Source organism: Uranotaenia lowii, chromosome 1 (assembly GCF_029784155.1).
Source record: "Uranotaenia lowii strain MFRU-FL chromosome 1, ASM2978415v1, whole genome shotgun sequence".
Taxonomy (NCBI): Eukaryota; Metazoa; Arthropoda; class Insecta; order Diptera; family Culicidae; genus Uranotaenia; species Uranotaenia lowii.
This window is the reverse complement of record NC_073691.1, coordinates 205455339-205522861: the sequence shown is the minus strand read 5'-3', so window position 1 is coordinate 205522861 and position 67523 is coordinate 205455339. Positions and strand designations below refer to the sequence as shown.

At 32.3% G+C, this 67523-nt stretch overlaps 1 protein-coding gene across 1 annotated transcript; it reads left to right on the top strand.

The window, feature by feature from the left end:
• Window positions 1-27560: 27560 nt before the first annotated feature.
• LOC129739732 (nose resistant to fluoxetine protein 6-like) lies at window positions 27561-50309 on the top strand. The gene is made up of 5 exons (XM_055731238.1): window positions 27561-28448; window positions 28606-28751; window positions 41531-41786; window positions 41864-42537; window positions 49767-50309. Exons 1-5 carry the CDS (start codon window positions 28283-28285, stop codon window positions 50166-50168), a joined length of 1644 nt encoding a protein of 547 aa, XP_055587213.1. The 5' UTR covers window positions 27561-28282; the 3' UTR covers window positions 50169-50309.
• Window positions 50310-67523: the final 17214 nt, after the last annotated feature.

The following is a 67523-nucleotide window of genomic DNA, read 5'->3' as shown; positions in this document are numbered from 1 at the left end:
GACGCCACAAGCTTCTGACGGCATTCTCCCTACCACGCAACGTTCAAAGGCTGAAAGAACCGGCGAACTCTGTCATAAGACAGGATTTACTATTTTTGGAAGCGTTTCGCTTTATTCAGATGAACCGAGTTATTGATCTACACGTAACACTGGCCGTGGTAAAGATACCGAAGCTGAATCCTGAGGCGATCGAGGAGATATTCTACAATCCTTGGATAGTGCATTACGTGGCCGAGTTTCAGCACTACGTTCAGACGTTTTTCTCGATTTCCGGGATGCTGTTGATGATTAATTTTTTGGAACATGTGAGAAAGAATCCCCAGTTTGATGCGGGCTATCTGTGGCAGCGATTGAGAGCTCGTCTTTATCGGATCATTCCGGCTTACTGGTTCATGTTGCTGCTGGAGGCGTCCATCGTGAGGAGATTCTCAAAGGATCCTTTGGGGGAACAGTTTGTCGTGGATTCGTATCAAAAGTGTCGAAGGCTTTGGTGGACCAATTTGTTTTTCTTGAACAACTATGTCGGAACACATGAACCGGTGCGAGGTTAAATCGATTAACGAAAATTGTCTTAATTATTTTCAATTTTTTTTTCAGTGCATGATCCAAGCATGGTATCTGGCAGCTGATCTACAACTGTTTGTAATGGCCCTTCTGATTCTGGCTATCGTCTGGCGATGGCCATTTTTGCAGAAATACATTTTCACAGCAGCCATTCTTGGTGGAGTTTGTTTCACGACGGTTATCGCCTATGTGAGAAATTATCCTCCGGTGATGATAGACGATCTTAAGTTGGCCCAAGAGTACAATTTCGGTAATCCGTATTTCGAGCTGTACCAGCCTTTCCACCTAAACATAGCGATTTTTGTCGCCGGAATGCTGGCCGGAAGTATCTATCATCGATTCCGGGAATCACGGGCCACCGTCCTAAGATCCCCACTGATGATGGTTATCTTCTATTCAGCCCTAGTGATCTATTTCGCCGGTTGTTTCAGCGACTTCTGGATAGTTGAAAACCGCGCCACCATTCCGACCATCCTGCTCGCAATCTATGCCACGCTCTACAAACACTCCTGGGGACTGCTGAGTACGGTCATTCAGCTATGGACAGCGCTGGCCTCTCGCAAAGCCACCTTCAAAGCCTTCTTCAGCCATCCGTTTTTCACCGTTTGCGGAAAACTTTGCTACAGCTTCTATCTGGTTCACTTCACCATAATCCTGCAGACGGCCGGTTCTGAGGGACATCCCTGGTTTTTTACCGTTGGAAAAACTGTGAGTATTGCTGTGAGAATTTATCAGTAAAATAACTTAAATTTCAATTCATCTTTCAGATCGACATGATGTGGAATGTCAGCTTCCGGACGCTTATTTACGGCTTTCTGCTGTGTGTTTGCATTGAGTTGCCCTCCGGTGTGCTACTGAAAGAGTACTTCGAAAGTGATAAAACTGGCACTTAGCCAACCGTAGCATTGCGAACTTATTTCTGTGTACAAAGTTAAGGCTCAGGGTTACCGAATTACAAGTGTTCTATTTTTAAGAAAGGAAATAAATTACAACGGTTTTCCATTGACGTGGTTTTTTTACTTCAAGTTGAGCTATATAATGTAATCAGGTTAAATGATGAATCAGTGAGACCTTCTGTTAGCCTTACTTGAATCGCAAACTTAATAAGCAACGAGGAAGAATTGTTTATTAGTTGAACTTCTTTTTTTGCAACGTCAACATTTGCGTTCAATTGACAGTAATTTAAATTGAGCTTATACAATCCATTGAAATGCTGGGCCAAAAGAAATCAAGTTAATAAATTTACAAATCAATTCAACAAGAATCGCTTTTAACCACTTTTATTCCATAGGCTGTAGCTAAAATGCGTTTTTGTAAAGTTTACTCAAACAAGTTTTTCATTTGAAATGAATTTATTATAATTTTGGTAGAAGAGTAGCAGCGACCGTGACTGACGGGTGTGGTTATTTTTGCTGCTGATTTTTTCTCATGAAAAGTTATTTTGTTTTACTTGTGATTTGATATATTTGACAAAAAATCGTACTGAAGCTGGATAATTTGAGTTTGCATCGCGTTTATTCCAGTTTTTTTAGTGTAATGTCGTCTGAAATTCCAGTTCATAATTGAAAAAAGTGGACAATGTACATTGACTGTTAAAATTGCTAGGGCCGGTGTTGGAGCTGGAAGAAAATTTACAGTTACACTTTATACTTTCTTCGAATCATTCTACAAAGCAGAGCTAAGTATACCTTTATTGTATCCAAATTGAAATTTCTTGTTTAGTAGGGTAGTTTAGAGGATAAAGTGTGGTTTTTGTGTTTTGCGATCTGCCAATCATAGTACAAATTCCCGAAAAACAAAACTATGGTCAAGTTTCCAAGCTGTTCTTACTGAAAATGTATTTGACAGATTGTTCAAGAGTCTAAATAGAATTTGCGCAAAATATTTATTATTATAAATACCTTGTTCGAAAAAATAGTTTTTTTTTCGGGAATCATAAATAAACTCATAGTGGCAATTTTTTTAAAGTTATTTTTATTGTTAATGACAAAAGCGATGGAAGCGGTACCGAACCTGGGTTATGGGTAAAATTTAACTCAACTTTTGACAGAATTTACGGGTTCTCGGAGAGAAAGAATAACTTTTCGTTTCCATCGCCTATAGTTACTACGATAACTTTTTGAGATGAAAAGTGATTAAATTTAGCCATCGCTATATTATTAAACAAAAAAACAATCAAAAATGCATAATTTGAACGATGTGAACTTAAACATAAGTATTTCTATAAATTATGAAACTACACGAGATAACAAAAAGGCATCTGATCTAGCGTTTTGTAATATAATTTTTAAAGCCGTTGGATCAGGACATTTAGGAGCGTAGGAAGTGTAACTTATTGTTTATTGTTTATTGTATAAAAATCAACGAATCAAATTTAGATCCTAATGACGACTTTTCTATTTGCATTTGATTTGTTAAATTAGGATTTTTTAAGTCAAACAAATGAAAACCCGATTTATTACACTTGGCATTGAGTGGTAGCCATTCTTACAGCCTCAAAATTACGTATGAACGTGACTCAAAATAATGAAAAAATTATAAATTTTAAAATTATAAATCTAAAGATTCAAGAAAATCAAACGCAGTTGATCCAAAATTAATTGAAAAAATGTAGAAATTGTTAAAGTATAAATTCATATATGTCACATAAATAACAATTACATTGTGGTTTTTGAATAAGTGGACCTTGAAATATCCTGTATGATCTCGTTTCTATGAAATGTTTGAAACAAGTATAATCTCAATGAAATGATTTTGGAGTCACAACATATGATAACTTCAACATAAAAGAGAAACAAAAAAAAATGAAAATAATTTACATAAAAGATGCCCAACCATGTGTTTCGAATAGATCAAGGAGCAAACCTGAGTGAGAAACCTTATAATTTCAATAATAACGAAAATTGAAAAATTAACAATATTGAAAGAATTAGCTAAATTTGATATCAGAAAAAATAAGGGATTTGCAAAAAAAAAAAAAAAAAATGACAAAGCTGAAGGATAATTTTGTTCAAATTGAAAATTTTGAATAAATAAATAAAAATCACAATAATGACAAATTTGACAAAAATGAAAAAAAAAAAATTACAAAATTGAAAAAATTGAAAAAACGTTAAAAAATTAAATGAAATTGATAAAATTGAATAATATTGTCACTTTTTTTTACTTTATTTGAAAGGTTTTCAGCCACAGACTGGTGCGCTTCTAAATTGACACTTTTGTCACTTTAATCAACATTGATATTAATGTCAATATGAATTAATTATGTTGGTTTTTTTTAATTTTGTCGATTTCATGAATTTTGTGAATTTTTTCAATTCGGTTAACAAAATTCAAATTATAAATGCCTATAAATTCTATTCATTCTGATGATATTTCAAAATTTTGCCAAATTCTAACTTTTGAAGATTTTTCGGATTATGTTATTTTTTCCATTTTGTTATTTTTGTATTTTTGTATTTTGGTCATTTTATTAATTTTGGTCGTTTTATTAATTTTTGTCATTTTTGTCATTTTTGTCATTTTTGTCATTTATGTCATTTTTGTCATTTTTGTCATTTTTGTCATTTTTGTAATTTATGTCATTTTTGTCATTTTTGTCATTTTTGTCATTTTTGTCATTTTTGTCATTTTTGTCATTTTTGTCATTTTTGTCATTTTTGTCATTTTTGTCATTTTTGTCATTTTTGTCATTTTTGTCATTTTTGTCATTTTTGTCATTTTTGTCATTTTTGTCATTTTTGTCATTTTTGTCATTTTTGTCATTTTTGTCATTTTTGTCATTTTTGTCATTTTTGTCATTTTTGTCATTTTTGTCATTTTTGTCATTTTTGTCATTTTTGTCATTTTTGTCATTTTTGTCATTTTTGTCATTTTTGTCATTTTTGTCATTTTTGTCATTTTTGTCATTTTTGTCATTTTTGTCATTTTTGTCATTTTTGTCATTTTTGTCATTTTTGTCATTTTTGTCATTTTTGTCATTTTTGTCATTTTTGTCATTTTTGTCATTTTTGTCATTTTTGTCATTTTTGTCATTTTTGTCATTTTTGTCATTTTTGTCATTTTTGTCATTTTTGTCATTTTTGTCATTTTTGTCATTTTTGTCATTTTTGTCATTTTTGTCATTTTTGTCATTTTTGTCATTTTTGTCATTTTTGTCATTTTTGTCATTTTTGTCATTTTTGTCATTTTTGTCATTTTTGTCATTTTTGTCATTTTTGTCATTTTTGTCATTTTTGTCATTTTTGTCATTTTTGTCATTTTTGTCATTTTTGTCATTTTTGTCATTTTTGTCATTTTTGTCATTTTTGTCATTTTTGTCATTTTTGTCATTTTTGTCATTTTTGTCATTTTTGTCATTTTTGTCATTTTTGTCATTTTTGTCATTTTTGTCATTTTTGTCATTTTTGTCATTTTTGTCATTTTTGTCATTTTTGTCATTTTTGTCATTTTTGTCATTTTTGTCATTTTTGTCATTTTTGTCATTTTTGTCATTTTTGTCATTTTTGTCATTTTTGTCATTTTTGTCATTTTTGTCATTTTTGTCATTTTTGTCATTTTTGTCATTTTTGTCATTTTTGTCATTTTTGTCATTTTTGTCATTTTTGTCATTTTTGTCATTTTTGTCATTTTTGTCATTTTTGTCATTTTTGTCATTTTTGTCATTTTTGTCATTTTTGTCATTTTTGTCATTTTTGTCATTTTTGTCATTTTTGTCATTTTTGTCATTTTTGTCATTTTTGTCATTTTTGTCATTTTTGTCATTTTTGTCATTTTTGTCATTTTTGTCATTTTTGTCATTTTTGTCATTTTTGTCATTTTTGTCATTTTTGTCATTTTTGTCATTTTTGTCATTTTTGTCATTTTTGTCATTTTTGTCATTTTTGTCATTTTTGTCATTTTTGTCATTTTTGTCATTTTTGTCATTTTTGTCATTTTTGTCATTTTTGTCATTTTTGTCATTTTTGTCATTTTTGTCATTTTTGTCATTTTTGTCATTTTTGTCATTTTTGTCATTTTTGTCATTTTTGTCATTTTTGTCATTTTTGTCATTTTTGTCATTTTTGTCATTTTTGTCATTTTTGTCATTTTTGTCATTTTTGTCATTTTTGTCATTTTTGTCATTTTTGTCATTTTTGTCATTTTTGTCATTTTTGTCATTTTTGTCATTTTTGTCATTTTTGTCATTTTTGTCATTTTTGTCATTTTTGTCATTTTTGTCATTTTTGTCATTTTTGTCATTTTTGTCATTTTTGTCATTTTTGTCATTTTTGTCATTTTTGTCATTTTTGTCATTTTTGTCATTTTTGTCATTTTTGTCATTTTTGTCATTTTTGTCATTTTTGTCATTTTTGTCATTTTTGTCATTTTTGTCATTTTTGTCATTTTTGTCATTTTTGTCATTTTTGTCATTTTTGTCATTTTTGTCATTTTTGTCATTTTTGTCATTTTTGTCATTTTTGTCATTTTTGTCATTTTTGTCATTTTTGTCATTTTTGTCATTTTTGTCATTTTTGTCATTTTTGTCATTTTTGTCATTTTTGTCATTTTTGTCATTTTTGTCATTTTTGTCATTTTTGTCATTTTTGTCATTTTTGTCATTTTTGTCATTTTTGTCATTTTTGTCATTTTTGTCATTTTTGTCATTTTTGTCATTTTTGTCATTTTTGTCATTTTTGTCATTTTTGTCATTTTTGTCATTTTTGTCATTTTTGTCATTTTTGTCATTTTTGTCATTTTTGTCATTTTTGTCATTTTTGTCATTTTTGTCATTTTTGTCATTTTTGTCATTTTTGTCATTTTTGTCATTTTTGTCATTTTTGTCATTTTTGTCATTTTTGTCATTTTTGTCATTTTTGTCATTTTTGTCATTTTTGTCATTTTTGTCATTTTTGTCATTTTTGTCATTTTTGTCATTTTTGTCATTTTTGTCATTTTTGTCATTTTTGTCATTTTTGTCATTTTTGTCATTTTTGTCATTTTTGTCATTTTTGTCATTTTTGTCATTTTTGTCATTTTTGTCATTTTTGTCATTTTTGTCATTTTTGTCATTTTTGTCATTTTTGTCATTTTTGTCATTTTTGTCATTTTTGTCATTTTTGTCATTTTTGTCATTTTTGTCATTTTTGTCATTTTTGTCATTTTTGTCATTTTTGTCATTTTTGTCATTTTTGTCATTTTTGTCATTTTTGTCATTTTTGTCATTTTTGTCATTTTTGTCATTTTTGTCATTTTTGTCATTTTTGTCATTTTTGTCATTTTTGTCATTTTTGTCATTTTTGTCATTTTTGTCATTTTTGTCATTTTTGTCATTTTTGTCATTTTTGTCATTTTTGTCATTTTTGTCATTTTTGTCATTTTTGTCATTTTTGTCATTTTTGTCATTTTTGTCATTTTTGTCATTTTTGTCATTTTTGTCATTTTTGTCATTTTTGTCATTTTTGTCATTTTTGTCATTTTTGTCATTTTTGTCATTTTTGTCATTTTTGTCATTTTTGTCATTTTTGTCATTTTTGTCATTTTTGTCATTTTTGTCATTTTTGTCATTTTTGTCATTTTTGTCATTTTTGTCATTTTTGTCATTTTTGTCATTTTTGTCATTTTTGTCATTTTTGTCATTTTTGTCATTTTTGTCATTTTTGTCATTTTTGTCATTTTTGTCATTTTTGTCATTTTTGTCATTTTTGTCATTTTTGTCATTTTTGTCATTTTTGTCATTTTTGTCATTTTTGTCATTTTTGTCATTTTTGTCATTTTTGTCATTTTTGTCATTTTTGTCATTTTTGTCATTTTTGTCATTTTTGTCATTTTTGTCATTTTTGTCATTTTTGTCATTTTTGTCATTTTTGTCATTTTTGTCATTTTTGTCATTTTTGTCATTTTTGTCATTTTTGTCATTTTTGTCATTTTTGTCATTTTTGTCATTTTTGTCATTTTTGTCATTTTTGTCATTTTTGTCATTTTTGTCATTTTTGTCATTTTTGTCATTTTTGTCATTTTTGTCATTTTTGTCATTTTTGTCATTTTTGTCATTTTTGTCATTTTTGTCATTTTTGTCATTTTTGTCATTTTTGTCATTTTTGTCATTTTTGTCATTTTTGTCATTTTTGTCATTTTTGTCATTTTTGTCATTTTTGTCATTTTTGTCATTTTTGTCATTTTTGTCATTTTTGTCATTTTTGTCATTTTTGTCATTTTTGTCATTTTTGTCATTTTTGTCATTTTTGTCATTTTTGTCATTTTTGTCATTTTTGTCATTTTTGTCATTTTTGTCATTTTTGTCATTTTTGTCATTTTTGTCATTTTTGTCATTTTTGTCATTTTTGTCATTTTTGTCATTTTTGTCATTTTTGTCATTTTTGTCATTTTTGTCATTTTTGTCATTTTTGTCATTTTTGTCATTTTTGTCATTTTTGTCATTTTTGTCATTTTTGTCATTTTTGTCATTTTTGTCATTTTTGTCATTTTTGTCATTTTTGTCATTTTTGTCATTTTTGTCATTTTTGTCATTTTTGTCATTTTTGTCATTTTTGTCATTTTTGTCATTTTTGTCATTTTTGTCATTTTTGTCATTTTTGTCATTTTTGTCATTTTTGTCATTTTTGTCATTTTTGTCATTTTTGTCATTTTTGTCATTTTTGTCATTTTTGTCATTTTTGTCATTTTTGTCATTTTTGTCATTTTTGTCATTTTTGTCATTTTTGTCATTTTTGTCATTTTTGTCATTTTTGTCATTTTTGTCATTTTTGTCATTTTTGTCATTTTTGTCATTTTTGTCATTTTTGTCATTTTTGTCATTTTTGTCATTTTTGTCATTTTTGTCATTTTTGTCATTTTTGTCATTTTTGTCATTTTTGTCATTTTTGTCATTTTTGTCATTTTTGTCATTTTTGTCATTTTTGTCATTTTTGTCATTTTTGTCATTTTTGTCATTTTTGTCATTTTTGTCATTTTTGTCATTTTTGTCATTTTTGTCATTTTTGTCATTTTTGTCATTTTTGTCATTTTTGTCATTTTTGTCATTTTTGTCATTTTTGTCATTTTTGTCATTTTTGTCATTTTTGTCATTTTTGTCATTTTTGTCATTTTTGTCATTTTTGTCATTTTTGTCATTTTTGTCATTTTTGTCATTTTTGTCATTTTTGTCATTTTTGTCATTTTTGTCATTTTTGTCATTTTTGTCATTTTTGTCATTTTTGTCATTTTTGTCATTTTTGTCATTTTTGTCATTTTTGTCATTTTTGTCATTTTTGTCATTTTTGTCATTTTTGTCATTTTTGTCATTTTTGTCATTTTTGTCATTTTTGTCATTTTTGTCATTTTTGTCATTTTTGTCATTTTTGTCATTTTTGTCATTTTTGTCATTTTTGTCATTTTTGTCATTTTTGTCATTTTTGTCATTTTTGTCATTTTTGTCATTTTTGTCATTTTTGTCATTTTTGTCATTTTTGTCATTTTTGTCATTTTTGTCATTTTTGTCATTTTTGTCATTTTTGTCATTTTTGTCATTTTTGTCATTTTTGTCATTTTTGTCATTTTTGTCATTTTTGTCATTTTTGTCATTTTTGTCATTTTTGTCATTTTTGTCATTTTTGTCATTTTTGTCATTTTTGTCATTTTTGTCATTTTTGTCATTTTTGTCATTTTTGTCATTTTTGTCATTTTTGTCATTTTTGTCATTTTTGTCATTTTTGTCATTTTTGTCATTTTTGTCATTTTTGTCATTTTTGTCATTTTTGTCATTTTTGTCATTTTTGTCATTTTTGTCATTTTTGTCATTTTTGTCATTTTTGTCATTTTTGTCATTTTTGTCATTTTTGTCATTTTTGTCATTTTTTGTCATTTTTGTCATTTTTGTCATTTTTGTCATTTTTGTCATTTTTGTCATTTTTGTCATTTTTGTCATTTTTGTCATTTTTGTCATTTTTGTCATTTTTGTCATTTTTGTCATTTTTGTCATTTTTGTCATTTTTGTCATTTTTGTCATTTTTGTCATTTTTGTCATTTTTGTCATTTTTGTCATTTTTGTCATTTTTGTCATTTTTGTCATTTTTGTCATTTTTGTCATTTTTGTCATTTTTGTCATTTTTGTCATTTTTGTCATTTTTGTCATTTTTGTCATTTTTGTCATTTTTGTCATTTTTGTCATTTTTGTCATTTTTGTCATTTTTGTCATTTTTGTCATTTTTGTCATTTTTGTCATTTTTGTCATTTTTGTCATTTTTGTCATTTTTGTCATTTTTGTCATTTTTGTCATTTTTGTCATTTTTGTCATTTTTGTCATTTTTGTCATTTTTGTCATTTTTGTCATTTTTGTCATTTTTGTCATTTTTGTCATTTTTGTCATTTTTGTCATTTTTGTCATTTTTTTTTTCATTTTTGTCATTTTTGTCTTTTTTGTCATTTTTGTCATTTTTGTCATTTTTGTCATTTTTGTCATTTTTGTCATTTTTGTCATTTTTGTCATTTTTGTCATTTTTGTCATTTTTGTCATTTTTGTCATTTTTGTCATTTTTGTCATTTTTGTCATTTTTGTCATTTTTGTCATTTTTGTCATTTTTGTCATTTTTGTCATTTTCGTCATTTTTGTCATTTTTGTCATTTTTGGAATTTAGAGCATCTTTTTAACCGTCAAAAACATTGACAGTTCATCTCCAATGAGAACATAACAGTTCCAGTTGAAAGCCGAGTAGACAGCAGGCTAACTTTCCAGACAAAACTAATACAGAAACATAAATTAAACGAACGAAAGGTAGGTAGATATACTCGAAAAATTGGAACCAAAACAAAACTGGCGAAAATCAACCGGCTCGATAAATCCGGTTTCAAACTAAAACGGTATAATCCTATAGCTGATGCTAACGCTCTTCCCCAAAAAAATAGAGAGAGCAAGAGACTTCAACGATCACAAGACAGGTTCATCGCTTGAGAGAGCGATGAAATCACTCTTCATCGACTAAACGATCCAAACGAACAAGGCCGTGCGAACGGGGGGGGTTTTAGGGGTTTAACCCCCCCCCATGGAGAATTTTTCCAAGTAAAATTTTCAGTACCAGAAACGAATTCACCTGGAAATCACTTGATCCCAAAATGTGTTTAATAATAAGTTTTAACATACATGCCAGGAAATTTGCTCGCCTCCGGCGGAACATTGTCTTAAATCACTCTAGGCCTAAGGCATTTCATTCTATGACTTTATATTTTGTTCACAAATTGAAACTAATTTTTAATTAAAAATTTCGATTTGCAATTCAGTTAGGCTTTTGTTTTGAAACTCAAATCTTAACACACAAAAACCCCAGCTCGTGTTTGAAATGGGTTTTTAACAAGAAGTTCAACTGTATAAGATCAAAGTTTAAAACCAACTATTTGAACTACGTTGTACTGAAGCGGAAATTGCGGGTTAAAGTCCCTGCCGGTGAACCGTTGAATCTTTTTAGAGAAATTGATGATATTTACGATTTATGTTCTTTCTTTTTTGAATATCTCATGTTTCTCTTATACTTCCCATCACCTTTGAAAATGTGTTCAAAATTCACTCATCGAATACTTATTTCACACAACACAGGTTGGTTTCCATGTTACAAGTGTTGAATACTCACAATAGTCAACAGATTTAGCAAAATATAAGCAAAAACTTAGTATCCTCTTTGATTATAAAACATAGTTATCTCATTCCAAATTTTATGCTGGTATGAAATATTCCTCAAGAAATCAATCTCAGCCTCATTCATATTTTGTATTTCTCATTCTTCTAAATGATAAACTCCATATTTGAAAGGGGTTTCAGAAATAACTCAAGGCGACAAAATTCACATTTTCCGATGTGCAAATAATATAAAAGCTGTTTTTAAATGATTTGGGTGCCCTGATTCCTAATTTTTAACTAGTTTTTTGTATAACAGCTTTTATTTTTGAATATTTTTTCGTTATGCTTATGCTTATGCTTGCTTATGATACATACACAGCCAGATCTTGTCAGCATCCCGGTGAGTAATAAAAGTACATTTACTACTCATCTTAACTAGGCCGGGCCTACTGTGCAGTATTGGACGCAGAGACAACTGGAACAAAGGGAGGAAGAAACGTGGACAACAGTACCATACGTTTCCATGGCTACTTATAACTAAGATTTTAACGTTGGAAGCACATATGCTAAATTTCCTGTGCTCCTTGATGATGGTCCGTATGCATTCGTCCTTCTGTGGATGGAAATGATGTTTTTCTGCACAGAAATCCGAAACTCCATGGTATATATAATATTTCCTTCCAAATTTGTTTAATTTTTTCCTTTGATTTTTTTTATTTTCAAAGTTTAAAGTTTTAACGTGAATAGTAATAGTTAAAATTAATAGTTTCGGATTTCGATGCACTATCATTTCTGGTCTTTGACCTTGGATATAGCGCCTTTGCTCGCTCTTGAAAAGAAACATTAGAAGTACAAAAATACATAATTAGTGTTCCCAAATCCCATCCCCAATAATATAAACAAATGGCGCATTATACAGTGTCGAATGCGGTTCAAACTATCAATATAATATTGGGAGAGTTCTGTAGATAACATTCAGTGGGTTAATTTTTTTTTTTTGAGCTATCAGGTGAAATATCTAACTTCATAATTATGAGTGCAAGGTAAAGATGTTGATGTTTATTGATCATTGTATGATCTTGATTAAATTTCTCTTTACATATTTTTGAATATTTTTTCGTTATTTGAAAAAACTTCAAAATATAAAAAAAAATTAAATAATGTTTCAAATCGATTTTCCAAAGATCGCAGGTAATTATGATTTCAACAAAAAAAAATTGAAGGCTTCTTTTGTTTACTTTACGTCGTATAAACCAAATTGAATGATATTTTTAAACAAAAATCAAATTCAGACTTTAACAGATTTTTTAAACGAAATATTATTTTTCAATTTCTACACTAGTGTAAAAAATGCTTTTAATGACATCTTTAATTTTTTTTAACTGCTGAAATTAGAAATTCTTTTAAATCATTCATCATCACCAACATCCTCATCACCTATATTCCAAAATTAATTATACCTTCTACATTTTTTTCACAAAATAAGATTTTTTTTCGTGTAGAGTTATTAGATCATTAATGATCAATTTTGTGTTTTGAGAACGTAATGTTGTATTATAAATTCAAATTTTTGATAAGAAAATTAAAGTTTCTACCTTTTGTTCTTTCCAGGACCTAGTATCTCAACGGCGATAAAATATTCAAAACTTAAAGCTTTATAGTATTACACCTGCGCTTGAAAATTTATAAACGTTACACTTAATTATTATACTTTAAATAACGTTTTTTGAAACAACTTTAAAGCTAAATTTTAATGCGCCCCGTTATTAAATTAGTGTTTGCTTTGTGCTTCAATATTCACGAAACATTTTCTAATCCCTTGTTTTTATTTTTATCAGTAATCCTTTTCCCAAGCTGTACTTTGTCAGTACAATCATTCAATGATGAATTGAAAGTGTTATTTTTCAAATATTTTAAGTTATTACTGTGAAATGAAAATGTTTAGTCTATTTACAATAACTTGAAGAAATCGGATATGAAAAATGAATTCATCTCAATTTTGATCACTTGCACTCAAAAAATAAAATTATTTTTCTTATTTGTATAAAATTAAATTTAATTTAAAAAATGTGTTTCGAATAAATTCTCTCAAGCTCAAAATGGAGTTTCTTTTCCTTATCAAGAATTTAAAATTTAAATCTTGTTTAAATATTTCTTCAAATTCAAAATACTACAGCGGAAGTTTTTGATCCATCCCTCAATTGAAAATGAAGAAAAGGAATGTAAATTAAGGCGATTAATAAACAACAATCCTAATCATTTTGCTGAACAATTTCTTATCATGATTAATTTCTTATGTGATCTTGAATTTATTTTAGAATTCGAATTAAGTTACTTTTCAAACCTGGATTAAAATTTATGTATTCTATTTCTGTAATTCTTATGTCCAAAGACTTGAATTTTGGTTTTATTCGAAATTTAAATTCAATTTCATTTTCTGGGGTTTCGGGAATATTGATGATAAATTTGTAAACTTGGCTGCTTAAAATTTTATTCCAAGCAAATGCGTAGTTCAACTGAATATGATCATAATTAAGAAAATATGGGATGAATTAACCCAAGAGGCTCCCAATCCCAAATAAAACAACAAAATAACAACAAAGTAAGAAAATGGTCTTAGAAATCAATTTCCGCGTTAACTGTGCATTTTTGGTATTGTTATTATTTCTAGCTCAATTGGAATTTCGAAAACCCCCCCCATGGACGAGTCCTTCGCACGGGCCTGCAAACGAACGATTGTGGGTGGGTGGGTTTGTTTTTAGTTCGTTTATGTTTCATTTGAGGTAGATAGAAAACGTGAGTTTGTCTATCTTCCTTTGACCAGCAAGAGATCGCTTGCAGTCATTTGACGTGCTCCATGGGGGATGGATGTTTCTGCTCAATTAAACCGGTGATCTACAGTTAGCTGATCAACTAACCGGTGCCCGAGGCCTATTATGAAAAGAGAGCCTTCCAATGAATGACGTTTTAGTGAGGGTTGAAGAGCGTTAGAAATATTTGCAAACATTGTTCGGTCAAGGTTATGGGATGTCAACTAGTAGATTAGTATTTGACAGATATGTTTTTTTGTACTTTCATCAGCAATTAAGTACTAAGGGTTGACAGTATAATGGTTCAAATCCATTCTTAAGTTGAAAAATCAGAATACTCTTTCAAAAGCTGAATTTTAATCTATGATCTTAATTATGAAACTGAGAATTTTTAGCTCATATTACTAAAGATCAACAAATTCCCAACATACCATTTTTATTTTGAATGTAAATTTCAAATCTAAATTTTTTATTCAGAAAAATGTAGAAAGAATTACTGACTCAGTATTCTTTATCTTAAGTTTTTTTTTTATTTTGGTGAACAGATCCCATAATTGAAGTGAAGGTCTCGATTATCGTTTATAAAAGCAGTTTTATTATTCAATGGAACCCATGTTTTCTCAATCAACTGCCATTAAAATGTAACACGCGTAAGTTTTTTCTCCCTTCACGGTTCAACTCCTATTGGCCATCGCCAATTTGTTTAAGGTCTGTCTGTTTGTCTGTCTGATTGCGCTTTGTTTTGATTCTAATTTTGATGCCCGACAAGTTTCCGAATTCAAATTTCAAATTTGACCCCCCCATGCGAAGTCAGAAAATCAGAGTATCAGCGAACCGAATCTTCGTAAAATGCACGTGTCAAATGTAAAAATGGCCGGTGCCAAATTAAATCATCAAAAGCACCACCGAGCTCGGTTGGGTTCTTAGTCGTGCGTGAATCAGGTGCGAAAAAATTTCGACACGCAAGCATCATCAAACGCTGTCGATAAATGGCTTTGAATTGAACTTGAAAAGTTTGTTTTGAGCTGAAGATTTTTTTCAACCGGTAAAAAAGACATCAGTTTATTTTTAAATTCCAAGACAAAATGAATAAATTTTTCTAAATTGAGAACCATTAATAAAAGGTTAGGTTCCATTGACACGTGGTTGAATCTGTTTTGAATTTTTAAGCATAAATAAGTGTAAGGTAATCATTTTTCTCGCCAGCTGTAGGAGCTCTATCAAAAATAATTTTTCTCACAATGGCTTCACTAACCGCCTCAAAAAAAGGAGCTATGCTCGACCGCACATGGAACTACATTGTTGGTTTCACGACTGGCTGCCTCCAAATTCACAGCTCGGCCTGTCGATAGACATCATTCCTAAATGGGACTCATCAATCCTAAGATTGAAGATTGTCAATTTGAATGCCCTGCTACTTGATGTATTTGTGAATCGATAGGTAAGTGATTAAATTGTTTGGGCCTGAGACAACTTCATGTCTTAAGATTCCATTTTTTTTTTTCATTCGACAAAGGTTGGATTTTTCAACCAATTTCTTGTCGAAATACTAAAGATGTGTTTCTAATAGTCGGGGTATTGTTAATATCTTCATCTCATTTATTTATTTTATTTAAATGGTGTTCTGTCTAACGACAGAACCTGATGAACATCCTCAACTCAAGTTGATCTGAATGACAACCTTCTCAGCACGGGTCCCAGTCATTTGTCAATCAATCTAGACCTTCCCGAGTCCCGAGCGCTTGACAACGACAAACGAAGTCAAGCACCCACACGTTCGCGTCGGCCAGTTTGAGACTGAATTCGCGCTCGATGCGACATCATCAAAAGGCGGACGGGCCCCCACTTTGTTGCGTTTGGAAATTTGCACTCTAGACACGGTCAATGACAGGATCGCCAAGAATTTGACCATTGAGCATCGGCACGTGTGGGTACCCGAGTAAATATTTTCAAGACAACGAATAAAATTTGTTAATTAGTTCCTAACAAAGTTTGTTAATGAATTTTTTTCCAACGAATTTTTGAAAAACTACTCACAGCCAATTTATAAAATCGACCTAAAAGCAGTTTAGAGGGTTGAATTGTCGGTTTTCTTTTTGATTTCCGTTTTAAAACCACTGGTTCCAATTCCAATCACCTGCGTCCTAAGAACACAGTATGGAAAGGCTAACAACGAATGACCCAGACAAGACACGCGCAGCCGAATTTCCCTCCAACAGGGAAGCTATGAGTAAGTTTGTGGAAGTTTTAGCACACTCGTGACGCAAACAAGAACCTTGACCGGTGCAGACGGAAAAAGGCTCCACGATCGTTGTTTGATAAAATGGTCGATCCCATTACTTGGATCGCCAATACTTGACCGGTACTACTTGGTCGTGAAGTTTGTGGCTAAAGCTTTTTGCTTTTTCCGTTGTCGTTAATCGCCACCCCGCCAGCTATTCTTCCCATCCAGTTGCTGGCTAGTTTCTATCTTCCAATGTTTGGACGCAGTCAAGAGTAAGAAGGAACTGAATAAGTGCCTTCCCCCAAACCACAATGACAAGAAAGAGCCGACCCGACACGATATGTGATTAACGACACGTGCCGTCGTGTCGGTAGTTTTCTGATTCAACAATGTTGATTGATTGAAAGTGTTTAGATTCTAAGACGCTGAAAAAAAGTTTGAAGTTTCGTTGAACAAATTCCTACATTGAAGTTGAAAAAATGGGATTTAATTTATCAATTGAGATCGCCAGATGTGGCACATCAAACATACGCGGATACACAACCCCTAGCTAGATCATCGATATTGACGCACTTTACATAAAGAAGGCTCGCGTCATGGCCAGTACCACCATTGGGCGTAGGAAACAGAACTCCTCCCAAATACGTAGGTAGTTCTCTGAATGAATTTTCTCAATAAGTACCCCGCCCCATTATGGTCAGGATCATCATTGTGGGATCTACGTCAGCGGACGATGATCGGGCGAAAAATTACTGTAATAAATGGGCCCTCAATCTTCAAGCGGAAATCAATTGATCATGTGGTAATCAAAGAGTTACCGTTTCAGCAATTAAATGCCTCTCAAAGAATTTTTCTTCAAACAAATATTTTCGACATGTTATTTTATTTTATCTTCGCATTCCTCCAAGTAAAGAAAATAAAACAAAACCAAAAACAGACTAATACAAAGAAAAGTAAAGGAACATTCAATATGAAGAAGGCAAAAAGGTAAAAATTGTCAAAATTGTCAAAACTGTCAAAATTGTCAAAATTGTCAAAATTGTCAAAATTGTCAAAATTGTCAAAATTGTCAAAATTGTCAAAATTGTCAAAATTGTCAAAATTGTCAAAATTGTCAAAATTGTCAAAATTGTCAAAATTGTCAAAATTGTCAAAATTGTCAAAATTGTCAAAATTGTCAAAATTGTCAAAATTGTCAAAATTGTCAAAATTGTCAAAATTGTCAAAATTGTCAAAATTGTCAAAGTTGTCAAAATTGTCAAAATTGTCAAAATTGTCAAATTTGTCAAAATTGTCAAAATTGTCAAAATTGTCAAAATTGTCAAAATTGTCAAAATTGTCAAAATTGTCAAAATTGTCAAAACTGTCAAAATTGTCAAAATTGTCCAAACAGTCCTAAAAATCGTTGAATTCCTCGACATCTGTAAAGAGTTTGTAAAATTTTTGACTTTCCTTCAGCTTCCACCCTCAGTTTTTTTTATTCTTTCGTGAACCTCAGTGAAACATCCAAATTTGCATTCGATAGATAGGTACTCCCCCGTATTGTCTATTTCCATCCCCCACAAGCAAATGGGGATGAAAGATTTTTTTTTGTTTCACGTTCCATCGAACCGCATCTAATTGGATACACGTGCTTCTGTTTTGGTTGCGATTTTTTTTCTAAGCTGTCCTTACTGACGTTTGATTTAGGGTCACCATGTTCTGAAAACCATCCTTGTAGAAATTAAAGTCACCGACCGAGCAAAAATGGCAACCCCTAAAGCGTATTGTTTTTTCGTCTTCATGCTGTTTTCAGCTGTTGACTGCTCACTTCAACGAAAGTCAACACAGAGCGATGCGTCACTCTTGCAACAACGATCGTCACCGCAGACGCCTTTTAGGCTTCTATACTTAGCAAAGAGCATATCAATTCATGGAAAATTCTTAATACAAAAATTTTAAAAAAAAAATTAATTATTTGAATTATTTGATCTGTTTTTGGAAACACTCCATGGGAAAAACAAAAAAACTTCATCCTTCTACAACCATTCGACATACTATTACAGCTCCACTCTCAGAAGGTTTAAATTGTGCCTATAAACCACAAAAACATGCGCCGTTGTTCTGTTTTGATCGATGACTAACAAACATAACACGGATTTCGGACGATAATTTTTTTTTGTTTATCGTTTCCACTTTGAGGGGTGTTCTATTTGGTCAGTGCGTCATCAAATTTGAGCGACCAAGACAGTTTGGCAGCTAAGTAGTATTTAAAAAAAACAACCCCCATTTCATTGGAACATTCTATGTTAGAGGCTTGCAAAGAATGTTTGTATCACACTATATTAAAATTTTAGATTTTTTTTGAATTTTTTTTATTTTGTTTTTCGTAGTACCATTAATGCGGGAAATTGCTTTGTTTTGCCATCTCTAAATCGATTATACTGCATTTAAATTTCCACTAAACACTTCCGGCAGCGTTGTTCAAAACTGACAACTGCAGCACGTCCAATTTCCGGTTTTGTTTGCCAATCATTTCGATGCACCAATCCTTATCGAAGAGAAGAAACGTTCTTATGCCTTCAATGCTATCGAATGCAGTTCTTTTTGCGATTTTTCGCCGACACGAGGCAAGCCTTCGTCGAATGTTTCCGATGCTACCGATGTGACCCCTAACCGGCAATTCTAGACGACCAAGAAGAAGGACCAAGCGCCAAATATTTTGGCGCAGCACGTGTTGATCGTAAACCGACCAAGGGTAGGTGAGCTGGAAGGCATCTTGGTATTTGTTGAGCTGATCAACAATGAAAAAAACACGATGTTTGATCTACAGTTGGCTAAACTACCGTTTGGGGGTAACTACCCCTGCTGAGCTATGTCAATCGTAAGGAAGACAAATAAAATTTTCCCAAACACTAAAGAGCGGCGCCATGAATGAGCGTGAATTGAAAATTTTCCGCAGATTGAAGATGGCGGAAAAATACGTGACATTTCGTCTATCCGGAAGTTTTTTTGCATAATGGCTTATAATTATGCAAAATTTTGCAATAGGACAAAATACCAAACACATGCTCGGTTCTGTTTTGAGTCATTTCGAGTCATTTTTGATACATTTTTGTTTCAATTTGATGTCACTTTTTGTCACTTTTCTATCATTTTTGTGTTAATTTTGAGTCATTTTTGTGTCATTTTTGTATAATTTTTATCAATCAATTTCGGGTCTTTTTTGCTTCACTTTCTGTCATTTTTGTATCAATTTTGTATCACTTTTTGTCATTTTTGTATCATTTTATTGTCATTTTTGTGTAATTTTTTTTTATCAATTTTGTATCATTTTTGTGTCATTTTTGTGCATTTTTGTGCCAATTTTGTGTCCATTTTGTCTTAATGTTTGTCATATTTGTCATATTTGTCATATTTGGGACATTTACGGGTCTTCAAGTGTCATTTTTGTGTTAATTTTGTGTCAACTTTGTGTCATTTTTGTGTTCATTTAGTTTTTCTTTTGTGTCTATACTTTCATTTTTGTGTCATTTTTTTGTTAGTTTTGGTCATTTTTATGTAATTTTGTGTCATTTTTGTGTCATTTTTCAATTAGTTTTGTGATCATTTTTGTGTCATTTTGTTTCGTTTTTGTGTAATTTTTTTGTAATTTTTGTGTTATTTTAGTGTCATTTATGTGATATTTAGCTGATTTTTGAGTCATTTTGCAACATTTTGAGTAATTTTGTGTCATTTTTGTGTCTCTCTTCAGTCATTTAGGAGTCATTGTTGTGTCATTTTTAATCTATTTAAAGTCGTTTTTGTGTGTTTTTTTTTTGTCTTTATAGCAAAAATTTTGTGTCATTATTTTTTTTAATCTTTTTTTTTTGTGTCATCTTTGTGACATATTTGTGTCATTTTTGAGTCACTTTTTTCATTTTTATTCCATTTTTGTATTATTTTTGTGCATTTTTTGTGTCAATGTCGTGCCCATTTTGTTTTGATATTTGTCCATTTTTGTATCATTTATGTGCAACTTTTGTGTCAATTTTGTGCCCATTTTGTTTTTATTTTGTGTCATTTTTGTTTCAATTTTGTGTATTTTTTTGTCATTTTTTTGGAATTCATGTATCGCTACTGGGCTAATTTGAAGATAACTTTATGCTAATATTGTGTCCATTTACTGTCGGTTTAGTGTCAAATTTGTGTGAAATTTTTGTAATTTTAGCGTTTTATTGAATGTTATTTTTTGTCTTTTTCATGTCATTTTTGCTCAATTTTGTCATATCTTAGTGCTATTTTTGTGCAATAAAAATGTGTTGTTTTTGTGTTATTTTTTCTTATGTTCTGTCAATATGTGTCATTTATGTGTCATGTTTATGTCAATTTGGACAATTATTTAACATTTTTATTTTTATTGTGTTCATTTTGTGTCAGTTTGGTGATATTCTTGTGTAATTTTTGTGTATTTTTGTGTTATTTTTTGTATTTTTTTATATTTATGGTTGATTTTTTTGTTTATTTGTAGTAGTTTTTGAGTAATTTTTGCATCATTTTTGTGACATTTTTGAGTCTTTTTTGTGTAAATTTTTGTGGCACTCTTTGTGTCAATTTTGTTCCATTTTTGTATCACTGTTTGTCATTTTTGTGTAACTTTTGTATCATTTTTGTGTCATTTTGTTTAATTGAGGTGATAATTTTTTTATTTGCCATTTTGTGTCATTTTTGCGTCAAATTTGTGTCATTTTTATTTCATTTTTGTGTCATTTTTGGGCCGTTTTTTGAATCAGTGTTGTTACATTTTTTTGTCAGTTTTGTGCATATTTTGTGCTAAATTTGTGCTTATTTAGCGCTTATTTTGTGATTATTTTGTGATCATTTTTGTCATTTTTGTCATTTTTGTCATTTTTGTCATTTTTGTCATTTTTGTCATTTTTGTCATTTTTGTCATTTTTGTCATTTTTGTCATTTTTGTCATTTTTGTCATTTTTTGTCATTTTTGTCATTTTTGTCATTTTTGTCATTTTTGTCATTTTTGTCATTTTTGTCATTTTTGGTATTTTTGTCATTTTTGTCATTTTTGTCATTTTTGTTATTTTTGTCATTTTTGTCATTTTTTGTCATTTTTTGTCATTTTTTGTCATTTTTTGTCATATTTGTCATTTTTGTCATTTTTGTCATTTTTGTCATTTTTGTCATTTTTGTCATTTTTGTCATTTTTGTCATTTTTGTCATTTTTGTCATTTTTGTCATTTTTGTCATTTTTGTCATTTTTGTCATTTTTGTCATTTTTGTCATTTTTGTCATTTTTGTCATTTTTGTCATTTTTGTCATTTTTGTCATTTTTGTCATTTTTGTCATTTTTGTCATTTTTGTCATTTTTGTCATTTTTGTCATTTTTGTCATTTTTGTCATTTTTGTCATTTTTGTCATTTTTGTCATTTTTGTCATTTTTTGTCATTTTTTGTCATTTTTGTCATTTTTTGTCATTTTTGTCATTTTTGTCATTTTTGTCATTTTTGTCATTTTTGTCATTTTTGTCATTTTTGTCATTTTTGTCATTTTTTGTCATTTTTGTCATTTTTGTCATTTTTGTCATTTTTGTCATTTTTGTCATTTTTGTCATTTTTGTCATTTTTGTCATTTTTGTCATTTTTGTCATTTTTGTCATTTTTGTCATTTTTGTCATTTTTGTCATTTTTGTCATTTTTGTCATTTTTGTCATTTTTGTCATTTTTGTCATTTTTGTCATTTTTGTCATTTTTGTCATTTTTGTCATTTTTGTCATTTTTGTCATTTTTGTCATTTTTGTCATTTTTGTCATTTTTGTCATTTTTGTCATTTTTGTCATTTTTGTCATTTTTGTCATTTTTGTCATTTTTGTCATTTTTGTCATTTTTGTCATTTTTGTCATTTTTGTCATTTTTGTCATTTTTGCCATTTTTGTTATTTTTGTCATTTTTGTCATTTTTGTCATTTTTGTCATTTTTGTCATTTTTGTCATTTTTGTCATTTTTGTCATTTTTGTCATTTTTGTCATTTTTGTCATTTTTGTCATTTTTGTCATTTTTGTCATTTTTGTCATTTTTGTCATTTTTGTCATTTTTGTCATTTTTGTCATTTTTGTCATTTTTGTCATTTTTGTCATTTTTGTCATTTTTGTCATTTTTGTCATTTTTGTCATTTTTGTCATTTTTGTCATTTTTGTCATTTTTGTCATTTTTGTCATTTTTGTCATTTTTGTCATTTTTGTCATTTTTGTCATTTTTGTCATTTTTGTCATTTTTGTCATTTTTGTCATTTTTGTCATTTTTGTCATTTTTGTCATTTTTGTCATTTTTGTCATTTTTGTCATTTTTGTCATTTTTGTCATTTTTGTCATTTTTGTCATTTTTGTCATTTTTGTCATTTTTGTCATTTTTGTCATTTTTGTCATTTTTGTCATTTTTGTCATTTTTGTCATTTTTGTCATTTTGTCAAGACACCATTTTGAAATCTTACTCGATTTATTTGTTCGCCCTTAAATTTCGATATGTAGTTGTACAAAATTATTATCAGCGGGCTTACCTCTTCTTCTTCTTCTTCTTCTTCTTCTTCTTACATCAACATGGCCAAAACTTGTAGGCATCCTGGAAAATGGGAGACTTGCGTCTATCATTTTTCTTTTCAGCGTATTATCTGTTACATATTCCTATGCATTGCAGATATTACTACGGCCAGGCCAACCATGTGATGAAAACCGCGAAAGATACAGCATACAGGGGCGGAATGAAGCGTGGAGATCCCTACCAAACGCTTCATATAATATTTTGAATATGAAAAGACCTAAATATGATTTTATGTCATTTGGGAAAGTATATATGGAATATTGATACATTAAATGCTGTTAAGGGAATAGATAATTACGATACCTACCAACATTATACTCACCGCAATAATAATTAGAATATGGAATATTACCTTTGGGTCACTGTAGATCAGTTATTTTGCCTTCGTATCTTTCCGTCTTCACTGTGGATAGTATGGGGGGGGGGGTTAATGATCAGAAAAGTTTTAGTAAACGGTTGAAAAGCGAAGCAATTTATTTTGTATTCCCATTGGATTTGTAACCTGCAATGCAGTCTTTTGAGTTATGTAGCTTGGTACAACCTGAGACTTCGTTAAGCACAAGTAGACACTGGAAGACTCATATTGTCGAACCAGGCTCCACCCGTTTGTCCAGCTTACAGTCAATTTATTATCAGCGGGCTTACCTGTAATGAAAAAGAGAAAAAAAATTGTTAGATATTTTATTACACTAAAATCGAAGAGAAACAGAGTGTGGTGATATTTGACTTCTCGGTCGTATCTCGTAGTCTTAGAAGCTGTGCTGTGTTAAATGTACTGTCTTTCTTTTCCCTAAAGACATCTAAGCCACTGGCTGTTATCATATTTTCACGAAAATAGCCTCATTTTGAAGCTAAGAACAGCAGAAGATGAATTTCTTTATGTAAATTTCACATCATAGATCCGCCTGTGCACAGCTGTGGGTTCTTCATGTACATTGAAAGAAAAAATGTTAGCATAAATTCGGGGATCCTTAATAGTCAAAACAAATTTGGCCCGCGGGCCATAAGGATTTTCAAACCTACAGATTTCAGAAAGTATGCATAATTTTTTTTCTTCCAATATACATAAAGAGCCCACAGGCTGATACATGATGCTAAACTTTTTCAAAGAAATTTTCTCAAGGATATTTACAATGAAATTACTCGAAAAGTACCATCAAACTTCAAAAACATAGAGACTTTATATCTTCATAAAAAAAGTTGAAAAATTACGTTTTTCGAATTTAATTTTTACGAAAATGCCTTTAAAACATTAATTTCAAAAGATAGAGCTTTGGTGTCTTCTACCAAGTTTTTAAATATACTCTACAACTTAAACGAAGTCGTCTTTATGACTATCTCACTTTTAGGTGAATTGATCAGAAAAAAAGTAACAGGAAAACATGCTCATTTTCAAAAACTTCAACATTGTAGAACATACTATTGAGACAGTTTGAAATCTAACCTTTAAAAAAGCCCATGATGACATTTTTCAATTTTTTAAAACACTGTGTAGTGTTTGTTCATTATCATACATTTTGTGATTCTCTTTGTCTTTGATTTGGATATTATTCTCTACAGGAACGATGAGTGTTCTATGCTTATTTGGGAACCTTTATTTATTACAGTGGGGTGAATATGATTTTACGCATAACTATGTAACTTTTTTAATCGAATGAAGCCGATGTTGGCATGGGAGACTATGTGGAGACAAGAAATGATTATTTGACTCGTCCTACTTTTCAATGGGGAGATAGAAAAGGAAGGGAGATGCATCCATTCTTTTAAAAAAATACTCGCTAAATGATCGAGCCAATGCGGCATGGAAAGGATTACGGTTAGAGATATGACCGACACTATCATATTTTTAATAACTTTAAAACTGACCAAGCAAATGGAACCAAAATGGCAAGGGGAGACATTTCATACAAGTAAAACAATTATTTTGGCACAATTCAGGAACATTTTATTATAAAAATTCAGATTCATAACTTGAGATACAAATAAATATTGGAAAACACGTCTGAATTGTCAAAATTGCCAAAATTGTCAAAATTGTCAAAATTGTCAAAATTTTAAAAATTGTCCAAATTGTCAAAATTGTCAAAATTGTCAAAATTGTCAAAATTGTCAAAATTGTCAAAATTGTCAAAATTGTCAAAATTGTCAAAATTGTCAAAATTGTCAAAATTGTCAATTGTCAAAATTGTCAAAATTGTCAAAATTGTCAAAATTGTCAAAATTGTCAAAATTGTCAAAATTGTCAAAATTGTCAAAATTGTCAAAATTGTCAAAATTGTCAAAATTGTCAAAATTGTCAAAATTGTCAAAATTGTCAAAATTGGTCAAAATTGTCAAAATTGTCAAAATTGTCAAAATTGTCAAATTGTCAAAATTGTCAAAATTGTCAAAATTGTCAAAATTGTCAAAATTGTCAAAATTGTCAAAATGTTGTCAAATTGTCAAAATTGTCAAAATTGTCAGAATTGTCAAAATTGTCAAAATTGTCAAAATTGTCAAAATTGTCAAAATTGTCAAAATTGTCAAAATTGTCAAAATTGTCAAAATTGTCAAATTGTCAAAATTGTCAAAATTGTCAAAATTGTCAAAAATTGTCAAAATTGTCAAAATTGTCAAAATTGTCAAAATTGTCAAAATTGTCAAAATTGTCAAATTGTCAAAATTGTCAAAATTGTCAAAATTGTCAAAATTGTCAAAATTGTCAAAATTGTCAAAATTGTCAAAATTGTCAAAATTGTCAAAATTGTCAAAATTGTCAAAATTGTCAAAATTGTCAAATTGTCAAAATTGTCAAAATTGTCAAAATTGTCAAAATTGTCAAAATTGTCAAAATTGTCAAAATTGTCAAAATTGTCAAAATTGTCAAAATTGGTCAAAAATTGTCAAAATTGTCAAAATTGTCAAAATTGTCAAAATTGTCAAAATTGTCAAAATTGTCAAAATTGTCAAAATTGTCAAAATTGTCAAAATTGTCAAAATTGTCAAAATTGTCAAAATTGTCAAAATTGTCAAAATTGTCAAATTGTCAAAATTTGTCAAAATTGTCAAAATTGTCAAAATTGTCAAAATTGTCAAAATTGTCAAAATTGTCAAAATTGTCAAAATTGTCAAAATTGTCAAATTGTCAAAATTGTCAAAATTGTCAAAATTGTCAAAATTGTCAAAATTATCAAAATTGTCAAAATTATCAGAATTGTCAAAATTGTCAAAATTGTTCAAATTGTCAAAATTGTCAAAATTGTCAAAATTGTCAAAATTGTCAAAATTGTCAAAACTGTCAAAATTACCAAAATTGTCAAAATTACCAAAATTGTCAAAATTGTCAAAATTGTCAAAAATTGTCAAAATTGTCAAAATTGTCAAAATTGTCAAAATTGTCAAAATTGTCAAAATTGTCAAAATTGTCAAAATTGTCAAAATTGTCAAATTGTCAAAATTGTCAAAATTGTCAAAATTGTCAAAATTGTCAAAATTGTCAAAATTGTCAAAATTGTCAAAATTGTCAAAATTGTCAAATTGTCAAAATGTCAAAATTGTCAAAATTGTCAAAATTGTCAAAATTGTCAAAATTGTCAAAATTGTCAAAATTGTCAAAATTGTCAAAATTGTCAAAATTGTCAAAATTGTCAAATTGTCAAAATTGTCAAAATTGTCAAAATTGTCAAAATTGTCAAAATTGTCAAAATTGTCAAAATTGTCAAAATTGTCAAAATTGTCAAAATTGTCAAATTGTCAAAATTGTCAAAAATTGTCAAAATTGTCAAAATTGTCAAAATTGTCAAAATTGTCAAAATTGTCAAAATTGTCAAAATTGTCAAATTGTCAAAATTGTCAAAATTGTCAAAATTGTCAAAATTGTCAAAATTGTCAAATTGTCAAAATTGTCAAAATTGTCAAAATTGTCAAAATTGTCAAAATTGTCAAAATTGTCAAAATTGTCAAAATTGTCAAAATTGTCAAAATTGTCAAAATTGTCAAAATTGTCAAAATTGTCAAAATTGTCAAAATTGTCAAAATTGTCAAAATTGTCAAAATTGTCAAAATTGTCAAAATTGTCAAAATTGTCAAAATTGTCAAAATTGTCAAAATTGTCAAAATTGTCAAAATTGTCAAAATTGTCAAAATTGTCAAAATTGTCAAAATTGTCAAAATTGTCAAAATTGTCAAAATTGTCAAAATTGTCAAAATTGTCAAAATTGTCAAAATTGTCAAAATTGTCAAAATTGTCAACATTGTCAAAATTGTCAAAATTGTCAAAATTGTCAAAATTGTCAAAATTGTCAAAATTGTCAAAATTGTCAAAATTGTCAAAATTAACAAAATTGTCCAAATTATTTTAAATATTGAATCAAAGGTGTGTTCGTCTTCTTTATGCTATGCTATGGCAACCTTATTTCCGTCTTTTGTGCAACAAATGTGAATGCTGAAAAGCTTGATGACTTTTATTGTTTGAATTTATTTCCATGAAAACAAGCTTAATTTTATTGCTGCACAATAAGACGTTGTTAAACTCCAAAGGACCTCTACTTCACCCTACCAGTTCTGGGTTTCCCAACAACTTTAATGTTATTGTTTTAAAGGTGTAATTCAGTTAATTAAACAACTCAGAAAACCCACACAATCAGCTCTTCGTTTATCGTTCATTGTTGCGGATAATGTGTATAAAATATATACGCTGCACCGCTGGAAAATTTAAACCATATTATACAAATCTCTTGAGGCGACGACTACGCGCGTTTCATTTTGCGTCCCACCAACGCGAACGTCAGCCAGCATTCAGCGTCGGATTAGCGGAAAAGTGAAACTGATCTTGCATCCCGCGCAGTAGGAAGAAGGCGTCGTCGTCAGTCAGTTCCTCGATCCGTCGATCAGTAGATCGCGAGGCGTCGCTTCGAACGTACGAATTTCCACATCAATCTCGGAAGCCCGGGGCTTGAGAATATTTATTCAGACAAGCGTCAAGCGCCAGTTTGAGTGAAGTTTTGCAAACGGTATAGATTTTTCTTTTCTTAAGTTTGAAGGGTTTGTGTTTAAAGGGTGGGATTAAGTGAGAAGGAAAATAAACAAATTAAATTGAAGAGAAGTGATCTATGTTGTGCCTTCTGTCTGGGGCAGATCGGTCGGAAGAACAACTGACTTAAGTTGGAAATCAACCAAGTCAAATGCATACTGGAGGGCCCTGGCTAAGTGTGAACTTGGGCGACCTTTGTCGATGCTAATTGGAGAAGTTGCAGCAGTGCAGAGCTGAGTGCGCAGTGCGATAAGTCTAAAACGCTGGAAAATTCCTTTATTGTTTTATTTAACAAATTTTAAAATATGACCTCAAAAACCTTTATGTAAAATTTGATACAAAAAAATAAATCCTGCGGAAAACTTTCGACAAAACTGAATAATATTTTGAAAAAATCAAGAAGCAACTATTATTGTCGAAATCTACATCAATTCCTCTAATTTATTTGGATTACTGACCAAAAAATCAAACTGTGATAACCCTGTGTGAGAAAAAATAGCCTTTTTCTCGTGCCATATGCCTAAATGTCGTAACGGAGAATACAAATCAACACAAATCAAGTCCAAAATGACAACCTCGCTAAAATTAACGGTGCCTAAATTTTCGCCATGGAAACTGCTGCTGCTGATGGCCACATTCTTGGAACCGGTCATTTTTGTCGGAGGTGTTGATTTTATCGATTGTAAGTGTTTTAAACCATCCCTCGTGTTCTGGGGTGGACGTGAAAGGTTGCATCCTAATGTGTGATTATTTGTGTGTTTTTTTTTCTTGAATCTTCTACTTCCATCGGATCCGGAAACGGCGCCCATTTATCAACGGCACATCACCTCATGATGCAGTCGCGGAATACGATAAGTTTCCGAAAATTTTCGTCTACGATCAGTTCGAGGAGTGCCAGCAGCTGTACAAGGCGGATTACGTGTACTGTGTAGTGCATGCCCGGATACAGCCGGATGCTCAGTCGCAGCTGTGGCAGAATATTAGTGTGAGTACTTGTTTGAATTTAAAAAAAGTAAAAGTTCAAACTTTAGAATTCCAAAAAAAAATTAGGAAAATCTAGGTATTTTAAAAGCACTTTAGAAAATTTAAATTAAAAAGGTTAGATAAATATATCTTTTGAAACATTATATTATTTTAATTTTCGATTATTTCAAAATTTATAAAATTAAAAAAAATGAGACGAAATTTTCTCAGATTGAATACTGTGTGACTTTTTTAACTAGATTCATATAAAAATTCCTGTTTACCATTATGTTTTTCTAATATGATAAGAATATCATTTAGAATGATTTCTAAATAACTGATTTTTATTCTAAGCTTCGAATTCTGATAAAGCTTGGTTCATTTAAAAAGGAAACAACCTTTCGTTGATAGCTAAGATCCTAGTGCAAAATTTTACAGCATTGTGAAAAGTTTTATCCTGCTTAATTTTTTTTTTTCAAAACTAATGCATTTTCGAAAAATTTAAGATGCTTGAGAAAAAAACAAGAATAATTGTGCACAGTTTCCTTGAAAATCCATCATTATGAAATCGAGGGCTGTCAAAAACGTTGTTTATACGAAAAAATGTCGTGCATGATTAGGGAAAAGTATGAAAACACTGTCAAAAATGCTCACAAAATTCAAACCAAGCGTTGGAAGCACATGATCGGAAACTACGATTAAAGATCATCTGAAAAGTTAAGGCTTTTTAAATTATGCATAAGCGAAAAATTAAGTACTACACTCGCTGAAATGTCCAGCAAATATGTTTCTGAGTGGCTAGAAGTGTTGCCTAACAATCAGCCATGTAAACAAAATCCCAAACAACCATTTTCTGCTAGTTCCAGATCTCGTTAGCTGAATAGTAGGGTGGCAGCTAAATGGGTCATGTTCAGATCTCGGCGAATCATGCCTTTCTACGTCATTTGGCATCACTATCAAAATTTCGATTTTCCCATTCGCTTTGGTCCCCCCTTTGGTAATTTTTTAAGGTTAAATACTTCGAGCACTTTCAGGCTCTCCTAAATCAAGTCCGTCCGATTGAGCTGGAATTTTGCACAGGTCAGTTTTTTGAGCCAATTTACAGAATGTATATGATCGGTTTATGAAATACCATCATGAAATTGCATTGAATCCCGTAGAATCTCTGCTCGTGGCGAAGTGTCTCTAGTAGAATAAAGTTTATATTTCTGGTTGTTTTGCTAAAAATATCATAATTTGCAGAACTCTGCTCCTGTAGATAAAAACTAAATTTCCGAGACAAAAACTTTGAATTTCCATGTATTTAAAACCTTAGAAAAATTTAGTCTTGTTTAAAAACTTCACCAGCAAAATTTTGTGTTGCTATATTCTTACACTATTTTTAATTTGTTTTGTATTAAGGAACGAATCGTAGTGACCCTAGACAATTCACTCTATGATGGTCACATAGTTCATTTCACATCTATTGTGGAAAACGGTTTACCAAAATTTGTTTCTGTTTTGAAGTTAGCAGAGTGAAAATTTTATCGTTGATTGCCTTTAAAAGTTCATGTGACAGTCTTCACAATATCAAAAAACTAGTGATATGTTTTTTGTTGAAAGCATTCATTCGTTGTTCAAAGTTTAGTAAAAATCGTTGAAGTAGTTTTTCGAGTTAATAATTTTTCCAGTGAAGTTTGGCTTATTTTCCACTTACATTAAAAAGAGGGAGGGATTTCATACAAAAATAATCGAAAAAAAAGGAAAAAAAATATTTTAATTCTATTGACAAGTGGTTCTCATTAAGTTTTTGGAAAATGTATACCTTTGCATGTTAGAATAGTTTATAGTACATAAAAGCCTCTAACATTAAAACAGGGGGATCCCCATTCAATACAAAGAATACCGCCTTCCACTTAAATATCTTCACTGGAACAATTGTTTTCTCGAAAAACTATGTTATGCCAAATTTCACATTAATCGGTCTAGTAGTTTCTGAGTTCTTGAAGAACACAAATACATATTCTCTCTATTATTCTAGAGATTTAAGCGGTTTTTGCTAAACTTCAAACAACGATTAATCGCTTTGAACAAATAACATACCCCGAGTTTTTTTTATGTTATTAAGACTGTCACATGAACTATTACATGCAATCAGCGATAAATTTTCAACTTGCCCGATTTGGAGTTATCGTAGCTCAAAAAGATTCATTTTTCAAAAGAAATTTCCTTATAACTTCAAAACAGAAAAAAAATTTGGTAAACCGTATTGCACAAAAGATGCGAATAATGATTTTATAAAATCTTGCCGAGCAAATATGTTTGATAAAATATCACTCTGAAAATATACTTTCATATTTTTATTCTCTCATAAGCCACTCTGAAATTATTTCATTCGAATTGATTGCCTTTAGTCGTTCTAAAAGTTTGTCCAAGATTTCAAAAGGATCAAACTTAAGAGAAAGTCGCAAATGGATATTGGATCGAAGTATTATAATCGATTCTTAATTCAACATTGGATTGAAAAACTTTGATATTGGGTCAAAGTTTGAAAAATCTTTTCGATTAAATAAATATTGGATCGAAGTTCGAAAAATAGAAACTAAGTGTTCGACATTGGGTTGAATAAACTGTGATATTGGGTCAAAGTGTTAGAATGCTAAATTTTATTCGACATTGTTTCGGATAATTTTGAAATTTGATCGAAATGTAAAAAGACGATAACTTATTCGGCATCACGCAAAAAAAAATTATATTTTGAAATTTCCAAAAATGCAGTAAGAATTTTTTGATATGAGGTCAATATTTCCAAACACATAAATTTTCCCAAAAGCCAATTTTGAGTCGGCTTCGCTTGCACAAAATGTATTGAGCTATTCAAACATGCTTTCCAAAAAGACGATGACGGAATGTTTATCGTTCAAACTAGAAAAAAATTTCAATAGTTTCTAAAACAAAATCTGGATAATAGCTTATCGGCCACCTAAAACCCAACAGTTAACAGTGATGACCATTCGATAGGTCAAATTTTTGCTGTTTTTGAAAATAGGTGACAAGCTTACCCAAGCAGGGATTCGAAATTGAGCCACAAACTGTTTAAAGAAGTGATTTAGATTAACAATATTTCGGTGGAGCTGGAAGTTTGCAGATAGTTTAATGACCCGTCTTCTTTGAAAAAAGTAGTTTAGAAAGTGTTGTCCTAAGATCAAGCCATAGCGTGTTCCTGGAATTGCAATGAGAGTGCAATGGAATTCATTTTATATGAATTTTTCCACGAAAACTGTAATTGTATCGAAGCAATCTTTTTTCATCTATTCCCGGGATTTTCATCTTCGCGGATGATTCATCCCTTTAAATATCAAAGCAAGCTATTCCCTGCCTCGCTACAGACATGCTCACTAGACTGAGTCGATTTGGGGTCATTTTTGAATTTCTCAAACCCTGGGGTCTAAAAAGCTTCGTCTTGGTCCAAAACTCATCCATGATTTTTTTGCAGAATTTTTAAGTAACGTTTACATGAGTAAATTTGAACTTTCAGGTTTGTATGGGAAAACTGAATACTTTGTACTGAAAAATCAACATCATTTTTGTTTCTTCTGTGGAACCGAGCCAGCTGACAGTTTTTGTGCCAATTTATAAAATTCCTTAACGAAATTTTCGCTAAACAACTTTGTCGAAGACCGTAATTTCGTATCTTATTAGGCAATAAAGTTATTAGCTGTTGAACAGAGGTATGTCTTTTCGTATTGATAAACAATAAATTCAATTGACATCCCTGCAGGGTATTGCATGGCTACTTTTCATGCAATACTTTGCGAGGCTCCAGCAGTGATGTCTTTTGAATTTATTGTTTATCACTGTGAAAAGACATACCTCTGTTAAACAGTTAATAACTTTTTCACCAAATTAGATACGAAGTTGTAATCTACAACAAAGTTGTTCAGCGGAAAATTTCCTTAAGGAATTTTATATATTGGCACAAAAACTGTCAGCTGGCTCGGTTCCACAGAAGAAACAAAAATGATGTTGATTTGTCAGTACAAAATATTCAATTTTCCCATACAAACCTAAACGTTCAAATTTACTCATGTAAACGTTACTTAAAAATTCTGCAAAAAACCATGGATGAGTTTTGGACCAAGACGAAGCTTTTTAGACCCCAGGGTTTGAGAAATTCAAAAATGACCCCAAATCGACTCAGTCTAATCCCACAATTTACACCGGAAATTAATAATACATTAAAATATAAATTCTAACAAAAACACAAAAATATCAATTTTTTTCTTGCATTGATTATGGTGTTATCTCAATTCTTTTGACTCAAATACTTTGAACGATGAAAAATCTTTAACCAGTCTCAACCTTTTTCAAGCCAGCAAGATATAAATGCGAAAGTTCTCATGAAAAGCGCATCACGAGAAGACTTTGATGCTTGAATCGACAGCAAACAATAACCAAGATGTGAGGATTGAAGCCAAAGCAATACCTAAATATTACATTGAAACAAAATTGAAAGCTCTGTTTTGTAATGTTTTTTTTTCCCAAAATAACAAAACAAAAGATCATTAAGGTTTCATTTATAACGATACAGCAGAATAGTGAAATCAAAATGATAGCACGATTTGGTAATCAATTTTCAGTGATGAAAAATCAGATTTATTTAGATGTTTAAAATTAAATCTAACTGAACACAAACAGCAAATTTGTACGTTACCGGCATAGAGCGCGCTTTTTGAGTGTTGATTTTCCAGTGATTTCAAAAATAGTCAGCCCTTTCAAAAGAGTTTTGAGCGCACAACAATGCCAAATTTTGGTTCATTTGAACATTAAAAAGTCGCATCATTATGTCCTCAAAACCTCGTTTTAAAACTTTGGCTAAATGAGGAATCCTTAAGGTTTCAATGAAAACCTACACTTGGCAGAATTGAAGTATGCCTTTATTCGGGCAAAATGATGCCTAATTTTACTCTTGAGGTATGATAGCAAAGTAAGGCATAATACCCTAATCTAAAAATGCAGATTGAAGGATGTTTGAAATATTGTTCAATATTGTTAAAAACTTTTCTTGGATTCATCTTCTTCTATGATGGTTCAGAGGAGACGTGCAAAAAGAAAAAAAAAGTTAATCTGTGTGACGCACTCCTTAACTGCGACCATTTGAAGTGACTTTTTTTCACTAGGAGAGCATATTGGAGTAAGATTGATAAAATTTAAAAACAAATGTATTAAAGCTTAATTCAAATTTTTAGTTTTGTTTTGTAAATGCAGTGAATACATTTGGAGAAAACGTCAATTTTTCAACGAAACCTTGACAATTTGCCCACAGTAAACTTTTCCTAAATTTTGTGTTGAATATTCGGGCAAGTCCGGGTGAAATCGATCAATCTAACTTTTTTTTAAGAGAAGGCACTGTTTGAAATTAAATCTAAATTCATAAAAGTATTTATATATCTCAGCTTAGCGAGATGAAGAATCCAAAAGATCGAAAGATCAAATAAAAAATAAACCGAACGAATGCTAAAGAATCAATTAAAAAACAAAAATCTGAGTTTATTTATTTATTTATTTTAATGTCTTTGATAGAAACCATACAGACATATCTTAAACTAAACATGATTTATGTTCTAAGACTACGAATATTATTTCTAAACACTTCTTTGGACTGATTAAAATTAAAAACGTTAGACACTTCATTAAAAACACGACAACAATTATGCATAGGGTTATTTTGGGCAAAAACTGTGCGACTAGATGGTATCCACAAAAAGTTCTGTTGACGAAGACGTCTCGCTGGAGCATGAATGTGGATATTTTGTAGCAGTAGAGGACAATCAATATTGTTCATCAACAAATCAAAAACAAACATTCTTTGGATGTATATTCGTCTGCGTCGCAGGGTCTCAAGACTTATTAGATTGCATCTTTCGGCATACGGTGGCAGTCGAACGGCATCATTCCACGGCAGTCGACGGAGTGCAAATCGTAGGAACTTCTTTTGTACCCTTTCTAATCTTTCAGTGTGTACTGTTTGATGCGGCGCCCAAACTACCACGGCGTATTCCAGAACGCTGCGCACCAAGGCGCAGTAAACCGCTTTAAGACAGTATACATCCTCAAACTCAACAGTGTTTCTACGAATAAAGCCAAAAATGGCAAAGGCTTTTGCGGTTGTGGCGGCTATGTGTTCTGAAAAACTCAGTTTCTGATCAAAAATAACTCCGAGATCTTTAATCGAAACTACTCGTTCCATTTCTGCTTTGTCCATTTTGTAGGCAAAACGAAGTGGAGTTCTAGCTCTGCAGAAAGTTATGCATCGGCATTTACTGGCATTAGCTTCCATCCCATGAGACTTGCACCAGTCTAAAAGTGTCGAGATGTCGGCTTGAAGTGCTGCACAGTCCACTGGTGATTCGATTTTCCGATAAATCTTAAGGTCATCTGCGTACATCAATTTAGAGGATTGCAGTAAACAAGCAAGATCATTAACAAAAAGGATAAAGATCAGTGGTCCTATGTGGCTACCCTGGGGAACACCGGACGGGACGTCAAATGGCTGAGATCTGATTCCTCGTAGATTCACAAATGCTCGTCGGTTTGTCAAGTAGGAGTAGAGCCATTTTGTAGACCATGACGGAAAGCCATAGCGTTCTATTTTCCTGATGGCGATTTCATGTGGAACTTTATCAAATGCTTTTGAGAAATCTATGTAAATGGCATCTACTTGTTGCTTTTTGCTGACAGCGGTATGGAGTGTGGCAGAGTAGCTCATCAGATTCGAGACCGTTGACCTTTTTTTCATGAAACCATGTTGGTGTTCGGTTATTATTGGTTTAGCAGCGTTGCAAAGTCTCTCGTAGATAATTGACTCAAAAACCTTTGACAAGCAACAGAGAATCGAAATAGGTCTGTAGTTCTCCACGCTATGATTGTTTCCCGATTTGTGTATTGGTGTTATAGCGGCCGTCTTCCAAATGCTAGGGAAAATACCTTCGTTAAGTGACCGATTAAAAATGATTTGCAGTGGTTCGGCAAGTGATTCCGCAATGCCCAGTATAAGACACGGCGGGATGCCATCTGGACCTGGTCCTTTCGACGGATCGATAGTTTTCAGAGCTGTCAAGACTTCATGCTGGGTTAGAAGCGGCTGAGGAAGGTTGATGTCAAATGCAGGCAATGTTGCGAAGTTTTCGTTAATAGCAGGTGGCATTTGTGTTGAATAAACGCTCTTAAAAAAATCTGCAAAAAGGTTTGCAGATTCACAGGCAATTTCGGAGGAGCGCCCGTCAAACGATATTCGCGATGGAAAGCTGCTGGTACGACGTCTAGACTTGATAAATTTCCAGAATTCAGAAGGATTGCTTTTCACTTCCCTCTCCATATCATTGACGTATCTCCTGAAAAGAGTGTTGCGTAACGCTGAGTAATCAGCTTCCGTTGATGCTAGATCGGCTTTATTTGCTGCTGTTTTATTCAAGAAGTATCGTTTGCGTATCTTGCGTAGCCTGTTTCTTAAACGACGAAGGTCGGCGTTCCACCAAGGTTGCTTGTACGACTGATGTTGGAAAGGTCGTTTCTTTGGAGTGTGAAGCGCGACTATTCTTAGCAACTGTTCGTAGAAGATCGAGACAGCTTCATCGGGATAAAGGCTGCCAATAAGCTGTGACCAATCTATGGATGCTAGTGTTTCTATTACGAGGGGAAAATTACATCTTCTGAAATCGAGGTAGAGATGATATTCGTCTTCGATTACAACATTTTCTTCAAAGCAATCGAGTAAAACAACATGCGGTTGGTGATGGCGGTCAGTTGGCAAGATAGAATTCGGGGGGATCCACAATCTCGGCTATCTCAGGTCTGTTTGTAAAGATCAAGTCAAGAACTCTACCGTTTGCGTTTTCTCTTGAGCACATTTGAGATAGTCCAGCAGCTAGAGTCGTCTCGACAACTGTCAACTCTGATTCGGTGGATGCGTTCATAAGAAGATACCCGTTCGTGATTTCATCAAAGCTCCACGTAAGATTCGGAAGATTATAGTCTCCAGCAACGATAACAACATCATTTTCGGACATAATTCTCATAATTCCTTCGATGGCTGTGCAGTGTGTCGCATAAGTAGATACGTCAGTATAAGGACGGAAATAAGCACAGCAGAGATACAAATTTCTTCGGTGTTGTTTGATTTTCACGAGTACTTGCTCTAGGCATTCGCAATTGTCAACAGTAAATGGAGTTGCTTCGATACCTTGCTTGACGGCAATGAGCACTCCACCGCCACTCCACTTTCTGAAGCGTGCGTTGGCTCAAACAGCCTTCATTCGATTCCTCCAAAAAAATCACACAGGGTTCGTCAAATTTGCTTCAAAATTTTTAAGTCCGAACATGATTTTTTCTGAATTAATTGAAGCATGTAGGGGAATCAAGGGTGAAAACAACCATAACTCCATTTTACAATACATGCTGGGGCTCATATTGCCGTTAATCGATTTCTCGTAAAAAAAATTCTTAAGATAAGTCTTGTTTGTTCCAAAAATTTCAATCCCGAACGTGATGTTTTCAAAATAAATTGAAACTATAGGGAAGTCGAGGGTAAATCGACCATAACTCAATTTTCCGATTCGTTCGGTGGATCAAAAATTCTTCATTCGATTCACGAAAAAAATCACAAAAGATAGATCTCGTGTGTTAAAAAAATTTTAGTGCAGATCGCTGTTTTTTCTGGATTGTTTACAAAATACATGGGAATAAGGAACTATATCTCCGTTTGTAAGCTGTGTGGCGTCTGAAACTTTGTTAAATATAAGTAAAAAAAAGTATATTTCCATAAATTTGGTTCGTATAAGTGGGAAGATACCGTCAACTGGGGCAACATGCATCACTTTTCAACTTCAATGGCTTCTAAAATCTTAATGCTTACAGATAATCATTCCTATTGTACATAAAAAATTTTAAGATTGATTGGGATTTTCACCCTACTAAGAAAAAGGGGAAAGTTGCAACAAACTCTGTAATTAATGAAAAATCAAATGAAAACGTTTGAAAATTTACAGTTTTTGATGCATTTGTGATGTCATAACAGATAAAGCAGTAATTTTTGATTTTGTTCGAATTAAATTTTACATTTTTTCTGTCCAAATTTTTTTTAAGAAAAAGTGTTTATCTGCTGCATACATTTAGGGGTAAAAAATACTACAAAATATTCTTTTAGCTTAAATCATGAAAATCAATCTTAGGATGGGTGAAATTTTAATGTTTACAAACGCATAATGCATAACAATCATATCCCAGCATATGGAAACGCCATTTATGAGATTTAGTTCTGATTTGCATTTTGTTGAATTTTGCCCCAGACTGCCAACTGAATTATAAAATTATTTATTTAAAAAAATTTGGTGATTGTTCGAAAAATATTTATACACCAACAGTGTTAGTGTAGGATAATGAAAGCAATATTAAGTTTGTAGGTGATATCATCAAGCCAATCCGTCATTCTGGGTAAAGTTGTTCACGTCATCGAAAAATGTCAAAATTTGTACATTTATTGCTCGATTTGTTAAATTTTTATGAGAACCAAAAACTTTCAAAAACCCTTTCCCGATGTTAAAAACTATATCATCCTCAATTTGTTATCATTTAATGATGACTTTATCCCAGTATATTGAAATAAAAATTGAATGAGTGTTGTAATATACCAATGTTGCATCTAACCCTGCTTTTGCATGATGCCCCGTTAGACGGTATGGAATTTATCCGTGGTTTATTCACTTTTTTCTCCATTATTGCGTTGGCTTATAAGACTTGAAGGCCACGGACTGCGGCTGAGATTATTAAAGCGTATGGTTTGATGAGCACTTTTTTTTTTTTGAAGACATCATTATTTTCTTTTTTATATTATCTTCTTGGTTAATTTTGTCACGATAGATTTTTGCCCTAGATTCTTTCGAAATGCAATACTGTACCTACACCACTTGCTAGAATAGACTGCATTGACACAATGCTTAAGGGTACGAACACAGTGAGCGCGAAGCGAACTGCGAAGCGAAATATTCATTCACCGGATGAATTTCGCAAGTTCATTTTTGAAGGCCGGCCACAGTGTACGCGAATTGCGAAGCGGTTCAACACTGAAAAAAAACCTTCTGTTTTGCAAAAGTTAATCACTTGTGAAAAAATATTTGCAAATTAATTTGCAGAATCATAACTGTGAGCGAGGGATACGTACCGCGCCAAAAAAAAAAATAATCCGCGTTAATTCCGAAAAACCCCGTTAACTTCGGAAAACCACACGCGTTCTAGGACCGCGGGGATTATGAAAAGGAATCTTAAGGTCATGAATTGCCTGGACTTATGAGTACGTCGGAGAATAGATTTTTGACACCCAAATCCTGTATGACGGCTTCAGCCTAACACCAACATGCTTTAAATGACTGAAAATCGCATAAAACAAGCATAATGTGGATATTAGGTGAGAAGAATCAATTAGAAAAAGTCGAAATTTGCAGTCTGACGCTATGAAACGCCATTTCAAAATCCAATACGGCAGCTTTCGCTCAACTTTTAAATATTTTAAATGACTTAAAATCGCAAGAAAAAAAATCTACCAAAACTATGACAAAAATATAACAAAATAATGAAAAAATAATTACAATATAATAACAACAAATATTACGAAACGCTGACGAAACTTTGATAGAAATATGACAAAGGTGACACAAATATTACAAAAAATATACCAAATCTATGATAAATTTGACATTAAAATGGCAAAGCCTTGACCAAATTTAAAAAAAATCTGACAAAAATTAATAAAGTTGACTAAATAATAAACAAAAAATTAACAATAATTCCAAAACTCGAAATAAAAACTTTAACAAATACTTGACAACATTATGGAAAATATGAAAATTGAAATAATAATATGAAAAATATAATAACTAATCAAAATTTACAAATATGACAAAATTTTGCAATAAAATTACATAAATCTGGCGATACTATGAAAAAATCTTACAAATGTAATAAATATATATGTAACCAAGCTATGAAAAAATATGATAAAAATTTAACAAAACAACGATAAGAAAACAAAATTATGACAAACAGTTGACAAAGGTTGTTATAGTACTGTAAGATTTTTGTCATTTTATTTTAATTTTTGTAATAATTTTGTCATGTTTTCATTTATCGTATTTTTGTCATAGTTCTGTCAGATTTTTTGTTCATTTGATTGTGAGTTTTGTCTTTTTTCGTTCGATTTTAGTCGTTTTAACATCTTCTCTTCATACTGAAAGCTGAAAGTCTTACCCAGTACAACTGCATTCGATGATTACTCTTGTATTTGAACTCACGGACATTGGCTTAGGAGGGAACTAACTTGCCAACTGAGTTACATTTTTAACATATTCAACATTATGTCATTTTTTTTTAATTTTGTGTTTATTTTTGTCAGATTTTTGTGATTTTATTGTAAATTTTTTTGTTATTATTTTGTCATTTTTGTAAATTTGTTGACAAATATTGGTCCTTATAATAGTTCTGTCAGGTCATATTGTCAAATTTTGATTATAATTTTGCCATACATTATTTTTCTGATTTGTCATAGTTTTGCTGCTATTTTTATGAATTTTTCCTCATATTTTTGTCTAATTTTTTTAAATTTGTCATATTTTTGGCATAATTATTTTACCACATTTGTCGTGTTTTATTCAAAGTTTTGTCATTTGTCTTTATTTTTTTTTTGTCATATTTTTTAATTTTAGTAATAGTTATTCATATTTTCCCACAGTTTTGTTATATTTTTGTCAATATTACTTTAGTTTTATAACACTTGTCATATTTTTGTTTATTCATTTCATGCTTTTTTAAATTTTGTTAAATTTTTGTCAGTAATTTTTCATCAAATTTGTTATCCCTTTCACTCATTTCTTATATTGTGGATGGACCATACGATTTTCAGTTCTTTATTGCATTTTGAATTAAGCGGGAACCGCCATCTTTTATTTCAAAATGGCGTCGGACAGCCAAATTCGACTTCTACTTATTGAGTACTTTCATCCAATACCCATATTGTGGGAGTTTCATCTGCTTTTAGTCACTTCCAGCATTTTAAAGTTGAGTGGAAGGGGCCATATTGGATTTCAAGATGGCGTCGGATAACAAATTCCAACTTCTATCCGTTCAGCCCCTTCGCCCTATACACATATTGTGGGGCTTCCATGCCACCGGTCGTTTATTGCCAGTTAGAATTTGTTTCAATTGATAAAGACTGAAACCGCGTTTTTTTTTTCGAAAATCCGCGCTAAAAACCGTACATTTTTTATTACTAACACAGAAACGGCAATGATAATTAAATAAATAAACTTTTGAAAAATATTTTTTGATAAATCATTTTACGATAAAACATTTCCGAGAGAATATTTTCAGTGTATGTCCAGATGAACAGAATGAATTCGCGCGATCCAGCCGGGTCTTCGCACGAAAATTCGCTTGCACTGTGGCCGGTCGATGTTTTTTTCAACGTGTTTCAATGAGAAGCGGTTTTTCGCGCGAATTGGAAATTCGCTTCGCACTTCGCACCGCGCTCACTGTGAATTCGACCTAAGAGGTGGACAAACAGAATACCAATTGATACATGATAATTAACTTCTATTAAAAGTTTGCTATCAATTATTCATAAACCACACAGTCAGGAAACTTCCTCCAAGAAGTGATTAAATTGAATAAATCACTCCCAATAAGCTATGCAGATTACCTGGACGGCCCCGATTCATATACGTACTAATCAATGAACTTGAATATTTCGTTCCTTTCTCTTCTATGAAACAGATTTTTTCCCGGGACCCAAGCCATTACGACCACTCGCTGTTAGAATATGGCGTTTGCATACAGAACTGCGAGAACCGGTTACGCAGCCTGGGTCGACTTTCGGAGAACCAAACCCGTCAACACACATCGGAACATTACGCTGCAGTGGCCCGGGAATGCATCAACCTGCAGCTGAAGTCTCAATATCAGCTGGAAGTGGAACGGCAGGTTCAACTCTACCATTGCTACAGTGAACAATCCGATAATCCACCAGTAGGTACGACACAAATAACAAATCATTCATAGAACAACCCCCATTTTGACCCCCTAAACTTTCTCTCCCCAATTCAACAGACGCCCTGGAGGTTCTTTTCGCCCTTTTGTTGGTGATCCTTTTTGTGGCCGTGACAATTTCCACCTGGTACGATATGTCGCTCTGTTCCAGGTTGGGCTTTTCGGAGAAGCATTTCTCGCAAGCCCCGAAGAGCAAACGGGAACGGGTGCTGGTTTCGTTTTCATTTCCAAGAAATTTGAAACGGTTGACCGAGTCGGCCGATGGACAAATTCGTCAGGACCTGCAGTTTCTGGAAGCTTTCCGATTTTTCCAAATGTTCCGGGTCATCATGCTGCACGTTTTCATCGCCCACAGCAAAGCTCCGCAAGCAAATACCAACTACGTCGAGTTCACCCAGCATGTACCATTCATGATTTTCTACATTGCCGAGTTCCAGAACTACATCCAGACGTTCCTGTCGATATCCGGGATGCTGATGACGATAAACTTCCTGGAACACGTAAGGAAAAATCCCGACTACGATGGGTCGGTATTTTGGGACAAGCTCAAAACGCGACTCAGCCGATTGCTGCCGGCGTATTTCTTCGTCGTGTTTATGGAAGCTTCCGTAGCCCGGCGCTTCATGGTGGGACCCATTGGACATCACTTCGTCGGCGAGGGACAGCAAAACTGCCGCGACTGGTGGTGGGCCAATCTGCTCTTCATCAATAACTATATCCGGACGGATTCGCCGGTAAGTGTGGGAAAATGATGCTTTGCTCTGTGAGTTGTCGATATCTGATTGTTCAATTAACATTCTTGAATTGTTGGGCGGATTTTCAGACAAATTATGTGATCGCTCAGACTCTGTTAAAAGTTTGAGGAACTATTGTTCAAAGAGGGCATCAACCTGTGATGTACCATTTTTGAAGATGTGGTGTGGGAAAAAACAAACAGTGATGTCAAAAAGTTTCGATACAATTTTATAACATTCCAATTTCCAAAAAAAAAAATTGAATTTATTTTACACAAAATTATGCTGGAGTACCGTAATCCGGGGTAATATTGATCACTTTTTTAAATATTTTTCAATTATTTTTTCTGTAAAGGGAAATGTGACATGTTTCATATTTTTAAAACCAGTACTGGACTCCTATGAACATAAAACATGGTTACAGAAATTTATTAGACTACTTTAAGTTTGATTTAAAAATCGATTTCGTCTCTGGTTTGAATTGGATGCTTTGAGGTAACATTGATTAGTCTCTATTATGACGGTTTTAAAGAGTTTTCTTGATCATGAAGGATACAAAACACTTTCATAGTGTTTACAAATGCTAGTTTATCAATTTTACTTTGCTTTCTTACGTTTTCTTTTAAAAACATTTATAATCGAGAAAAAAAACTATGATGGTGCATACATATAGGGGCAAAAATTAGAATAATTGCAAATTGTTTGAGCTTCAAAATACAAATGAAATTTTACCTTCACACATTTCTCTAGGTCCACCCACTATATCCAGATCTGAATATAAGTCTGAATTCAATGAAAATTGTTTAAAATTGGAAGGTTTTGCCATTTTTCATTCTTCTCATCCAATGGTTAGACAGCTTTTAAACGAGCAGATACAAACGCAAAAATTGAAAGAATATATTTTGAAATATTCAATATCTTTTCTGGAGTAAAAGTAAGGTTTAAGGTTTGTATACATGAAATGTATAGCAAGAATCAAGGAACGTTTAAAATCAAAAGACATTTTTTTAGAACTTCCAGTACATCTCTGACGATTTTTGAATGAAAAATTTTGTATTCGTATACAAACTTCTTTTCAAAACTGAAACTTGTTGTGCTAATTCAGGAATTGTTTTATTATTATAAGTGGCAGTAAAAACACCCGAAAAAAATTATGGGAGGTGTAAAATTGTAAAAATTTGTAATTTTCATCAAAGCTTGCAGCGGTCTATTTCATAAAAATTAATGTATGGATGGATAAATTTTTTAAATTACAAACGAGCGATGCAAAACAATCATATTCCAGCATATGGACACGAGATTTTAAAATCAATTAGAATTCCTTGGAAATTAGTCAGAAAATACCTCACTCTTTTATTTTCTATGACATTTAATTTTTAAAAAATTGCACGTACTTTTTCAAAGTTTGGATTTTTTTTTTTAAATTTAGCAAAGTTTTGCTTGATTAAATCTTATCCTGAGATGTAGAACCATAGATTTTCGCACGAAAATTTCAAATCAGTTTGAAAATCATTTCGTTAAGCCTTATCTTATTCTAATATGTAGGTTCTCTGATAGATTCAAAAGAAATAACACTTATAGAGGGACCCCTGAGAAAACAAATGCGAAGTGCGTTTTTTCAACAAAAAAATATCAATTATAATTTAATATTCGATTCATTCATTGAATTTCTTTTTTTTAACTAATTCTTTGACTTGAATCTAGAACTTCTTTTTTATTTGTGATTTGCACCAAGTTTGTGTTTCTAAACTGACTCTGATAGTATCCCAAATTGAATTTTAAATCAAGAATCAAAGTTATAAGACTGCGATCTCCTTCAAGTTTAATCCCAAATGAAGATCTCATGTTGATATTTTAATCATGACTTTTAAACTTAAATTTGAGCTGAATCTGTATACGAATTTCAAATTTTAATTCAAAGTCTGAATTCTGCATTTTGAGACTTAATTCAAATTCCAAATCAAAATTTCAGATAAAAATTCCGATTTATTAAAACCAAAAAACGGAATTCGATCAGATCATTGAAATGAATTGAAACATAATAGGGAAGAATGACCCTGGCAGTTAAACTCCCTTGAAAAAAAAAAAAAAAAAAATTTGAAACATAAAAACAAGAATAAGAATTAAAAAACATGGTTTGAATTTTAAATGATTTCTGCACATATTCTGAAATTATGGGCTTTGAATATGAAAAATCCATTTTATCAAAGTTTAAAATGCAAAACCAAGATTCGAATCAGGAATCTATCTGAATGGGATCCAAACTGAATCGCAAGTACAATAAACTGGGTACTCACAATTTTTTTAGCAAGTATTCGGGCTAGGCATATCCGAACTTTTTTTTTGTTAAAACCTTGCATAAACCGAACATATTATTTGATAATTTTCTCGAGAGTCCAGCCAATATCCAGGCTAATTTCGGAATTGTTCCATTAAAATCAAGAAAAAATAATTGAAACATTAATTTTTTCAATAGAAAAAAAATCTGCAAATTTGGAATAATATTTAAGGCTTCTAAAAATCGTTCTTGTTTATTTTCACAATTTATAATTTTTTTTTAAGACGCAAGATAATCTAATCACTGAATTTAAATTTTTGTTAACTAAAAAGTAAAGTGAAAAATATCTGGACAATCTTATAAGCTTAGTCTGACTTTTTGAACCTGTTAGACTTTTTGGAGTCTTACTTTTGGAATACTTCTACCAACAAGTGAGAAATTTTTTCAAAACTGTTGTAAAATTTGAGACCCGGGATAATAATTCCAGGTTTTGGACTAAGTTCTGAATCGAGATACTTTCTCACGACTAATTTCAGTTGTTTATCAAAATTCGATTAAAAATTTAAAATTTTAAGTTAAGCGTAAAACATTTTGATTGCCATTTTTGGACCCCTTATGCTATGAACAAGCCAATCAGGTAATTGCTTGGTAAAAAGTCAGTCGATACCTCGCACTTTTTTCTTCTCCGACATGTAATTTTTACAAAATTAAACGTTCTTTTTCGAAGTTCGGAAATATCTAAGGGTTGTAACTATAGTTTAACTTGATAAAATCTAAATTTTAGCAAGAGTTTACATTAAAGTCATAAAACAACATTGTTCGATTATCAAACGTTGACGTTTGAAGCTAATTTTGAAATTAGCTTCTTTTTTATTCATTTCACCCACAAAAATTGAAATCAATTATTCAAAATTGTAATTTTTGTCATTTTTTGTCATTTTTGTCATTTTTGTCATTTTTGTCATTTTTGTCATTTTTGTCATTTTTGTCATTTTTGTCATTTTTGTCATTTTTGTCATTTTTGTCATTTTTGTCATTTTTGTCATTTTTGTCATTTTTGTCATTTTTGTCATTTTTGTCATTTTTGTCATTTTGTCATTTTTTTCATTTTTGTCATTTTTGTCATTTTTGTCACGTTTGTCACGTTTGTCATTTTTGTCATTTTTGTCATTTTTGTCATTTTTGTCATTTTTGTCATTTTTGTCATTTTTGTCATTTTTGTCATTTTTGTCATTTTTGTCATTTTTGTCATTTTTGTCATTTTTGTCATTTTTGTCATTTTTGTCATTTTTGTCATTTTTGTCATTTTTGTCATTTTTGTCATTTTTGTCATTTTTGTCATTTTTGTCATTTTTGTCATTTTTGTCATTTTTGTCATTTTTGTCATTTTTGTCATTTTTGTCATTTTTGTCATTTTTGTCATTTTTGTCATTTTTGTCATTTTTGTCATTTTTGTCATTTTTGTCATTTTTGTCATTTTTGTCATTTTTGTCATTTTTGTCATTTTTGTCATTTTTATCATTTTTGTCATTTTTGTCATTTTTGTCATTTTTGTCATTTTTGTCATTTTTGTCATTTTTGTCATTTTTGTCATTTTTGTCATTTTTGTCATTTTTGTCATTTTTGTCATTTTTGTCATTTTTGTCATTTTTGTCATTTTTGTCATTTTTGTCATTTTTGTCATTTTTGTCATTTTTGTCATTTTTGTCATTTTTGTCATTTTTGTCATTTTTGTCATTTTTGTCATTTTTGTCATTTTTGTCATTTTTGTCATTTTTGTCATTTTTGTCATTTTTGTCATTTTTGTCATTTTTGTCATTTTTGTCATTTTTGTCAATTTGTCATTTTTGTCATTTTTGTCATTATTGTCATTTTTGTCGTTTTTGTCATTTTTGTCATTTTTGTCATTTTTGTCATTTTTGTCATTTTTGTCATTTTTGTCACTTTTGTCACTTTTGTCATTTTTGTCATTTTTGTCATTTTTGTCATTTTTGTCATTTTTGTCATTTTTGTCATTTTTGTCATTTTTGTCATTTTTGTCATTTTTGTCATTTTTGTCATTTTTGTCATTTTTGTCATTTTTGTCATTTTTGTCATTTTTGTCATTTTTGTCATTTTTGTCATTTTTGTCATTTTTGTCATTTTTGTCATTTTTGTCATTTTTGTCATTTTTGTCATTTTTGTCATTTTTGTCATTTTTGTCATTTTTGTCATTTTTGTCATTTTTGTCATTTTTGTCATTTTTGTCATTTTTGTCATTTTTGTCATTTTTGTCATTTTTGTCATTTTTGTCATTTTTGTCATTTTTGTCATTTTTGTCATTTTTGTCATTTTTGTCATTTTTGTCATTTTTGTCATTTTTGTCATTTTTGTCATTTTTGTCATTTTTGTCATTTTTGTCATTTTTGTCATTTTTGTCATTTTTGTCATTTTTGTCATTTTTGTCATTTTTGTCATTTTTGTCATTTTTGTCATTTTTGTCATTTTTGTCATTTTTGTCATTTTTGTCATTTTTGTCATTTTTTGTCATTTTTGTCATTTTTGTCATTTTTGTCATTTTTGTCATTTTTGTCATTTTTGTCATTTTTGTCATTTTTGTCATTTTTGTCATTTTTGTCATTTTTGTCATTTTTGTCATTTTTGTCATTTTTGTCATTTTTGTCATTTTTGTCATTTTTGTCATTTTTGTCATTTTTGTCATTTTTGTCATTTTTGTCATTTTTGTCATTTTTGTCATTTTGGTCATTTTGGTCATTTTTGTCATTTTTGTCATTTTTGTCATTTTTGTCATTTTTGTCATTTTTGTCATTTTTGTCATTTTTGTCATTTTTGTCATTTTTGTCATTTTTGTCATTTTTGTCATTTTTGTCATTTTTGTCATTTTTGTCATTTTTGTCATTTTTGTCATTTTTGTCATTTTTGTCATTTTTGTCATTTTTGTCATTTTTGTCATTTTTGTCATTTTTGTCATTTTTGTCATTTTTGTCATTTTTGTCATTTTTGTCATTTTTGTCATTTTTGTCATTTTTGTCATTTTTGTCATTTTTGTCATTTTTGTCATTTTTGTCATTTTTGTCATTTTTGTCATTTTTGTCATTTTTGTCATTTTTGTCATTTTTGTCATTTTTGTCATTTTTGTCATTTTTGTCATTTTTGTCATTTTTGTCATTTTTGTCATTTTTGTCATTTTTGTCATTTTTGTCATTTTTGTCATTTTTGTCATTTTTGTCATTTTTGTCATTTTTGTCATTTTTGTCATTTTTGTCATTTTTGTCATTTTTGTCATTTTTGTCATTTTTGTCATTTTTGTCATTTTTGTCATTTTTGTCATTTTTGTCATTTTTGTCATTTTTGTCATTTTTGTCATTTTTGTCATTTTTGTCATTTTTGTCATTTTTGTCATTTTTGTCATTTTTGTCATTTTTGTCATTTTTGTCATTTTTGGCATTTTTGGCATTTTTGGCATTTTTGGCATTTTTGGCATTTTTGGCATTTTTGTCATTTTTGTCATTTTTGTCATTTTTGTCATTTTTGTCATTTTTGTCATTTTTGTCATTTTTGTCATTTTTGTCATTTTTGTCATTTTTGTCATTTTTGTCATTTTTGTTATTTTTGTCATTTCTGTCATTTTTGTCATTTTTGTCATTTTTGTCATTTTTGTCATTTTTGTCATTTTTGTCATTTTTGTCATTTTTGGCATTTTTGGCATTTTTGTCATTTTTGTCATTTTTGTCATTTTTGTCATTTTTGTCATTTTTGTCATTTTTGTCATTTTTGTCATTTTTGTCATTTTTGTCATTTTTGTCATTTTTGTCATTTTTGTCATTTTTGTCATTTTTGTCATTTTTGTCATTTTTGTCATTTTTGTCATTTTTGTCATTTTTGTCATTTTTGTCATTTTTGTCATTTTTGTCATTTTTGGCATTTTTGTCATTTTTGTCATTTTTGTCATTTTTGTCATTTTTGTCATTTTTGTCATTTTTGTCATTTTTGTCATTTTTGTCATTTTTGTCATTTTTGTCATTTTTGTCATTTTTGTCATTTTTGTCATTTTTGTTATTTTTGTAATTCTTGTCAAAAAAATTTATATTAATATTTTAATTATGATGTCGAATGACTAAAAAAATGCATGAAGCGTCGAGATCTTGTGTTATCTCGAAAAAAATGGCCAAAAATCGACGTTGTAGGACTTTTTTCGGAAAATCAGCCGTTGTTTCGTCTTAAATTCAGTTATTTTCCAAAAGTTGAATTTTGGTCAAAAGTTTTTTTTTTTGGGATTACACCATATCCTTATCTTCCATACATTTCTAAATCATTTGGTAAAAAAACATAAATTTTGATTTTTTAAATTTTTTTTGTTTCCCTCCTTAGGTGATTTTTGAGGGTTTAAAAACCGAAATTTAGAGCGCTTCGAGGCACCCCTTATTTTTGTCTGATTGAGCTGAAATTTCGCCATATTTCTTTTAAGTTTGAGTGAGTGTATGAATAGTCCTTATATGAATAGTTAAGAAGGAATGAAAATTTGAAGTACCCACCATTTCTTTTTTGTTTCTCAGAAAATGATTTTAAATTTGATGATATTAAGAAGATTTTCTCGAATCTTTCAAACCAGCATTTGTTTTCAATATTAGTCATCTCTAAGTGGAGCTCACAGTAATTTACAGATTTTTCGTATCTTGAAACAAAATCTTTTGAATGTCTTAAACGAGCTCTGTCCTAAGGTAAACAATTTATTATTACTTGTGATATTATGAGACTGAAATTAGGAGGCATCATTTTGCAGGTTTGAACTTGAAACTAATCAGCCATTCCGTTCGAGATTTCTCTTCGTTGAAGGAAATTGAGAAAGTTTTAATTAAACAATTATTTCTATACATTCATTCATATATGAATAGAAAGCTGTCAAAACTGATTGATAGCAACGCTGCTTTTTTTCTACCATCCATTTCAGTGTTTGATCCCGATGTGGTACATGGCCGTCGACATACAGCTGTTCATTTTTGGCATGCTGGCCATGCTGATGATTTGGAAGTGGCCCCGAACGAAGGTGCCATTTTTTGTGCTCGCCTTCGCTTGCGCTGCAATTATCCCGACTTTCACCAGCTACTTCAAGCGTCTGGCTCCGGTAATGGAAAGCAACATGAAGATCGCCAATCGATACAATCGGGCCAACGATTATCAGCTCAAAGACACATCTATTTCCCGTTCCATCAAAATATTGGCGTCTACAGCTTTGGGATGCTGGCCGGCTTCATCTATCATCGGCATCGTGATTCGAAAAAAGAAATTTTGCGCTCGCCCCTCTTCCGGATCCTGTTCATGGCTGCAACGGCTTTGTACGGTTTTTGCATGATCTCCGCATATTGGGCAGTGATCCACAAAAACGATCTCAACCGGATAGCGTCGGCCGTTTACTCGACGCTCTTCAAACAATCGTGGGCCATCGAAACGACGCTCATCCAGCTGGCACTGGCACTTTGCTCGACGCACTACTGGTGGAAGAGAGCCTTCAGCCATTCGTTCTTCGCCGTGGCCGGAAAACTTTGCTACAGTTTTTTCCTCATCCACTTCACCGTCATCGAGATGATCTACGGCCAGGCGGCGGGCCCAATTCACTCAAACGAGCGGCTTGTGGTAGGTCCCCCCGATTTGTTGGAAACGAGATTAAAACTAATTAAAATTTCTTCCTTCAATCAACAGGCCAGCTTCTGTGTCGAGATCTACATGTGGACGATCATGCTGGGGCCGGCATTGGCACTGCTCGTTGAGCTCCCTGCCTCGGCCGCTCTCAAAGAACTGCTCGATCGGCGGAAAGTTGGTCCGATGGTGGTGGGCGATAGCAACGGTGAAGTCCAGCGAGCGCCTAGCAGCGGTCACTAACAACTAACTAACACGGTCACTAACAACTAACTAACGAGAGACGAAGAGGTGTGGCCGCAGCCGGTTCTACGACAATTACTCACCCTTACGTTCTCAACAACAACAACAAACGCAGCTTTGCTTTAATTAGATAACAATTACCCCTTTTAATTTATGACAATACATACCAATGACAACGAAACGGCGATTGTTGTTTGATTCTGAATGATCACAGCTTTGCATATTGAAGAGAACATGTATTTGAATAAATTATATATGGGGTCCTATTCGAATGTTTCGATCGATTTGATTTTATTAAGGTTACATTGGCTGCTGCTGAATCCAAATAATTTATCTAAAAAAAAACCTCACTTTCCGGAAAAAAAAAATGCACAACTTTCGCCAGTTAAAGTCCGTTTCACAAAGAATCTGGTCGCATCTTTTCATTTACTGCAGCGCCCCTAGTTGTCACATCGGGAATCTATTGACAGTGTTTTGATCCGGATGATTTGTTTACTTATTAGTGATAACTTCATCAATATTGAAGCAGTCAGTCAAAAGTTAGCGACGATGGATCGCGAAAGGCGAGAGAAAATTCTGCACACTCACGTAGAAAAACCGACGTGATCAGGGGTAGAGATCGCGAAACTCCTGAAATATCTAAAATCGACTGTAAATTCGGTGTTGCAACTTTACCGGGAGACCCTTACGGTGGATCGAGCAAAACAAACCAGGCGTGAAAGTGGAACATATGACCGGAAGCTGCGAGCAAAGGTAAGTTCACAATAATCTCGGAATCTCCTTGCGAGATTTGGCGAAAAGTTTCAAGACGAACCACAGTACAGCTTGACGAATTTGTTTGCGAGAAGGCCTGCGGTCGTATCATGCAAGCAAATACCCCAACAGGACGCTGAAACAAAACTTGGTTGCCAAAATTAGGGCAAGGAAGTTGTACAAGAAAGTGTTGACCAAGTACAACGGATGCATTTTGATGGACGACGAAACTTACGTCAAAATGGATTTTGGACAAATACCCGGCAACAAATTTTACCTCGCGAAGCGTAAAGGGAATGTTACGGGTAGATTCAAGTTTGTTTTTGCAGATAAATTTGCTCGTAAGTTGATGATTTGGCAAGGGATCTGTAGTCGTGGGAAGAAGACTAAGATTTTCATCACTGGGGACACAATGAATGGAAATGTTTACAAAGAAGAATGTCTCCAGAAGAGGGTTTTGCCATTCATTCGGTCCCACAAAGGTCCGGTGAAGTTCTGGCCGGACCTGGCAAGCTGCCACTACAGCCGGGCAGACAGATGTACAAAAGAAATGGAAAAAGCCTGCGAAAATCAATCCCAAACCTAATCGGGTCAGGGGCAAGGAGGAGCCGCTAGTGGTGAAGGCATCAGAGGGAAAATATGTCTATGTGTTCCGCGTAATGAGGAACAGCGACAGGCTGGTGGGCATAGGAGGTGACGTGAGCAAAATCCGCCGGACGCATTCCTGTGATATAAACCTCTAGCTTAGAAGTGGCTCGTCTTTTTTTTTTATAAGTTGGTAACCACAGGTGGTTAATCCCGATTTACGGATTGTATTCCAAGGAAGTGGCTCGTCTACCGAGGGCTCGGAGTATAGTGCGCTAACGCAGGAAATAATTGATGATAAAGCGGAGATCCTCGACGAGAGATAACCACAGATGAAAAAAACGCTAACGCTTAGAAGAATCTGTGTAAAATTAAGAGTACCAGAACTCAATCCGGATGCGAGATGGTCCTCCAAACCCGGTCAACAGATTGTTGTAAAAAGCACGGCCCTCAATTCTTTACTCTGGGTCCATGGTTTCATAGGTACTCCTACTTTTACTCTAGAGCGCCTCAAAGGAATACTCATAGTCGAGACCACTTTCAGCAAAACCTCTCATCACCACGACTCGAAGTCGGAAAATTCCTCTAACGACTCGAGATCCGACCTCTTCTCTCATCTACTCGAGATCCGACCTCTCCTCTCATCGACTCGGATTCATGTATGTACCTCTTCTCTGGACGACTCAAGGCCCAATCTCGCCACTTGCGACTCGAGATCTGCCCTCTCCTGGCAATGACTCGAGGTAACCACTTATACCCTTCCTATTTTTGATCAAAGGCCTGATCTCTCTTCTTACGACTCGACGAGACCCGACCACTTATCGTAAAAACTCGGGGTCGACCACTCAACTCTCCTCCAACGACTCGAAGCCTGATCTCTTATCTCCAGGATTCAAGGTTAGCCACCGTTATGCCCGTCGTGTGCCGATCGAGAGCCATTTTTTCTAAACTCGCGCCTACTACAGCACCCGCGCGAGACTTAACGCAACTACTCGAATGATTTCCAACGAAGACGTCATCCTACTCCGACTCGAGTGGCACACCCGGCGTCGAGAGCCACTCTACCCGTGAGTATTCCCCGATCGCGGAGTACCCCTCTCCTAACGATTTACACTACGAAGATGATAAAGTCTTATCCCCGCAGCGTCAATCACCGCACTTTTCGGATACTCTCCGAAGGTGTAGCAGGCACGAGCCCACGGCATCTGCTTTGCAGAAGATGTTGCCTTATCTGTGTAGCTTCAAACCGTGGGGTCGGAAGCACTCTACTCGACAGTGACCGTTCGATGGGGTCAGTCCTCTCCGACCGTTGTAAAGGTCTTCCTGTATCCCTTTGGCTGGCTACCCAATACGCAGAAGATTATGCCTTATCTTTGTAGCTACGATCAAGGTATCGGACGCACCCTACTCAAATCCTCACGGCGATGGAGTCATCCTACACCGTTCGCGGACTATCGCTACACAACCTCTGTACTACGTTATTTATTGTTGTATCGGGCCCACAGACGGCAAGTAAGTTGGAACGTACAGTCCCAAACCTCGGACAGGCAAACATCACCTGTTCGGGTGCGGGATCAGACTTGTCTTCTCGCTGGGTTGTCCCACGACTGCAGCCAGTCGAGTCCTCAATGGACAACCTCCTCTTAAAAACCGAGATGAGCATGACGCCCACTACTACGCAGGAGGCCTCGGACGGCAGGGTCCGACATCCGCTGATAGTCCGCATGTTCATCAGCCGCTAAACGCTGTTAGGCTCTGCACGTTACACTGTCTTCTCAGGGCCTGCCTCTCGAGGGTCGGGTCTCGAGTCGTAAGAGGAGGGATCAGGCCCCCTTATCAACAAGAGGAGGGGAGAAGTGGTCACCTCGAGTAATTGCGAGGAGAGGTCAGATTTCAAGTCGTTAGAGGAGAGATCGGGCCTTGAATCGTGCAGAGGAGAGGTAGCCTCGAGTCGATGCAAGGAGGGGTCGGATCTCGAGTCGTTAGAGGAGAGAACAGGCCTCAATTCGCGAAGAGGAGAGGTTTGTGTGGGAATCTCGAGTCACTGCGAGGAGATGTCGGTTCTCAAGTCGTTAGAGGAGAGTTCAGGCGTCGAGTCGTAAGGAGGAGAGGTTTTGCTTAAAGTGGTCTCGTTAATGAGTATTGCCTTGGAGCGCATTAGCGCGAATAGACCTCCCACTATTGAAGCATAGTGTACTAAACAGTTCGAGGTGGGAACCAGGTCTGCGGCCCCAGGTGGACTTTATGGCGTAGGGGTACTTAGTATCATGAGTCGTCCAATTGCACCCATGGAGCACCCAGAGTAGCATACTGGGGGGACTCGGTCGCTCGCCGTGCCTTGGAATGCAATCCGTAAAAAGGATTTACCATCTGGGTGATCAACTTTAAAAAAAGAGCCTGCCTGCCACCGCTCCGTACCGCAAGATTGACGAGGTCACGCTTGACAGTATCCTTTTCTTGCAACTTGCCGAGGTGTTCGCACTGTGGCATGTAGCTGCGCACCTCAGCTGTCGAGGAGCCTCTTACCAAGAGGACTAAATCATCCGCAAATCCTACGAGTTCAGCTCCCGATGGGAGTCTCATTTGTAGGAGCTCGTCGTACGTGATGTTCCACAGGACCAGGCCTTTGGTCTCTTGCAGTGGTCTCAAACAGAGGCGGAGCGCAAGATAATCGTGGAAACCAAGCGAGCCTCGAGCTATGAGCAAAAGGCGGACCTCCAATCGTCAGACGAGAAGTCCTTAGCCTTGAATCGTAACAAGAGGCAGGGTATATATGCTGAAGTTTTTACTTGTCGATGAGCGCTTGAGCGCGGACTTGGTCTCCCATCACGGGTACAGACTTCGTTGCAGGTCCGGATGAGAATTACGGCCAGAGCTTCCAGGCGGACTTTATGGCGTAGGGGTACATAGCATCTAGAGTCGACCAATTGCTCCCCTGGATCAAGAGTAGCATACTGGGGAGTGCGATTTTGGAAGGGCAAAGTATTGACCTCTGTGGCACTCCCCGAGACCTCTTTTGTCCGTATGTCCTCACCGATCATATACTGAAGTAGATTGGCGATTGTAGAAACAAGAACGACGACGCAATCGCTGCCTAACTGACGCCGTTGAAGGCGATCTTCACGTCCAGGTTGACCAATGACAGAGCGGATGGCGACTGCGGTGCTGCGTCCTCTACGGAAACCAAACTGTTTCTCCAAGAGTCCGCCCTCACTTTCGATGTACCTCTGGAGTCGGTTTTGATTCACCTTCTCCAAGACCTTACCCGCTGTGTCCAGTGAACAGATCGGACAGTACGCTGATGGGTCTCCTGGAGGCTTACCTAGTTTTGGAAACATTTCGGGCACCTCCCTGATCGCGGCCTTCACTGCGACACGTTTGAAATGCCTTCCGGTCCGGGGGCCTTCCGTGCTGTTTGAAGAGTGCCCTAAACTCCACTCTCCCTTTAGGGTCCTTGTGTTCAGCATCCTGCGCTTTACCCTATGGAAGTCGGCCTGCAGACCCGCGATTTCCTCTGTTCATCAGTAGACGGGTGGCCTAGTGTCTTAACGTTTGGCCCTTCTCGTCATCGCAGCATCGCAAGTGCTAGCTTATACCCTCGTCAGTTTTCCGGTGGACAGGCTGTCCAGGTTCCTCTCCCAATGCAACACCTCGACAAAAACGTACTGGTCGAATTGTAATGTCTTCCAGAGATGTTCACCTGTCCTAGATCCTCATCTACCTGTCTGCGTACTTCAGCCCAACCGATAGAGGATCGCGAAGTGATCGCTATGCATGCTTATCATCCAATCGCACAGCAACCCCGGGCTACCGAAGGTGACATCTAGATATGGTTGACTCGCTTCCGTTCCTGTGGTAGATCCTAGTGTTACATACGTTTGCAGAGGGTCTACATTCAGCCTTGCCCGCCTGCCTTGGGAGCTGGAATCCTTATGCCAAAAATTCTTTTCCAAGCATTTAATCTTTGGTAATCGCTGTATGTTTCAGCGCATTTTTGGCATAGAGTTAGCGCCGAGTGGCATTAAAATTGTGTGACCTCTTTTTTGGGTGTAAGGTTGCCAGTCCCAAAGTTGCCAGCCAACGGAGGGAGAAAGACCGGACCGGACCGGAGCTTCCGAATCTACCAATGCAGCATACACAGATAAGACTATTCCACATGTTGAATTATGACGCCTTATTTCTACGGTTTGTTGTAAAATTTGAGTTGATCAAAATATTGAAGTTTCAACAGCCGCTGTTGTTCGAAAAAAAATGCATACTGAAAAACTGACTGGCACATGGTGCCAAATATATTCAAGAAGCAAATAAACATAAACATCACTTTTGAATGTTGGCTTTTGGCCAGCAATTCGTTGAAAAATTGATATTTTTGCAAATGACATGTTCAGTGGCGGGATATCTATTGCAAAAGATATTTAATTTCAAACACTTTAAGATTTTTGGAATCGATCGAAATTTTAGCTCGCTATCCTTAGTATGCTAAGTCTACCCTCCTTCTAGTTAATTTTTTTCTCTTCGCCTAATAGAAACATCATAAAACCAAAACCAAAATAAAGATTTTTTGCACTTTAATCCGTGTTGAGTTTTATGTAGATGCCTTAAACCAGAAAGCTCCTAAAGATCTAGACGTCCGATTAACAGCTAACGGGGAGATGTGTGCTTCAGGGCACAAAACATAAAAATCAATTTATCTTCTGAATTCTTTACCCAATTCGACCGAGCTGCCGAGACGCGATCTCAATCATTAACTGTTGACACCATTTGGAGAAACACATCAAAAGTTCATTTAATGGCAAAATGAGTTGATTATTTTTAGTTGCAGCTTTGATCGATTCCGTGCGTCGTCGTCGTCGTCGCTTCGAGGAGGTTCTCAAAGAAGAACACCAAGGTGGATTCAACCTCGGCCGGCAAATTCGACTAACACCATTTTCATTTTTCGGTTGGATATTTTGAGGCTCGAAATGCAACCCGCCTGAAAATTTGCACGCAGCTCAACGTGTTGATGACCCCCCGAAGACAACTTCAAGAATGGGTAGATTTTGGGTATGGAACCATGACGCTGTTGCCCCGATGTTGGAGTTTGTTTCAGTTAGTTTTTGTTTTGGTTTTTTTTTTTGCTATTTTAATTCGGAGGCCTCTAGCCATCTGGCTACTTCTAAGGGTGGATTAGTTTGACAAAAGTCTTCGATTGGGTCGAATCGTTTTCCGAAAACAACTTACCGAGCCTGGTGGCTTTGAGTTTGAGAGGTGGAAACTTGTGCCAAAGGGTATAGAGTATTAGGAGTTTGTTGTTGTTGATCGAGTAAATAACGAATGTGTTAGTTTTAGGTTTTTAAATATTGACAGTGTATTGGTAGTTTAACGTCATTGTGCAAAAAGATCATTTGACAAACTGTTGACAAACTAAAAAGTGCTACCGCCAAAGAAAAATATCCGATGAAAATGGCCAGCATCGTAAACTTCTCCTGGGTAACGCTCGGTCTGTTGGGACTTTTAATAGCCGCGCCTTATTTGAACCATCAAATCATTCAAGCCAATCAACAAACCGAATTTATCGAATGTAAGTATCTCGATCGACAAAACAGACAATCAACAAAAGCAGATCACTTTTGTTAGCGTCTTTTTAAACAAAAATGTTTTTTATGTCTTTCGACTTCAGATGCCGAGTATGTAAAGTTTCCTAAACTGTTTGTGTACGATGATTTCGAACGCTGCAGAAACCTTTATAAAACCGACTATCTGTACTGTGTGGTGCAGGCAAGAATCGCTCCGAATTCAAGTTCCAACCTCTGGAGGAATATAAGCGTAAGTACAATACGGTGTCTTCGAAAAAAATCGTCAGGGGTCTAAATAATTTAAGGAAAAAACATCGAATTCTCCAATTTCTTGCGGTCAAAACTAATTGAAAAACGAAAAAAAAAATTATCGCAACCTATTTGAAACCTAATCTGCAGCAAAAAGTAAAAAGTTTAAACAGAAATTTGAAGGTATAAAATAAAAATTTCTGACAGCACTGTAGAGTCTTTCAGTCATTTGCAGTCTATTTCAATCCTTTTGGTTTTTTTTCTTTTGAGGTTTTTCAGTTTTTTTTTTAATTTTTCATAGCTTTTGATGGGTTTTTTTTATAAATATTCTGACTTTTTGTCTTTCTGTCTTTCCGTATTTCATTCTTACCGTCTTACCGTTTTTCCGTCTTTCCGTCTTGCCGTCTTACCGTCTTAACGTCTTGACGTCTTACCATCTTACCGTCTTAACGTCTTACCGTCTTACCGTCTTTCCATCTTGCCGTCTTACAGTCTTACCGTCTTTCCGTCTTACAGTCTAACCATCTTACCGTCTTATCGTCTTACCGTCTTACCGTCCTACCGTCTTACCGTCTTACCGTCTTACCGTCTTACCGTCTTACCGTCTTACCGTTTTACCGTCTTAACGTCTTATAGTTTTACCGTCTTACCGTCTGACCGTCTTATCGTCTTACCGTCTTAACGTCTTATAGTTTTACCGTCTTACCGTCTGACCGTCTTATCGTCTTACCGTCTTAACGTCTTAACGTCTTAACGTCTTACCGTCTTACCGTCTAACCGTCTTACCGTCTTACCGTCTAACCGTCTTGCCGTCATACTGTCTTATCGTCTTACCGTCTTAACGTCTTAACGTCGTACCGTCTTACCGTCTTAACGCCTTACCGTACGGTCTAACCGTCTTACCGTCTAACCGTCTTGCCGTCATACCGTCATACCGTCTTATCGTCTTAACGTCTTAACGTCTCAACACCTTACCGCATTACCGTTTTACCGTCTCAACACCTTACCGTCTTACCGTCTTACCGTCATACCGTCATACCGTCTTACCGTCTTACCGTCTTACCGTCTTACCGTCTTACCGTCTTACTGTCGTACCGTCTTACCGTCTTACCGTCTTACCGTCTTACCGTCTTACCGTCTTACCGTCTTACCGTCTTACCGTCTTACCGTCTAACCGTCTTACCGTCTTGCCGTCTTACCATCTTACCGTCTTACCGTCTTACCGTCTTACCGTCTTACCGTATGACCGTCTTATCGTCTTAACGTCTTACCGTCTTACCGTCTTACCGCCTTACCGTCTTACCATCTTACCGTCTAAACGTCTTACCATCTTACCGTCTTACCGTCTTGCCGTCTTACCGTCTTACCGTCTTACCGTCTGATCGTCTTACCATCTTACCGTCTTATCGTCGTACCGTCTGACCATCTTATCGTCTTACCGTCTTACCGTCTGACCGCCTTATCTTTTAAACGTCTAACCGTCTTAACGTCTTATCTTGTTATCGTCTTACCGTCTTATCGTCTTACCGTCTTACCGTCTTATCGTCTTACCGTCTTACCGTCTTACCGTCTTGCCGTCTTACCGTCTTGCCGTCTTACCATCTTACCGTCTTACCGCCTTACCGTCTTACCGTCTTACCGTCTTACCGTCTTACCGTCTTACCGTCTTACCGTCTTACCGTCTTACCGTCTTACCGTCTTACCGTCTTACCGTCTTACTGTCTTACCGCATTACCGTCTTACCGTCTTATCGTCTTTCTGTCTTTCTGTGCCACAGAGTTTTATACCTCTTTCGAGTAAACATATTTTGTAATTTTCCAACTTTCCATCTCAATTTGTAAATTTTTGTTAAAAATACAGGTTTCAATTTTTTTCCATGAAAGTTTTTCAAATTCTGATAGTTTTTGCTGAGAGTAAAAAAATTGAAAACTAGTTAAAAAACACCATAATTGTATGTGGAATTTTATTGATGGTCCATCTGATTTCTTTCCTTGCCAAATTCTCCCCAAATAGGCATTCTCCCAAGATTCCCGCCATTACGATCACTCGCTGTTGCAGTACGGGCTCTGTATGGCAGATTGCGAAGGTCGGCTGCAACCCCCGGATCCCGTTGCTCAAGCCCCACCTTCCGCAGCCGGCAGCAACAGCAGCTCAATAGTGGAGGTCTTCTCATCGGATCGCGGCGTTGCTCGATCAGCACGCGCATGCATAAATCGACAAATCGCGGACCGTTACCAGCTGCGGGTGGAGCCACGAGTTTCCGTTCGGCATTGCTACCGGGAGGCTAACGATCGGCCGCGGTTTGGTGAGTTGAGGGGAGGTTTGCTGATTCTACCTTTTTGTTTTTTTGCTTTTATTTTCATACTTCGACTTGATGGTATCATTCAGATGTCAATCTGCTGCAAACTTCATTGAACAATGCTAGCGCGCGAATGAATTGTTGAGGTATTTTTGGGCTATGAAACTAGATTAGTAGTTAATAAAACGTCTTCTAGAGCAAGTTGATCAGCCATGTTTCAAAGAACATTTACATGAAGTAAATGAGAGTTCATTAGCCTGATCGTTTACCTTAAATATTTGCTGTATTTTCACAATTTTGACAATTTTGACAATTTTGACAATTTTGACAATTTTGACAATTTTGACAATTTTGACAATTTTGACAATTTTGACAATTTTGACAATTTTGACAATTTTCAAAATTTTGACAATTTTGACAATTTTGACAATTTTGACAATTTTGACAATTTTGACAATTTTGACAATTTTGACAATTTTGACAATTTTGACAATTTTGACAATTTTGACAATTTTGGCAATTTTGACAATTTTGACAATTTTGACAATTTGGACAATTTTGATAATTTTGACAATTTTGACAATTTTGACAATTTTGACAATTTTGACAATTTTGACAATTTTGACAATTTTGACAATTTTGACAATTTTGACAATTTTGACAATTTTGACAATTTTGACAATTTTGACAATTTTGACAATTTTGACAATTTTGATAATTTTGACAATTTTGACAATTTTGACAATTTTGACAATTTTGACAATTTTGACAATTTTGACAATTTTGACAATTTTGACAATTTTGACAATTTTGACAATTTTGACAATTTTGACAATTTTGACAATTTTGACAATTTTGACAATTTTGACAATTTTGACAATTTTGACAATTTTGACAATTTTGACAATTTTGACAATTTTGACAATTTTGACAATTTTGACAATTTTGACAATTTTGACAATTTTGACAATTTTGACAATTTTGACAATTTTGACAATTTTGACAATTTTGACAATTTTGACAATTTTGACAATTTTGACAATTTTGACAATTTTGACAATTTTGACAATTTTGACAATTTTGACAATTTTGGCAATTTTGACAATTTTGACAATTTTGACAATTTGGACAATTTTGATAATTTTGACAATTTTGACAATTTTGACAATTTTGACAATTTTGACAATTTTGACAATTTTGACAATTTTGACAATTTTGACAATTTTGACAATTTTGACAATTTTGACAATTTTGACAATTTTGACAATTTTGACAATTTTGACAATTTTGACAATTTTGACAATTTTGACAATTTTGACAATTTTGACAATTTTGACAATTTTGATAATTTTGACAATTTTGACAATTTTGACAATTTTGACAATTTTGACAATTTTGACAATTTTGACAATTTTGACAATTTTGACAATTTTGACAATTTTGACAATTTTGACAATTTTGACAATTTTGACAATTTTGACAATTTTGACAATTTTGACAATTTTGACAATTTTGACAATTTTGACAATTTTGACAATTTTGACAATTTTGACAATTTTGACAATTTTGACAATTTTGACAATTTTGACAATTTTGACAATTTTGACAATTTTGACAATTTTGACAATTTTGACAATTTTGACAATTTTGACAATTTTGACAATTTTGACAATTTTGACAATTTTGACAATTTTGACAATTTTGACAATTTTGACAATTTTGACAATTTTGACAATTTTGACAATTTTGACAATTTTGACAATTTTGACAATTTTGACAATTTTGACAATTTTGACAATTTTGACAATTTTGACAATTTTGACAATTTTGACAATTTTGACAATTTTGACAATTTTGACAATTTTGACAATTTTGACAATTTTGACAATTTTGACAATTTTGACAATTTTGATAATTTTGACAATTTTGACAATTTTCAAAATTTTGACAATTTTGACAATTTTGACAATTTTGACAATTTTGACAATTTTGACAATTTTGACAATTTTGACAATTTTGACAATTTTGACAATTTTGACAATTTTGATAATTTTGACAATTTTGACAATTTTGACAATTTTGACAATTTTGACAATTTTGACAATTTTGACAATTTTGACAATTTTGACAATTTTGACAATTTTGACAATTTTGACAATTTTGACAATTTTGACAATTTTGACAATTTTGACAATTTTGACAATTTTGACAATTTTGATAATTTTGACAATTTTGACAATTTTGACAATTTTGACAATTTTGACAATTTTGACAATTTTGACAATTTTGACAATTTTGACAATTTTGACAATTTTGACAATTTTGACAATTTTGACAATTTTGACAATTTTGACAATTTTGACAATTTTGACAATTTTGACAATTTTGACAATTTTGACAATTTTGACAATTTTGACAATTTTGACAATTTTGACAATTTTGACAATTTTGACAATTTTGACAATTTTGACAATTTTGACAATTTTGATAATTTTGACAATTTTGACAATTTTGACAATTTTGACAATTTTGACAATTTTGACAATTTTGACAATTTTGACAATTTTGACAATTTTGACAATTTTGACAATTTTGACAATTTTGACAATTTTGACAATTTTGACAATTTTGACAATTTTGACAATTTTGACAATTTTGACAATTTTGACAATTTTGACAATTTTGACAATTTTGACAATTTTGACAATTTTGACAATTTTGACAATTTTGACAATTTTGACAATTTTGACAATTTTGACAATTTTGACAATTTTGACAATTTTGACAATTTTGACAATTTTGACAATTTTGACAATTTTGACAATTTTGACAATTTTGACAATTTTGACAATTTTGACAATTTTGACAATTTTGACAATTTTGACAATTTTGACAATTTTGACAATTTTGACAATTTTGACAATTTTGACAATTTTGACAATTTTGACAATTTTGACAATTTTGACAATTTTGACAATTTTGACAATTTTGACAATTTTGACAATTTTGACAATTTTGACAATTTTGACAATTTTGGCAATTTTGACAATTTTGACAATTTTGACAATTTTGACAATTTTGACAATTTTGACAATTTTGATAATTTTGACAATTTTGACAATTTTCAAAATTTTGACAATTTTGACAATTTTGACAATTTTGACAATTTTGACAATTTTGACAATTTTGACAATTTTGACAATTTTGACAATTTTGATAATTTTGACAATTTTGACAATTTTGACAATTTTGACAATTTTGACAATTTTGACAATTTTGACAATTTTGACAATTTTGACAATTTTGACAATTTTGACAATTTTGACAATTTTGACAATTTTGACAATTTTGACAATTTTGATAATTTTGACAATTTTGACAATTTTGACAATTTTGACAATTTTGACAATTTTGACAATTTTGACAATTTTGACAATTTTGACAATTTTGACAATTTTGACAATTTTGACAATTTTGACAATTTTGACAATTTTGACAATTTTGATAATTTTGACAATTTTGACAATTTTGACAATTTTGACAATTTTGACAATTTTGACAATTTTGACAATTTTGACAATTTTGACAATTTTGACAATTTTGACAATTTTGACAATTTTGACAATTTTGACAATTTTGACAATTTTGACAATTTTGACAATTTTGACAATTTTGACAATTTTGACAATTTTGACAATTTTGACAATTTTGACAATTTTGACAATTTTGACAATTTTGACAATTTTGACAATTTTGACAATTTTGACAATTTTGACAATTTTGACAATTTTGACAATTTTGACAATTTTGACAATTTTGACAATTTTGACAATTTTGACAATTTTGACAATTTTGACAATTTTGACAATTTTGACAATTTTGACAATTTTGACAATTTTGACAATTTTGACAATTTTGACAATTTTGACAATTTTGACAATTTTGACAATTTTGACAATTTTGACAATTTTGACAATTTTGACAATTTTGACAATTTTGACAATTTTGACAATTTTGACAATTTTGACAATTTTGACAATTTTGACAATTTTGACAATTTTGACAATTTTGACAATTTTGACAATTTTGACAATTTTGACAATTTTGATAATTTTGACAATTTTGACAATTTTCAAAATTTTGACAATTTTGACAATTTTGACAATTTTGACAATTTTGACAATTTTGACAATTTTGACAATTTTGACAATTTTGACAATTTTGACAATTTTGACAATTTTGACAATTTTGACAATTTTGACAATTTTGACAATTTTGACAATTTTGACAATTTTGACAATTTTGACAATTTTGAAAATTTTAAAAATTTTAAAAATTTTGACAATTTTGAAAATTTTGACAATTTCGACCATTTTGACAATTTTGACAATTTTGACAATTTTGACAACTTTGACAATTTTGACAATTTTGACAATTTTGACAATTTTGACAATTTTGACAATTTTGACAATTTTGACAATTTTGACAATTTTGACAATTTTGACAATTTTGACAATTTTGACAATTTTGACAATTTTGACAATTTTGACAATTTTGACAATTTTGACAATTTTGACAATTTTGACAATTTTGACAATTTTGACAATTTTGACAATTTTGACCATTTTGACAATTTTGACAATTTTGACAATTTTGACAATTTTGACAATTTTGACGATTTTGACAATTTTGACAATTTTGACAATTTTGAAAATTTTAAAAATTTTGAAAATTTTGAAAATTTTGAAAATTTTGAAAATTTTGAAAATTTTGAAAATTTTGAAAATTTTGAAAATTTTGAAAATTTTGAAAATTTTGATAATTTTGATAACTTTGACAATTCTTACAATTTTGAAAATATTCACAATTAAGACAATTTTGACAATTTTGACAATTTTGACAATTTTGACAATTTTGACAATTTTGACAATTTTGACAATTTTGACAATTTTGACAATTTTGACAATTTTGACAATTTTGACAATTTTGACAATTTTGACAATTTTGACAATTTTGACAATTTTGACAATTTTGACAATTTTGACAATTTTGACAATTTTGACAATTTTGACAATTTTGACAATTTTGACAATTTTGACAATTTTGACAATTTTGACAATTTTGACAATTTTGACAATTTTGACAATTTTGACAATTTTGACAATTTTGACAATTTTGACAATTTTGACAATTTTGACAATTTTGACAATTTTGATAATTTTGACAATTTTGACAATTTTGACAATTTTGACAATTTTGACAATTTTGACAATTTTGACAATTTTGACAATTTTGACAATTTTGACAATTTTGACAATTTTGACAATTTTGACAATTTTGACAATTTTGACAATTTTGACAATTTTGACAATTTTGACAATTTTGACAATTTTGACAATTTTGACAATTTTGACAATTTTGACAATTTTGACAATTTTGACAATTTTGACAATTTTGACAATTTTGACAATTTTGACAATTTTGATAATTTTGACAATTTTGACAATTTTGACAATTTTGACAATTTTGACAATTTTGACAATTTTGACAATTTTGACAATTTTGACAATTTTGACAATTTTGACAATTTTGACAATTTTGACAATTTTGACAATTTTGACAATTTTGACAATTTTGACAATTTTGACAATTTTGACAATTTTGACAATTTTGACAATTTTGACAATTTTGACAATTTTGACAATTTTGACAATTTTGACAATTTTGACAATTTTGACAATTTTGACAATTTTGACAATTTTGACAATTTTGACAATTTTGACAATTTTGACAATTTTGACAATTTTGACAATTTTGACAATTTTGACAATTTTGACAATTTTGACAATTTTGACAATTTTGACAATTTTGACAATTTTGACAATTTTGACAATTTTGACAATTTTGACAATTTTGACAATTTTGACAATTTTGACAATTTTGACAATTTTGACAATTTTGACAATTTTGACAATTTTGACAATTTTGACAATTTTGACAATTTTGACAATTTTGACAATTTTGACAATTTTGACAATTTTGACAATTTTGACAATTTTGACAATTTTGACAATTTTGACAATTTTGACAATTTTGGCAATTTTGACAATTTTGACAATTTTGACAATTTTGACAATTTTGACAATTTTGATAATTTTGACAATTTTGACAATTTTCAAAATTTTGACAATTTTGACAATTTTGACAATTTTGACAATTTTGACAATTTTGACAATTTTGACAATTTTGACAATTTTGACAATTTTGACAATTTTGACAATTTTGACAATTTTGACAATTTTGACAATTTTGACAATTTTGACAATTTTGACAATTTTGACAATTTTGACAATTTTGACAATTTTGACAATTTTGACAATTTTGACAATTTTGACAATTTTGACAATTTTGACAATTTTGACAATTTTGACAATTTTGACAATTTTGACAATTTTGACAATTTTGACAATTTTGACAATTTTGACAATTTTGACAATTTTGACAGTTTTGACAATTTTGACAATTTTGACAATTTTGACAATTTTGACAATTTTGACAATTTTGACAATTTTGACAATTTTGACAATTTTGACAATTTTGACAATTTTGACAATTTTGACAATTTTGACAATTTTGACAATTTTGACAATTTTGACAATTTTGACAATTTTGACAATTTTGACAATTTTGACAATTTTGACAATTTTGACAATTTTGACAATTTTGACAATTTTGACAATTTTGACAATTTTGACAATTTTGACAATTTTGACAATTTTGACAATTTTGACAATTTTGACAATTTTGACAATTTTGACAATTTTGACAATTTTGACAATTTTGACAATTTTGACAATTTTGACAATTTTGACAATTTTGACAATTTTGACAATTTTGACAATTTTGACAATTTTGACAATTTTGACAATTTTGACAATTTTGACAATTTTGACAATTTTGACAATTTTGACAATTTTGATAATTTTGACAATTTTGACAATTTTCAAAATTTTGACAATTTTGACAATTTTGACAATTTTGACAATTTTGACAATTTTGACAATTTTGACAATTTTGACAATTTTGACAATTTTGACAATTTTGACAATTTTGACAATTTTGACAATTTTGACAATTTTGACAATTTTGACAATTTTGACAATTTTGACAATATTGAAAATTTTAAAAATTTTAAAAATTTTGACAATTTTGAAAATTTTGACAATTTCGACCATTTTGACAATTTTGACAATTTTGACAATTTTGACAACTTTGACAATTTTGACAATTTTGACAATTTTGACAATTTTGACAATTTTGACAATTTTGACAATTTTGACAATTTTGACAATTTTGACAATTTTGACAATTTTGACAATTTTGACAA

Coding starts and splice junctions, on each gene's coding strand:
- LOC129739732 (XM_055731238.1), top strand. CDS start 28,283: ATGCCTAAATGTCGTAACGGAGAATACAAATCAACACAAATCAAGTCC. Junction 28,449..28,605: donor AGGTGTTGATTTTATCGATT/GTAAGTGTTTTA, acceptor CTCATGATGCAG/TCGCGGAATACGATAAGTTT. Junction 42,538..49,766: donor ATATCCGGACGGATTCGCCG/GTAAGTGTGGGA, acceptor CATCCATTTCAG/TGTTTGATCCCGATGTGGTA.